The sequence below is a fragment of the Antechinus flavipes genome, chromosome 4 (assembly GCF_016432865.1).
Source record: "Antechinus flavipes isolate AdamAnt ecotype Samford, QLD, Australia chromosome 4, AdamAnt_v2, whole genome shotgun sequence".
NCBI classification, from domain to species: domain Eukaryota; kingdom Metazoa; phylum Chordata; class Mammalia; order Dasyuromorphia; family Dasyuridae; genus Antechinus; species Antechinus flavipes.
Window position 1 is genome coordinate 185,270,216 of NC_067401.1, and position 66,815 is coordinate 185,337,030.

Consider the following 66,815-nt stretch of genomic DNA (forward strand, 5'->3'; position numbering starts at 1 on the left):
TATTATTGTCTCGTTTTGGAACTATGGTTAAAAATGTTTATCCTTCTGAATGGAAACATACAGATTATTTCACTAATACTGCCTATATTGAGGGATTCTGCAAAGGACAAGTTAGAGAGGCTTTGTTTCACAAAGCAGGATGCCAAGTACCAGTGGGCTAGATAATAAGAACTGGCCCTAGATAAACAATAGACCTTAGTTAACCTGTCTATCCCATTTCTCCCATAAAAGCACAGAAAGATACAAGACACAAGTTGGGTATGATATATATATATGTATGTATATGTATATATGCATATAATCTGCATTGTACTTTTTTATCTTACAGTAGATCTGACACAGGCATTAAATAACTGCAGAGATAGACTTCTGGGGGAGGTAAAAGGAAATGGCACAGAGGTGAATGAGAATTTAGCTATGTTTTGAAACATTTATCTCATTTAAGCTCACAGCTCTGTGAGACAGATAATAAAAATTTTACAGACGAGGAAATGGCGGCTCAAAAGATTAATTTGCCCATGGTCACGGTTATTAACTATAAAAGACAGGATTTTAACTCGGGCCTTGTCTATGATTTCAAGAAAAAAGGGATAAACTCAAGGAAGAGGAGAGTGCAGCATTAATAGGGAAGAATTAGATTTGGAATGGAAAAGGCGAATTAAAAACAACTGATTAAAAAATACTTCTGAACAGGGGTTTCTAAACATATGGTAATTGCAGGGCTAAAAAAGGCAAAGGGGGCATGAAGGAGGGGGAGCCATTTTCAAATTGAGAAGGGAATTTTAATTGTTAAATGGAAAAGGAGTATTAATTAGCCAATTATTTGCTAAAAGTTAGGGAGAGAGAGGGGATAGGCAAAGAATGTGGCATATTATCATGACCAGATGAGGTTTCCAAGGTGGCAATCTGGGGATAAAGCCAGTTCAAGATGGCCACTCAAAACACTAGAAAAATGGAGCAATGGGGGTGGGAGAAATACTCAAGGGAAATACTTAAGGAAATTATGCAAAGATAAAATTGAACTCCAAAAAGTCTTTTGGATTAGCAGACACTAGGTTATGAAGAGTATTGGAAAAGAGAGATAGGGACAAAATTTGTAAATTTTTAATTTAAAAAATGGCATCCATATTCTTAAAGACCCTCCTTTAAAGCCCACGGAAGAGAGCCCCCATTTTTCAGTTCAAAGATCCACCTTATGGGGAAGGGAGTCATGAATCGAGACCTACAAAGGGTAATTTAAAGGCTTCGGTAAAATGGAGTATGGAAAATGGATGAAGGAAAAAAGTTGGATGAATCTCTTCAACTCAAAAATGGCCCATCTAACAGCTTTGGTGAGGAGAGCAAATGGGAAAGGAATTAGTAAATTAGGAAGGAAGAAGGGCCCAGGATAAATAGGGTTCCCAAATTTATCTTTATCACTAAGCAGGAAGAAAGGGAAAGGGGAGATGAGTTTGAAATCAGAAGAGTAAGTGACTCTTCTAACAGCTCTCACTATCACTATCACTACCAGGGAAGCCATGAATATTATTGAGAGACCATTTGTTGGGTACAGAGAAAAAAAAAAGGAAGAAATTGTGGCTAATTATAGGAGTATTCCACCAGTAACCATAAAAATACCTGGAAGCTATTAGAAACAAACTTGTAAGTAAAGGGGAAAAGATGACAGCCCTGCTCTAAACCTCTCCCATAGCTACAGTGGAAGAGGATGTTTTTCCAGGGACTCAAAATGGCTACTACCCTTCAGGAATGGGAGTTGAGAAAGGGTGTAAATTAAATCATAGCTCAATTGTAAAAAATACCTTTGGGGTAAGGAAAGGGCTGGGGAGGGGCAGGGCAGGGGAAAGACTTCAGGCAGGGGAGGAAGCATCCAGAAAGCACATTCCATAAAGCCCAGGAAGAGAGGGGAGAGGGAAGGGTGTGTGAGTAAATTCAGGTCTTTTTTATTATTCGGAGTTTGAAAGCTACTCGGCCAGCAAACTTGTCCCGCTCATCATCAGTGGCAATATTGACTGCATTAATGCGACATTCAACGTTTACTTCCACATTGGGGGTCACATTCATGAACTTGACAGCCACTAGAGGTTGTGTGTAATTCACCTGTAAAGTATAAAGAAATGGATGACAGAACCATAACATCTAACTTCATTCAATCCCAAGAAAATCCAATTTCCTTTAGAAAACTAGCCACCCTTCCCCTTGAAGGGAGTAAATCCCAGATCTTACTCCAACCCTCACTGAACTTACATGAAACTTCTTGCCATAGTAGGGAAAATACATCAGGTCAATGTTGCCATTGGCAGGAAACATAGTGAAGTCACCAAGATTTTTGGCATCCTCATTCCGCTGAATGAATGACAGGGGATGGTATTATTAAGAGATGAAATATCCATAGATGAAACACCATAGGGATAATAAGCCCACTGGGTTACAATTTCCACTATTGTGAAATCACTCGAGGTAATAAATGTCTCAGCTTTTTAATGTAACCTGTTCTTTTTTCTCTTATCTTTTTTCTATCTGTGCCTAGTCTGTGCCTAGTCTCCCCTATCAGAATCCTTAATAATAATTGGACTGGGAGTCCATCTGTTAGACTGAAGTAGCTTCCATTCCAGTGGGGGGGGGAACCAACTACCTACCCTCTCTACTCCTAGAGTTCTTACCCCCTCCTCCGGGACCAGTTTCTGGAGCAGTCAAAAAAAGAATAAAGATTGTGTGAGGGCAAATTAGCAAAGTATGGGGAAGTGAAGGGGAAAGGGAGAAGAAGCAGTCCCTAAGTAAATAGATGTGGATAGAATCCTTTATCTACTTGGTGGCTAAGAGAAAGACATGGGATAGGGAGAGGCAGGAAAAGAATGAAGAGGAAGAGAAAAAGTCATGTTAATATAAGTCTAGGCTTTAGGAAAGGAGTTGTCTCTACTAGATAGGAAGCTTCTTTCTAATGCACCATGAGCTATTCTAATCAAAGATTTAACAGATGTGGAAGCACCTTAGGGTCCAGGATAACTTGAGGAGGATCTAAGATTCTCCCTTCAGTCTAGCTCACTAGTTTCTCTTACCCCCTTATCCCTGTAGTTTCGGGGCCTCTGAGAGAAAAGAAAAGAGAAAGATCAATGATAGGAAGCATAAAAAGGGCAGGGACAACTTGGAAGTTAGCCAATCTCACCTTCCCTGCACAGGTAACATTCATACTCTGATTGGCTCCTGCATAGAAGTTGATGACCTGTAAAGAGCAAGGAGAGGTAATGTCAAGTATTCCCTAGTTCCTGATCTTCCACATCCACCACCACACACATCCCTTCCCCAAAGCCCCCATTTTCTTTTGGGGAGCCAAGTAACCAAGAAACCACTATTCCCATTAGTTCTGAAACTGCTGAGAATTGTTCTTTTCTTCCACCCCACCACTACTCAAGCCCAATTCTTTCTTTCAGGGAACCCAACTGCCTGTAGTACCCGGTTCATCTTGATAAAGACGCAAGGCTGGCCAGTGCTGTAGCCATAGTGGGTAGGATCGCTAAGCCCTGAACAGTCACCCAGCTGTGTCCGGTTGAACTGACAAGCCCGTTTGGGATAGTTGAGAACGCCATTGTCTGGTTGTTCATAATAGTGCCCTGGGCGGCAGACATCATTCTTCTGGGCCTGGATTGAGTCATTGTAGGCTGAGGAGTAGAGAAAGCTGTGAACCCAGATGTCTTCCCTCTTCCCTCTCTTCCCAAACCAGCCCCACTTTTGTCTCTTCCCTCAAGTACTTGAGCACCTAAACCGCACACTCACGCTCTAGAAATTTGTCAAGTATCTGTACATGCTCATTCCAGCTGCTGCTATCACTGAGGTTGACCAAAACCTCAAGATTCTCTGTCTTAGGACGGATCATCAGACCTGAAGGAGGGATAGATAAGGAATGCAGGGAACATAAGACAGACAAAAAATCAAAATCAAAAAAAATCAAGAGGAATTTAGCTAAGGGAAATTCAAGTGCTGGTAGGGGCTGAAGGAAATCACTTCTAAAAACAAGGATCTTCATGGGCCTGTGACTCAGTACACCATTTCTAATGGAGAGGAATTAATGTGGTTAGGCTCAATTCTTTACTTGAGAGTACAATGGCTTTCAAAGGATTCCTGAGATGGGCGATTAAGTGGGTAGCCGTTACCCTGGGTGGGAAAAAGAAAATTTGCTTACCCGGTGTTGCAAGCTGGTCCTGGTATGTGGGAATGTGGTCTGAAACAGTCTGTAGCATGACCCACATGGTGAGGGTGAACAAAGCAGTTAGAAACCCATAGAAGACGAGGTAGAAGAGGAAGATGAAGGCTATAAAGGAGAAGAAAGGGTTAAAAGACTAATGTTGGAAGAGACCTCAAAGGTCACCCAAGACATAAGAATCTGGCACCAGCCCCCGACTCCCTGCTGTACTCAGCTCTGCTCTTCCTCCTTCACTGCTGGCTTTCAGATTCAGCAACAAAATCACCCTCCCTCCTCTCTCCCCCCTCCCCCCAACATACACAACCCCAGTTTCCCAACATGAAGCACAGACTCATATTATGTAAAATATTATGGTGTTCAACCTGAGAGTCCATAACTCTTGTGGAGGACCTATAGACCCATGAACTCAGATCCTGGCATATAGCAAATCCTGACTACTTGTTGACTGACACCTTTGCTGCTACCACAACTCTTTGGGAAAAGTACAGCCATCTTACTGGATGGAGCACAAGTACAAGCTCAGAAAAGCTTCCTTCAAAAATAAAGGCAAGAGTCGTGTATAATTCTGAGGATGGCACACAAGCAGGTTTGTGTGTGATATCTTACAACTTTTTCCGAACTACCACTCCAGGCCACAACTGTAAAAAAAAAAAAATACTCAAGAGCCAACAGCCCAACACAAACACCACAAATACATTCTACAGTTATACTCCTTCAGTCCCACCCACACTCCTCAGTCACACCTTAGAATCAACAATTTCACCTATACCCAAAGGAAAAAACCAGTGCTTAGGTACCGAATTAGTGATTAAGATGCCACACTATCACAGGTAGTTGGGTTTTTACTAGCCCCAAATTACAATTATGCAAAATGACATACTTTTATTAGGCTAGACAACCTCACAGGATGTAAGCCTCTCCCCTTAACCTCCCCAAACCACACAATCAATCCTTCAGTTGATAACTACACAGAGGTAATAACTCTACCCTCCCAAACCTATCCAAATTCCATAACATTATTGAGTCAAATAATTTCACAATCACCCAACTCACAAGAGGCAACAAGAGCTCCTCTACTCACTTTCTTGGAGTATGAAACCTGAGATCTAGATTCTAAATTGCTTTCACCCAGAGGAAAAGGGGAAGTTTAATACCAAAGGTGATACAACTTGATTTACTACTGCAGTTTCAAGCACCCCGAGTGATGTGAATATCCCACCATTAAATGACCATATTTCCCACACCTCACATTCCAACAAATCCCATAATCCAAACTCAACTGCCACTTCCACTTAAAAAGTCTTAAATACCAGATTTAAGAATCACAGGCAGTTCAACTCTGATCCCCTACCTTGCAGCCTCTGTCCACAACTGTAGGGAAAGATCAACCCCATCATTAAATGCTGACAAAGAACTCTGCACCCCAAGTGGGACCAGCGTGTGCTCTGGGTCCTGCCTGCTCATGAATACTTGGGAATTATAGAGTGGAGCTCGATGTAAAAAACACAAGATTTTGTATATATAGATGGTAACAGGCAAGTGTGCCGAGTTGGGTAGGAATAGAAAAGAGAGAAAAACCTTTTAGAAGAAAGAAATCCAGTGAGAAAAAGGGAACGTGTGAACGCTGGGGACCCCAGCTTGTGTGTGTGTGGGGGGGGGGGGGGCTCCATGGGGATTGGGAAGGCAGCAGTGACCTACTTTCTCCACCTCCGCAGCAGCCGGGAAGATTAGAAAGCTCAGAACCACAGCGGGAGAAAAACTGGATGCCAGGGTCCCGAGTGGGGGGCAGGTTGGCCAGCCTAATTAGGGATCCCTTTGCAACCCCCAACCCAATCCCCTTCTCCCCGCTGGGTCAGGAAAGCAGACGATTTTCCTTATCTCTTCTAGACCCCTCTATTCTCAGGGACCCAGGCATCCGGTTCACCCCTCCGTTTTTCGTTTTACCTTCAGAGACCCAGACCCCTGATCCCCAACCTCGTACCCCAGCTGCTCCCGGTACGGCCCATGAACTCGTGAGTCCGCGGATTCCACACGAACTCTTTCCATTCCTCCAACACCTGTCCATTGGTCTTCTTGTCCTTTTCAGTGACCATTTCTGCGGCTCTGGGGCTGGGGGCTAGGGAGGCCTGGAGAAGAGGAAGAAACGACGAGGCGAGGCGCTTAGCAGGGACTCAGGTTGAAGGGGGGGACCTTCCGGAAAGCCGACGTGCAATGAGCTGGGGAGATCCCCAGGGACCCGATCTCGCCTGGCCAGAAGCTTTACTTTAGGTTCTTGGGTGCGATGCCCTGCGGAGGGAGCGGGTGGACCAGTGGATTCAGCAGAGATGGAGAAAAAAGGTGCTAGGAACAGAACTAAGGCAACAAAAAGGGGGTGCAGCCAACGTGGAGTGAATGGAGCAAAGCCCAAAGGAGGGACTGCAGTGACGACCCCCCAAAAAGCAACCCAGAGCAGAGAAGCAACAGTAGGTGTAAAATAAGCGACCCGACGAGGATGCAAGGAGAGCTGGAGTGCGAAGCGACTGGAAGTAGGAAAGAAGGATCGCCCGAAATCTGTAGTTCAAGCTGTTGAAGGCAAAGGCAGCAGGGGCGACGATGCACAGAGCCCTGGTAAGTAGGAGAGGCAGGCAAAGGTGGAGCTCGCGGAATGCTACGGTTGTAGGGGTACTGGAAAGGAAGGTGCAGCTGAGCGGGAAGCAGCCAAAGGCCGGGGGCACGGATCGCAGGTTGAAGGCTCAGCTTCTCGGCAGTGCGGGAATTGGGGCTGCGGCGGTTGCTCTATATACTAGGTAGCTTGAAGAGGGTGGGAGAAAGCCCTCCCCCTTTCCTCCCCCAGAGGCTCCACCTCCTAGGCTATAGTCAGGCCAGCTTCATGCAAATGCAAATATGGGGAAGCCACGCCCCTTCGGGCTTGTCCGGGGGCAAGGCTGTTCTGCTCTGAATATTAGTATTGTTATCATCATCTTTACCACTATCTTCATCTTTTCTCTGGTCCCGTTCCCCACCTTCCCCCATAGCTTCACTGGGACACCGAAGATGTCAATGGGGTCAAGGATAAGCGGATTCCACTTGAGGATGCTAGTACTTCAGCTACCAATTTCTGAGCTCTTTTGTGGGTTCCCATGACTATAAAAGTATTTCATGTGGGACCCTGCTAAACTTTTGGAGGAAAGTGGGAAGATAAGGGAAAGGTTGTTAAAGTGGAAAGGTCATTCTTAGGGTAAGAAAACAAAAACTGCAAAAATACTCAATAAGAAAGCTTTAGCATAGATACTGAAACAGAGGAAGAAAAAGAGAAACAAAAAGACAGTGAACGACGGGAAGGAAAAACTAAAAACTAGAAACAGAAAATCGGAGATTTGGCATCCATAGGAAGTCAAATAAAGTAGTCAGTGGAATTAACAAAACAAAAACAAAATCCTAGAGTTAGGGAGAAAGTGAATGGAATGAGAGCTTTCTTTCTCCTTCTTGGGGATGGACTACTACATCTTCCTTTTTAAGTCCCAGGCTTATTCCATTTTAAAATTGTAAATAGAGGACTTCATAGTCTTTTACATCTTTAGTTCCAGTGACAACTTCTCTTCTTAATTTCATACCTAAATCTTAAAATGCCAGCTGATTATCTCCATTCAAATGTCCCTCTGCTACTTCAAAGTCAACATGTCCAAAAATATATTTATCTGACCTCCTAAATCCATTCTCTGTCCTGACTTCTCCATATCAAGTCAGTCACCAAATCCTAGGGATATGTTTTTAAAATGCTTTCAGTATCTATTCCTTCCTTCCCCTTCTCATTGCCACTGCTCCAGTCTAAGTTAATGTTTTCTTTAATACCAACTGAAATGTATACATATACCATCTATGACATGATAAGGTCAACAAGGATAGGATCTGTGATGTTTTTCATCTTTGGATTCCAAATGACTAGTGCAATATGTTGTAAGATGTATTTATTAAAATGTATTGAATTTTCTAAATTCTTCACAACCAGGCCATTGCAGTGGCCTCCTTACTTGATCACTCTGCTTCTGCCCTCTTCTAATCAGTCTTGAATCCTGTTCTATATTCTTAAAACACCACTCCCATTCTGCTACTCTTGTCAGTGATGGCTGCTATTGCTTGAAGCTTAGAATTAGAAATAATGTGCATGAAACTGAAGACTTTAGGAATGTTGGTGGCATTTTCATTCTTGATGCCTATCAAAGCCAAGTATTCCCAAAGAGAAAGGTAGATCTTGGACATGAACAATAGGTTAAGTTGGCATCTGAAAAATAGATTTGAATTACTGAACCATGTCTAAAAATATAGGAATGAAAGGCTTCTGGCCTTTGATGAAAAAGTACCTCACAGGAGGCACCTTACAGCTTCCCTAGCTTCCTTTAAAATGTCCTAACTCTATTGTCTTCCCTCTGATAATTACTTCCTATTTATACTGTATATATCCCACGTGCACATAATTGTTAGTATGTTATTTTTCCTCCCATCATTAGATTGTAAGGTCCTAGAGGACAGGAATTGTTTTTGTTTTTCTTTGTAGCCATCTAATATGTCACAATGCTTGATGCATAGAAGGTACTTTATAAATGCTTTTTGATTTGACTTGTGGATAATGTACTGAAGTCCTATGAGGGTGCTGCAAGGTTCTGTGAATTGTGTATGTTAAAGGGACTTGACTAATTGACAAAGAAAACATTGGATAGCAACTCTGAGTGGCAAAAGGAATTTTTGGAAATGGAAGGACTTGGAGAAAGAGAAGCTGCAGACTTGAGGAGACCACCTCCAACATCTCCATCTCACTAGCCAATGGGATTTTCAGTCACAGCCAGGCCTGGCTATTCCATTTCTGTGAAATGTCTTATGATCTACCTCACCTTCAGATGCTACTCCAGTATTTAACATGCTGATGGGGGTGGGAGGATGCAGATTTGACTCTTCCACTAGAAAATGAGATAGCGCAAAGTACGGCTGCTCTAGCCCAAAGATGACAGTCCCCAATCACTATAGCAGTATGAGGTTCAGCATGGTGAGATAGGAAGCTTCTCAGGGACAACAGGAAAGAAAAGAAATCAAAAGCTGTAAGCCAACAATATGGATGTCATCACTTCTGGGAGTTTTACAACTATTTCCCTGTAAGAACTTCCAGAACACTATACATTTTTTTCAAAAATGAAATGTCCTGAAGAAGCATTCACTAAAACAGGGAGACAGGCCTGGTAGCCAATTACAGCAGGGAAATTAAATAGATATTCATTTACATTTTAGCAAACTACTGATAAAATTATCCAAACTATTCTAATCAAACAAAACTTAGAAATATGGGTTAGATTATGACATAGGCCACTGGTTGAATGATTAGACCCAAAAGAGTGGTTATCAACAAATCAGTAAATGCTGGTTGAAGCTTATTGAAGTTACCTTATCTCCAGTGGAAATGTCCCAGGAATCTATTTTGCTTGGGGTGGTTTAACTTTTTTTTCTGTTTCTTTTTTTTTAGTCAATCCTTATTGAATTTGCAAATAGAATAAATGAAGCAGTAATAGCTAACACATTGGATGAGAGAATCAGGATCCCAAAAGATTTTGATATATTAAAATTTGATAGGGATAAATGCAATATATTATATTCTGGTACAGAAAAATCAATATTACACCAGTATTATAATATTATGCTAGATGGAAATGTAGCTAATAGCAGTTTCTCTGATAAAGACCTTGAGGTTTTACTGAACACCATGGTAGAGAAACTCATAAAACTAATGTGATCATGGGCTGTAACTAAGAGAGGCAAAGGACTAACACAAGTGGCCCACTTTAAGATGTCCATTTTTGAATAAATAAAATTTGTTCAGAAGTGTTTTCTTAAGTGAATTTAAATCAGTAACTCTTTACTTTAGACCTGATTTTCCTAGTTCTGGCTTCTGAGGCCAAGCTACATGAATCTAATCTTTCTTCAATGTAGTAGCCTTTCAAGTATGTAAAGATAGGTATCTCTTTTTCCAGACCAGTCTGAATTTCTTAAACTGGTCATCATGTGGGATGATCTTCAGGTCCCTCACCATTCAGTCACATTCTTCTGGATTCTCCATTTTGTTTTTCTTAAAATGCAGTTTTTAATCCTGGACCTAATATGTGATATGACCAAAGTAAACTAAAGCATATATAATGTCTCTCAGTGCAGTCTAAGGGAGATGTCATCTCCCAGAGATGACCTATTGTACTCCACCCAAAAAACTCTTTTGTAAATTGAGGGGATTGTCATGCTGGCACATAATTTGGAATTAAGCTAAAAATTTTTTACCCTTTGAGATTCCACTGCTTAACCTGTACCCCCAAAGGTCAATGAATAAGTAAATTAATTAATGAACTATTTTTAAAGGACTTACTAGGGGTACAAATAAAAACGCAAGTCCCTATTCTCAAGGAAATGTGAGCACATTCTAAGGGAGGGAGACAATACATACAGTAGCTTTCAGTTACAAGTTAGATGGAAAAGTTCCATAGTCTTCAATACAATTCAATTCAGTAGACATCTATTAAGAGCCTACTATGTTCCAGGCACTGTGCTTAACACTGGAGATAAAAATAAGAGGTAAAAGTCAGTCCCTGCCCTCAAGGAGCTTACAAACTAAGGCGGGGAAGTTGAGGGAGGATGAGACAGGCAAACAAATATATACAAAGCAAACTATGTGCTGGATTTATAGGAAATAATTACCAAAGAGAAGACAATGGAATTAAGAAGCCTTGGGAAAGGCTTTCCTGGAAGTGGGATTTTAGTTGGAATTTAAAGGAAGCCAGAGAGGGCACAAAGGAGGAGGGAAGAGCATTTCAGACATGGAAGACAGCCAGAGAAAATACCCAGAACTTAAAGATAGTGTGTGGTTTCTGAAACAATCAGGGAGGCCAGAGTCACTAGATCAAAGAGTACTTATTAGGGGATAGGTATAAGAATCTGGAAAGGTAGCAGGAAACTAAATTATAAAAGGCTTTGAAGGGCAAACAGAAATTTGCATTTGCTCCCTAAGGCAATCTGAGGTTGATGTGGGCAAACTTGAATTCTAGGAAAATCCTTTTAGAGTCTGAGTGGTCCTTGAGCTACAAGCAAAGCAAAGTAAGACCTCTGTTTTAATGTTATTTTCATTCCAACAAATCCGGTTTCTAATGTTGAACTACTTGACAGCATCCTTAGTAAGCTCCTTAGTAGCTTTAACCAGGCTGCATCTCCACAGGAGTTGCTTCCCAAGACAATGTCTAAGGACACTGGGCTGTAGCCCAGATATTGGTAGTTTCAATGTATCTTGGGTTCTAGAACACAAGGACTGGCCCCATTTGAATCTAAAAAGAGATGGTAATGAAGATGGTGGTGATGTGGTGCAGCTCCTAGGGAAAATGGAGCTAGTAGCCCTAAAGCCGCTAGGCCTTGGGAGTGGTATAGTTAGAAATGATGTTATTTCTTCCCCTAGGTTATCCTGCCCAGTTTACTTCTTAGCACCAGAATGCTATGGCCACAGTTATTTCTGGCTGTTAGAAAACAACCAGTTGGTCAGTGATAACAGATTCTGAGACTAGTGAGCAACAATAATGAGGTACTTAAAGTTAAGGAAAGCTCAGAACAAGTTTGAATGTCAGTCACTTGACCTAGTGATATTTCAGGCCTGAAAACACACCTCTGGAAGGTTCCCTCCCTCTCACTCCTCCCTTCCCGTAGTGAGCACACCCAGAGAATTATGAGTACTACACCTGTACACAAAATCAGAATCAGACCACTCCTCAACTCCACCTCTAAAACATAAAATTAGCAAATCAGTAACATGAAGCGCCTGATTTCTCTAACTTTTCTCCATAAATTTATCTTTCCTACTCCTGATTTTTTGCTAACTTCTTTTAGAATTTAGCCCACTTTAATTGTCATTATAATATATATAATAAACTTTGCTTCTTGACTGACGCTGGTCTGGAACCCAAACATTTTGGGGGCCCCCTTAAGCCCCAGCAGTAGTAGTGGTTTGATTTGCCTGCAAATGGTGTATTTCCTTCAAGGTTGTTTCCCTGATGTTTCCCCAATAGTAGAAGGAAGCAAATCTAAGTTAAAATATTAATAAAGGACATTTTGTAGTACCTTTTGTAATATCAAGGAATTAGAAATGAGACACACCTATTGAAAGAACAAATAAACAAACTGCCAGCAGGCATAGCCTTTTTTCCACAGTTTTGGATCCCCAACATTTAGAACAGGCTGGCACATTGTAGGTACTTAATATTTATTAAAGGGTATGTAAGGGGAGGGGAGGGGACAAAGGGAAAACCTCCCACAAAATTGAACACTATATAATTGTAATGGCCCTGGAAAGAGATGAGAAAATGACCCTCTCTCACTTGCAAAGGTGAAGTACAGTGGAAATACAATATTTAATATAATGTTAAACTGGGTCAAAGTGATCTTTAGCTTTTCTAAACAGCTTTTCCTCCTATTATTTTATTCTTTGTTATGAGGGATGGTTTATGGTTGAGGGAGGGTTATGTGTGAGTGTGTGTGTGTGTGTGTGTGTGTGTGTGATTATATAAAAAGAAAAGCTATTAATTTCCAAATTAAAGAATTTGGAAAAAAGAAATAGAGTAATGTTTTTTTTAAATGAGGAATTTATAACTGGGAATGATATCATATACCCTTCATTCCTGCTATCAGAGAGGTTGAAGATGGTGGACCACTTCAGTTAGAACTTGAATTAAGTTCTAAACTTCAATAGAATAACATCCAGCATTAAAATAGTGAGGCTTCAAAGGAAAGGACCACCAGGCTAAGGAGAGGCAAGCCCTCCCATTTCACAATTTAAAATTTCTATGGCAGTTGATGGTAGAACTGAACCTATAAGTGGCCACTGGACTTCCAAACAAGGCTAGATAAGATTTGGGGTCAAAACAAAACCAATAAATAAATAAAATTTAAAATATCAATAGATGTAAATCTTCAATTTTATGATCTCATGATTAAGGCTAAAATCAACAAGGTGTAAAATGAGATCTATATTTTGGGATAGGTCTAACTCGAGGATTTATTTTGTCTATTAGTATTTGTTACAAGGGGTTTGCTTGTTTTTTCCCTCCCCATGACTGCAGAAAGGTGGAAGAAGAAAAAAAAAAAAATCCCCTTTTGTTAAACTCACATTGTCTATGAGTTTAGAGGAAAACAATCTGAGATTGGAGAAAGGAGTCATTTGGGATTAATAGATGACGGTGAAGGGTGAACAAAATGCCCATTTGACTGAAGTAACATTTAGAGTAACTAGGAAACTAGATCAGTTGTTCCCTGTTACTTAAATTGCAGGGTACTATTTACAATTTTTTTTTCTTTATTAAAGCTTTTTATTTTTCAAAACATATGCGTGGACAATTCTTCAACATTAGCCCTTGCAAAATCTTTGTGTTTCAATTTTCCCCCTTCCCCCACGCCCTCCCCGAGATGGTAAGTAGTCCAATACATGTTAAACATGGCAGAAATATGATAAATCTAATATATGCATACATATTTGTACAATTATCGTGCTGCACAAGAAAAATCAAATCAAACCAGTTAAAGAGAAAGAGACAGAGAGACAGAGAGAGAGAGATGTAGGTTACTATTAATGCTAGTGGGATGGAGTAGGGGACTGGGATAGGTGGAAAGACCTCAAATACTATGATCTCACTACTATTACCCTGTTTCCCTCTGTATATATCTGCCTGAGCTTTTCCAGAACTGAGTATCTTGACTCTTCAGTACAGTGACGAAAGGAAAGAGAAGGAATCCCTAAGGAGAAAAATAGAGGCAGAGAAGATACAGAGAAAAGAACCTAGAGACTTTGTTGTGAGAGGAATACTGATTGATGTCTAGCAGAAGCTAGCTCTGGACTGGGTGGGGGTGGGGGGAGGAGGAATAAAAGAGGAGGTGGAGGAGGAGGAGGTCGAGAGGTGGAGAGAATTACCCCCGGGTGTCTTTGCTGGGGGATTGGTAAACCTCGTGCAAAGACAAAGGCTGCTACTATGAGAGGGTGTGGACAGCCTTGGGAGATAAGCAGAAATCTAGGAATTAAATTGGTATAGGGCTATGGGCGAGAGAGTTAGAAAGGCCACCTGGAGTTCAGGAATCCTGGCGTTCAGGTAGACTGCCTGGATCCAACCAGTGGGGATTGGGGTGCATGATACTGTGTTGGCTTTCTACCACTCTCTTCTTCCCCCCATAAAAAGAAACATTGTCAACTAATTCAATGAAGTGGGGAGATTTCTAACATCCACCCTGGAAACTCTTTGGAGCATTGTGAAATTGCCTCATCTCCCCCTACTCCAGCCTCCTTTACTACCTCCCTGCAGCCTAGGGCACTATTCCATACAGATTTCTGCCCTGCCCAGAAAACTCTTTTGTCCAGTAACCTTCTAATTCCCAGTCAACTAAGTAGAGGAGAAAGTAAATGAAGAACCTAAGATCAAGAGTCCCTAAGGGTTTGAAACTAGGGGGATGGGAACAGGGAGTTTATCTAAAAGAGTGGGGCCAGGGACACCAGGTCCCCTAAGGGCAGTGGGGCCTGGATGCCAGAGTCTGCGTATTGTTTCTGCTCTTGACCAGCACAGGCTAGTTCCTTGTTTAATGGAGTAGAGACGTCTGAGAATGCAAGTAAGGAACCCAGAAGTAGGGAACAGAAAGTTGTTGCTTGCTTTCTCTCTCTTCTCCCCTCCCCCCCTTTTTCTCCTTCACTTGATATATATATATATATATATATATATATATATATATATATATACATATATATATATATATATATATATATATATATATATCCCTTGATAGCTTTCTAGTATAATTTAAAAACAAAAGTGACGAGAGAATACTTAGATTGACAAAATCTTTGCATTTGAAGGGAACTTTTGCAGATCACCCAGTCCAATCAATACTTGAACAGAAATTCAATGTACAACATGGCTAACAACATCAGCCTCTGCTGGAAGTCTTCCAATGATAGAAAATTCTTTAACCATTTTGAGGATATGGTGTTATCTTGAATTCTAAAGCTCCTTTTCTCCTTTCCCACCAACAATTAATGGAATGGAGCCTGAGTCCCAGAAGGCTGGAGGAGCCAAGCTGCTAGGTTTAGGAGGGATGGATTGGAGTGAAGGAAGGTTCATAGGATCACAGAACTTTAGATCTAGAAGGAACCATAGAGGTAATTTAGCACCTTATTATTATTATTATTATTATTATTATTTAATAAAGATGATTCCTTGTACAGGTAGTAATTCAGGATCTTTGCTTAAAAATACTTTGTTCTTTTTTCACCATTCATGTTGGAATCTTTGGGTTGGAGATGGGGAAAGAGAAGGATGGTATCTAATTGCTGCAAGCAGAGGAAAGCAATTTAAGGGGCTCTCTTTTTTGTAATAACTTTTAATTTTTCAAATACATGCAAGAATGTTTTTCAGCATTCACCTTTTTTTATAGCTTTTTATTTACAAGATATATGGATGGGTAATTTTTCAGCTTTGACCCTTGCAAAACCTTCTTCCCCCCACCCCCTCCCCGAGACGGAAGATAGACCAATACATGTTAAATATGTTAAAGTACATGCTAAATGCAATATATGTATACATATCCATACAGTTATTTTTCAGCATTCACCTTTGCAAAACAATGTGTTCCAAAATTTTCTCCTGCTATAGGTTAACATGTATTTGTCATGCTGCACACACACACACACACACACACACACACACATACACACACACACACAAAACCCACCAAACAAACAGATCAAAAGGGAAAGGAAAAAAAAAAAAAAAAACACCAAGCAAACAAACACCACCACCATCAAGAATAGGTGATAATACTATGCTTTGATCCACATTTTTATAATTCTCTCTCTGGATGTGGATGGAATCCACAAATCTATTAGAAATATTTTGAATCACTTCATTGTTGAAAAGAGCCTAGTCCATTAGAGTTGATTATCACATAGTCTTGTTGCTGTGTACAATATTCTCTTGGTTCTACTCACTTTGCTTAGTTCATGTAATTCCAGGTTTTTCTGAAATCAGCCTCTCATCATTTCTTGTTGAACCATAATATTTAAGGGGCTCTTCAAGGAAGTTTAATAAGGTGTGTTAGTACTGTTGTTCAGACTCTTGGACAGCTGTGAGTGCAGATGTTCTTGCTTTGATTGATCAATATCCCGTCCAGTCAGACAGAAGGAAGCAGAAAAGGCCTCTCCTGGATGAGGATGGAGATGGGAGGTCAAATCTGAGAACAGAAACATCTACCCCTTTGCCAGATGTTCCCTCTAGCTTTTCCTCCCATATTACCCTGTTAAATAGACCCCTTCTCTATGGCCTTCTCCTCTTTTCTCCCATTCAGGTACTTTCTCAGAATTTTTATTTTAGGCATTCTTGTTTTTCTAAGTTCTGAGATGTTTTCCATGGTTCTCATCATTTCCCTTCTCTTTCCAAATAGACATCCCTTTCAGTTCCCAGGTGTATGTATATAAGGGGAAGGTAGAAGGAAATTTAGGAAAGGTCCCCTGTATCTGGTGTCACCTTTTTTCCAATGGGCCACATCCAAGTACCACCCTTCACGACTTCCCCTAGCTCCTCCCCCTCCAACCAAGTCATTTCCACTCCCTAGTATGCACACTGTTTTAGAAAAATGGGTGCTGTAGTTTCCTAATCATAGAATTGTAAAATTTCCGAAGTACAAGGGACAAAAGAGATGATCTCATCCAAATCATCATATTAAAGTAGAGAAAAGTGAGGTTAGAGATGGAAAGTTGTTTGCCTCAAGCCATACAGGAAATTAGCTGCAGATTTTGAACTAAAAGCTATGATACTCTACCCACCCACTTCAGGCCCTACCCTGAGGCCCTATCTCTCTCACCAGGTCTTGCAGGGATTGATAGCCCAAGATACCCAGAGCAAGAAGACATCCTGATCCCTTAAAAATTGAAGTCTGAACTCCAAGGAGAAGGCCCAAGGGTCCACATCTGCCTGAGAAAGGTCTGGGGAAAGAAATGAAAAAGCTGAGGTATGGGGATTAGATTAGGAGAGAGGGAGGAAAAGAGAGAGACCGAAACAGAGACAGAGAAACAGAAAGACAGAGACTTATTACTCATTCATTCAATTACTCAATACTCCATTCATTCATAAAAAAACATTCACCTGGTGTCAATATCCAGCATTCAGTTGGGACCCAACTCCCACAGTGAACTGGGCCCAAAAGTTGTGGAGCGGTATCTCAAGCTGACCACCTCAAAGTCCTAGCATAAACCAGTCATCTTTGGGATTTGTATCCCCATAAAAAAATCACTTCTTCTGGGTCCCAGGTCCAAAGTTCAAAGGAGGAGATGGCAGTGAAAGGAGGAAGAAGCTGTTGTGCGCACATAGATATGTTTGTTATATGTGTGTGTGCAAAGGATGGATTGCAGGGTAGAGAGAGGGGAGTTCAAAATGAGGAAAAGAGTGGGTAAAGTAGAGGAGAGGAAAGGGAAAAGTGGAGAAAAGGTAGAGAAAAACGTAGGCAGAGGATAATGGGAGTCCAAGGTTTCTCATTTACCTAGTGACCTTGGTGAAGTTAAAAGTCATGATGGTGACAGACTCTTGCCCAGTATCACTACCAAGGTGGAGAATGGCAGGATCCCTGCAGATCTGTGGGAGAAGAGTCAGGAAAGGGCAGGCACTGTTTCCAGTTTGTCTTTGTGCCCCTTGACCCTAGCTTGGTCCATATGGATAAACATGTGCTTCACTATCAATGCTGGTTGATTTGATTAAGAAGAGAATTCCCAGGAGAGAGAGACAGAAACACAACACATACACAAGCAGGGCTCCAGAATTCTTGTCTTCTTGCCCACTCCCCCATCCCCCACCCCCACTGGACCCACACCTGTCTCCCACAGAACCCTACCTTTACCCCAGTTATGCACCTTTGCGGAACGTGGCGATTTAGAAGTCAGTCCCTCCCAGGTGTCAAGTGGCCACAGCAGCAGCAGCAGCACAGTAAGTGAACACAAACCCTCCATTGTGGGCAGCTCTCTCTGCTCCGTGATTCTGGTGACTCTGGGGAGTCAGTTGAGGGGCGGGCACCCCTGCTGGGCATGGGAAGTGGTGGATTAAAGGTTGCCCTGGGAGGAAGGAAGGAGGGTAGGAGAAAGGGGCACTGACCCTTTGGCCCCTCTGAGGACAAACGGGGTGAGGCACAGTCCATGGGGCCCTCCTCCTAGATTCCCCATCTCTCTTAAGCTCAGATCCATTCCAGTCCAACAAGCCTTTCCTATATGCAATGCAACATACTAAGTGATAGGAATTCCAAGATAAAGCAAAAATAAAAACAAAAAATCAGGTCACCCCAATTCCTTTTCCAAATCCCATTTGGAAACTGTCCAATTGCACTAGTTCTCCAATCTTTCCAAGAAGGAAATCTGCCCTTAGGCTCATCTTCCTTTGAGTTAACCCTTTGTATTGTTTCTACCTTCCTTAACTTTCTCTCTAGATTTCGTTCCTCCCAGGTTGGGTTGGAATTATATCACTGCAATCTTCACAGGATTTACTTGTTTAGAGCCAAAGGGGATTTTAGAGATTATGTAGACAACTTTAAACTGTATCTCTCTCCAAATATTTTACACATTAGAAAATTGAGATCCAGAGAGGGAAAGTAATTTGCCAGAGGCACTTTAGATAATGACCAGACTCAGATCTGTGTTACTTGTCATGCTGGGACACAATGACTCTTTCCTCTGTATTTTCCCATAGTGTTTACAAGGACCTGTTTCCATGTCTCAGTGCCATGAAATCCCACCACTACAGCTTCATGACCTTGCTATTGTCAAGGAATGCACTTTTAAAATTTAAATACTCTGGGGTCAATCAATGAAATCACTAATATTTTAAACTGATTTTTAAAAAATTTATCAGGCTTGTCTAGGTTGCAGGCAGGATTTTATGAGATATAAGAATGGGTAGAATAATCAAATTATAGATGGAGTTAGAAGGATGAGAGCATGCTATCCAACTCCCACATTTCAAGGATCAGGAAATTGAGGTCTAGAAGTATATATCCAGGAGTAACGGACAAAAAAAATAAGGTCACATAGTAAGTGATAGATTTGATCAAAAAGAGGAAAAGGCATAACAAAGGTTAAGGGTTGAGAAACCTTTGTTTAATACTTGTAGCTCCTGGGGATCCTAAGTGATTTCACTAAAAGGGAGGGCAAGAGCTTTAAGGTGGATAAGATAGTTCTTTTGGAGATTGTTTCCATCTCTGTGAAATTAGGTGTTAGATGATCTCTTAAAACCCTTCTCGGTCTGATATTAAGCGTAGGGTCCTCGGCCTCAGCCAAGGCACAGGCAAGCTGGGAGGGCTTGCAGTAGGTAGGATTTAGTGAGCCAGAGTTGGGAGCCATACACCCTTCAATGCATTCTAATAAGTTGACGGGCATTCACAGCCTGCAAAGAGAGGGAAGAAGGGGAAGAGGGAAGGGAGACAGCCTTCAAGTAAGGGGCGTGATTTTATGAAGAGGTGTCTTTTTTTTTTTCCCCCGGGAGCTTGCGGTAACTATTCTTCCCTCTCCCCACTTCCTTTCTCCCTAGAATCCCAGTTTCTAGCTCATCTCCTGGCCCTTGGCTTCGAATTGCTTCCCATGCCTGGGGACCCAGACTACTTCGAAGTTCCAGTGTTAGGGGATCTTTAACATGAAGTCCAACAACATGTGAGTGGATAGGTTTTAGGGAGTCAGTCAGTGGACAAGCATTTAGTAATTATTATATGTCAGGCGCTGTCTTAAGTATTTTATGTCATAACAATCCTAGGAGATAGGTACTATTATTATTCCCATTTTACAAATGAGGAAACTGAATTAAATAGAGGCTAAGTTATTTACCCACAGTCACACAGTTAGTGTCTGAGGCTGAATTTGAATTTAGATATTCCTTTCTCCAGCTCCAATATTCTATTCACTAGTAGAAAATGGGATTTTAGCTGAGACTTGCGGGGGGCGGGGGTTCATGATTATTGCATGTCAGTTCCATTGGCTTCCCAGGCATGTCATTTGGTGCATTTAAAAACACTTGTTCAGAGACGGGGTCCATAGTTTCGCCCGGTTGCCAGCGGGGTTCAAGACACAGAAAAGGTCGGAAGCCACCGCTTTAAATAGTCCCTCGGGTCCTAAGCGCCCGGAAGGGCTGCGAAGCCCGGACTTTGTCCTCCTTGCCGAGAGGCGGAGTCACAAAACCCGTGGTCTTGGACTAGGCATCGATGGCGACGGTGCGGATCCGGGAGGCCGCGGAGGGAGACTGTGGGGAAATCATGAAGATGATCCGGGTGAAAACAGCGGGAAGGCGGGGCTGGGGGCTGAGGCTTGGGTCCCTGGGGGAGGGAAAAAAAGAAGGGGGAACTCGTCGCGCGTGGGGGGGAAGCATAGATTTCCGGAGTTCTGAAGATAGGAGATAGGTAGTCAGTGGTCCTCTCAAGTCAAGACAATTCAACGAAAACTTAAGAGGAAAAAAACCCAACATTTTAACTTGGGGCATTCGAGTTGTGTTACATTTTTTTCAATAAATCAATTGATCTTAAGTATTAACATGAATAACAATAGCTAACATTTACATAATGCTTACTACGTGCCCAGTGCTTTACAAATATCTTACTTGATTCTCACAACAATCTTGAAAATAGGTGCTATTATTATCCCCTTTTTACAGGTAGGAAAGTGAGGCAATGGTTAAGTAACTTTGTTCGGGATCAATCTGCTAGTGAGTGTCCGAGGCCAGATTTGAATTCAGGCATTAACTCACTTAATGTTTGGCACCAAAATACTGGTTTTCATCCTCCCCTTTACTTCTCACCCCTCCTCCACATTTTAAAGAAAAACAAAGCTTTTGTAACTAATATGCAAAGGCAAGCAAAAACAAAACGTTGCATTCATTGTCTGTTCAAAAACATTTCATTCCTCAACAAGTACCTTCTCTCTGCAGTACGCTGTGTGGATGCTACCAGGGCAAAAGGCGGGAAAAATCCCAGACCCGCAAGAATTTTACTTTGTATTTTAGCCATGACTCCTAATCTCTTAATTCTGTTCTCTTATATATTGTCCCTCTTCATTCTTTGTATTCACAGGAATTAGCAGAATTTGAAAAACTCTTAGATCAAGTGAAGATCAGCGAAGGAGGTGGGACTCTAAGGTTTGAGACCACTGAAAGGGGGTGGAGGGAATTGAACCTTAAGTCCCTCCTTAGTCACCCAATAGGTAAATCATTTTCTCTGCTTTTTTAATAATTATGTTTGTTATCTTTCTCAACAGCCTTGAAAACTGATGGCTTTGGTGAAAATCCTTTTTTTCACTGTCTGGTGGCTGAAATTCCTTCAGAACACAGCAATCCCCTGGGTAATACCTGCTGCAGTAACAGATCGTCTTAGAGGCATCCTGTAGCCATGAAGTCACCGTGTCCTGCTTCTGATTCCAGCCAAGTCACTTACGTTGGGACTCCCTATAACTCTAAAACTATAAATTTAAAAACAGTAACCAATCTACATGAGTAAAAAGTGTTTCTTCTCCTCTCCCCTCCCCCCAAAAAGAGTTAGTATACAATGTTGATGGTTTTCAAAGTTTTTTATGAAAGTTATTACAGTATAATGTCCATTTTACAAAAGAGGAACATTGGCAGAATTAGGATTCCCATTAAAGTTTTCTAAGTTCAAAATTATCATTCCATTCATTACTCCACATACAACTTTTGGCATTTCTATTAAGTGTTGGACCCCTCTACCCCTACAAAACTTAGGTTCTTTCTGGCACCTTGCCAGTATTGGTCCAGAAAGATAGAACTCTGGCTTTCCTAGACTCCTAATGATCTTTTTGCTTTCTTAGGCTCCACTGTGGTGGGCTATGGCCTATACTATTTCACCTACAGCACGTGGACAGGACGAAATGTGTACCTGGAGGATATCTATGTGATGCCGAAATATCGAGGTACTGGCTTGGATTACAGGCATTCCACTGCCTTCCAAACATAAAACTTCTCTCCTTTTGTTATTATTGTTCCTTCTAGTTAGGTGTACCACTCTCCTGCTAATGTTTTTCTTCTTACAATAGGTCAGGGGATCGGTTCCAAGCTTATCCAGAAAGTGGCTGAGGTAAGGAAGTCTATCTGTGGATGATTTGGGAGGTTAATTACTTGTATTTCTGAGTATGGGGGCACTGGGGAGGTGAGAAGTAATCTCAGAACTGAATATCTGGGGTTTTCCCCCTATAATTACTAATTACATATGGGGTGAACTTTTGCAGGTTGCCCTAGAGAATGGCTGCTCCCAGTTCCGTCTAGCTGTCCTCGACTGGAATCAAAGTGCCATGGACTTCTATAAGGCCAGGGGTGCCAAAGATCTCACTGTAGCAGAAGGTTGGCATTTCTTTCGATTTGATACTGAAGCAATGACAGAGCTGGTGAGGAAGTAAGATGGGATGTCTGGGTCCTTTAGAATCCAGACATTTCCTTTGGATCTCCTATTCCCCTCAGCTCTTATTCCCCTCAGGTATATTGAAGTCCTTTCCCTATGATCATCTGCTTCATAATGGCTAGGAGTTTAAAATGTAGTAAAATAAAAAATATATATATGTATATATATCACAAAAGGAGAAAGTTTTTCTTCCTTCCCATTTGGAGGTCATACTTTAGAGTCACTGTGGCTGTGTCATGTTCTTTTAGCATATGGCATGAGAAGTGGAAGGGGTGGGGGTATGGGAGGGAAGTTGGTATGAGTTAATTTAGATAGAGACCTACTTAGGTCAATTAACATTAATCTACAAGAATGCTTGCATTGGAAAGGTTAGCCCAAGATATCCTCCCTAATGAAGTTTTAGAGAGAAAGAAAAAACAATTTAAATTAAGTGTTTAAGAAAAGAGTTTGGAAGAAAGTTTACAAATATTTATTGAGCACTTTTTATGTATTGGGAACTTTGTAAAGGCCAAGGATACAAAGACAAAAAATGGAAAAGTCCTTGTCCTTGAGGAGCTTACATTGAATTGCAGGCAGGTAGGAATATATATCAACACATGAATAAAACAAAAACTTAAAATATGACTTCAGTTCTCTTATACCCCTTTTTGAATCCTTTACCTAGAAATTTTCTATCTGAAAATAATGACAAAAAAAAAAAGCTGGACATCATATTCCAAAAAATTAAAAATAAAAATTGCCCAGAAACAGAGCAGAGTCAAACTAGAAATAACATACTGCTCACCTCCTAAAAGAAATCCCCAAATTAAAGCACCCAAGAATGTCATATTCAGAAGCAAAACTTTCATGTAATAGGAAAAAGACTACAAGTATTCAAAAAGAAAGAGTACAAGTACCAAAGAGGAATCAAACCAAATTTGCTAACTACTAACATAAAGGATAAGGAAGCTTGGAATCCAGTATTCCAAAAAGCAGAATATAAAGGCATAAACATAAAACCAAGTATAACCTATCTAGAAAAACTACAGAGGAAAAAAAACAGACCTTTAATAAAATAGAGAATTTCTAAGTTTTGCAGATTAAAAAGGCCAAAACAGATATGGTTCTGAAATGGAGACAAATACTGGAATCAAGAGAAACTCAGAAAGGCATTTAACATTTGTTTAATTAGAAGGGAATATGTGGGGATGAATTGTTTATATATATTACTTGGGAGAGAAGAAACAAATGTCTTCTAAGAATCCTAAAATCTTTAAGCAAATGTGATAGAGAATCTGTGTTTGATTTAGTTTTGATGGTCTCTAGAAAACATAAATGTTAGTGAGAGGGAATTGACTCATAAGAGGGAAGAAAGGAAATCACTATCCCATTACAATAAAGATGAGAATTTAAACATGCAGAAAGGAGAAGGGAAAACTGGCATCCCATGAACATCACTTTCATCTTCATTGAACAAAGGAAGATCAGACACAATTACATTTACATTTTAGTTTAATACATTAATTAGAAATGTATTGAACTTAAGAGAGAGAGAGGGACAAGGGAGGGAGAGATCTGGGTTTGAGAAGGAGGAAAAGTAATAAGCAAAATAAACTTCAGTGTTGGAGAGAGAAACATCAAGGGTGGGATTGAAAAGAATGGAAGATAAAATAAAAAGTTGGGATCAGGGCAGAAAGGGGACAGGATGGAAACAGATTAAGCTGTTTTTAGATTATGTCAATGTGAATTCCTTACTTTTTACCACCTTATTAAGGAAGGGGAAAGGCAAGATTAAGGGAACTTTCACAATTAACAATTATAATTGTTACTGAGATTGGGAAGAACCCTTAAAATGTAAGAGGATAGCAGAATGGATTAGAAAACAATTCTTCTAATCCTCTAGGTTTGGCATCTAGATGTCAAACTTGTATCCTAACTCTCTCAACCCTCCTCCTCTCACCACCACTGTACATCTGCTGGCTAGGCCTGTGGATTTCACCTTTCATCACCTCGGAGATATACCCCCTTCTTTCTTTTGACACTGCCACCACCCTGGTGTAGGCCTTTATCTCATATCAGCAACTATTGTAAGAGTTGGTTAGTTCATCTGCCTGTCACTGCTCTCCCCACTCTTGTGCATCCTCCATTCAGCTATCAGAGTAATCTAACCAAAAGATAGTTCTACAGTCACTAATTCTGTATCTCCTATCACTTCCAGAATAAAATATAAAGTTCCCTTTGTCATTCAAAGCCCTTCTTAACTTAGCTTCTTCTCCCCAACTTTTCCAGCCCTCTTACATCTTTTACCCTTATTTTTACTCTAACAAGACACTCCATCTCTTAGCTCCAAGTATTTTTACTCGTTATCATTGTCTTCTCTAGGAAGCTTTTCCTTAATTCCTCTTAATATTAATGCTTCCTTCAATTGATTATTTCCTGTTATTCTGTCATAGTTGTACATAGTTGTTTGCATGTAGTCTTCCCATTTAAATTGTGAGTTCCTTGTGAGGACAAGAGCTACCTTTTGCACAGTACTCATTCTTGTGCCCATCCAATTTTATGGGTGGGGTATAATAAAGGTTTATTGACTCATTGATCAACATAGAGTTAAAATGAGGGGCTCGAACAAAATCTATTTTGCTTCAGCTGAACACAAAAAAAGCAGATCTAACAATTTTTAAACTTTTTTTTAATTAAAGCTTTTTATTTACAAAACATATGCATGGGTAATTTTTCAATACTGATCCTTGAAAAATCTTCTGTTCCAAATTTTCCTCTCTTTCCCCCACCCCTTCCCCTAGATGGCAGGTAGTCCAATACATGTTAAATATGTTAAAATATGTTAAATCCAATATATGTATACATAGTTATACACTTATCTTGCTACACAAGAAAAATCGAATCAAGAAGAAAAAAACTGAGAAAGAAAACAAAATGCAAGCAAACAACAGAAAGAGTAAAAATGCTATGTGGTGGTGCACATTCAGTTCACACAGTCCTCTCTCTGGGTGTAGATGGCTCTTTTCATCACTGAACAATTAGAACTGGTTTAAATCATCTCATTGTTGAAGAGAGCCATGTCCATCAGAATTGATCATCATATAGTCTTCTTGTTGCCATGTACAATGATCTCCTTGGTTCTGCTCATTTTACTTAGCATCAGTTCATGTAAGTCTCTCCAACCTCTCTGAAATCATCCTGGTGGTCATTTCTTACAGAACAATAATATTACATAATATTCATATACCACAATTTATTCAGCCATTCTCCAATTGATGGGCAATCACTCAGTTTCCAGTTTCTTGTCACTACAAAAAGGGCTGTCACAAACATTTTTGCACATGTGGGTCCCTTTCCCTTTTTTAAGATCTCTTTGGAATATAAGCCCAGTAGTAACACTGCTGGGTCAAAGGATATGCACAGTTTGATAACTTTTTGAGCATAATTCCAAATTGATCTCCAGAATGGCTGAATGTATTCATGATTCCACCAACAATGTATGAATGTTCCAGTTTTCCTACTTCCCCTCCAACATTTGTCATTGTCTTTTCCTGTGATCTTAGCCAATCTGAGAGGTGGTCAGATCTAACAATTAAGATTTCAGATTAAAGTTTTGTAGAAAGATAAATGTGATAAAAAGATAAGCAAGAAATTGCATTGTGGCTAAAGAATCCATGGAAAAAGAATCAAAATCAATTTATATACTAAATAGCATAGCCTCTAAATATTTAAAGAAACAGTTCATCAAATTGGAAAGAGAAATAGATAGCAAATAGTAAGGGACCTCAGGATGCCCTTTTTATACTTCAGCAAATATAACCAAAAAAACCCAAATAGGAAGTTAATGACTTGAATAGAATTTTAGGGGGAAAAAAAGAGAGAGAGAGAGAATAGATCTCTGGTGATTACTGAATGGGAATAGAAAGGAATTACTCATTCTCAGCTGTACTTAGCATCTTTATCCCACTACTGGAACCTTAAGACCTCACTAAAAAATGTAGAAAAGCAGAAGCAATACAATGCAATAAAGGGCTTTTGAGAAAAGAAAAAGTAATTGGAGATTAAACAAAACAATTTTAAGAATTGGTGAGTCAAAGAATTACAGAATTACAAAAATTTCAGCAAAGAAAATGACAATGAGAAAAATACCAAGATTTAGGGAATTTAAAGTAATTCTGAGACTAAAATATTTATTTCAGATGCTTTCATCATTAGAAAAAGAATAATTGTTAAACAACTTAAAAACCCCAACAAATCAAAATTTAAGCAACATAGTGAGATTTCTTAAAATAAAGGATAAATAAAATTGAAAGCAAGAAAAAATAAATTAATAAATCTAGGCATTGTTTTAAAAAAACTTAATAAATATAAACAGCTAACCTCATTTTTTTAAAAATAAGTTTTTATTGATAGAACCCATGCCAGGGTAATTTTTACAGCATTATCCCTTGCACTCACTTCTGTTCTGATTTTTCCCCTCTCTCTCTCCACCCCTTCCCTCAGATGGCAAGCAGTCCTTCACATGTTGAATAGATTACAATATATCCTAGATATAATATATGTGTGCAGAGCTGAACAGTTTTCTTGTTGCACAGGGAGAATTGGATTCAGAAGGTATAAATAACCGGGAAGAAAAACAAAAATGCAAGCAGTTTATATTCATTTCCCAGTGTTCTTTCTTTGGGTGTAGCTGCTTCTATCCATCCTTGATCAATTGAAATTGAATTAGCTCTCTTTATCGAAGAGATCCACTTCCATCAGAATACATCCTCATACAGTATTGTTGTTGAGATATATAATGATCTCTTGGTTCTGCTCATTTCACTTAGCATCAGTTCATGTAAGTCTTTCCAGTCCTCTCTGTATTCATCCTGCTGGTCATTCCTTACAGAACAATAATATTCCATAACGTTCATATACCACAATTTACTCAACCATTCTCCAATTGATGGACATCCATTCATTTTCCAGTTTCTAGCCACTACAAACAGGGCTGCCACAAACATTTTGGCACATACAGATCCCTTTCCCTTCTTTAGTATCTCTTTGGTAACCTCATTTTTTAAAAAGAGGAAAAGGAATTGTTCATGTTAGAACAGTCAAAGAAAAATCAAAGAAACTACCAAACTTTTGTACAATTATATGTTTAAAAGATAGATAATTTAGAGGAAATTACTTAGAAAATACAAAACACATAAGTCCCACAGAAGAAGAAATAAGCTATTTAAATAACCTAGTATCAGATAAAGATATTGAACAAGTCACAAATAAACTCCTAAGGACAAACTCCAGGACCAGATGGCTTTACAAGTAAATCAAACATTCAAAGAACAATAAGCTAAAATATTATACTAACTGCAATAATAGTAAAGGAAACACTTTTCCAATATCTTCCTGTGATAGAGATATAGTTCTAATACATAGAGAGAAACAAAACAGAGAAAGAAAACTATAGACCAATGTCCCTGATGAATATTGATGCAAAAATTTTAAATTGGATCTCAGTAAATAGATTATATACTATGATAAAGTTGAATTTATACTAGGAATAAAGGGCTGGCTGAAAAGCAACAACCACAAAAATAATACCTAATATTTATGTAGGTTGGATACTATATTAATATGATTATTACCATATTTGATCTTCACAAAAACTCTGGGAGTTCTTGCTATTATTATCCCTATTTTATAGATAAGAAACAGGCAAATTAACAGAGGTTAAGTTACTTGCCCAGGGTCTAACAACTAGTAAATGGCCGAGCTGGATTTGTTTTTTTTGTTGTCCCTTCCCCTCCCTCCCAATTTATTTATTTAGTCCTCAAACTACTGCCTGCAGGCCAGATGCAGCAGCTGATGGCGTTTATTCTCCTCACCCAGGGCTATGAAGTTTCTCTATTTAAAGGCCCACAAAGCAAAGTTTTTGTACTATATAGTCCAACCCTCCCACAGTCTGAGGGACAGTGAACTGGCCCCCTATTTAAAAAGTTTGAGGACCCCTGAAATGCATGGATAATTTTTCAACGTTGACCCTTACAAAACTTTGTGTTCCAAATTTTCCCCTCCTTTCCCCCATCTCCTCTCCTAGATGACAAGTAATCTAATATATGTTAAATCCAGTATATGTATACATATTTATACAATAATCTTGCTGCACAAGAAAAGTCAGATCAAAAAGGAAAAATAAATGAAAAGAAAATGCAAGCAAACAACAACAAAAAGAATGAAAATGCTATGTTGTGATCCACACTCAGTTTCCTCAATCCTCTCTCTGGGTGTAGATGGCTCTTTTCATCACAAGATCTTTGGAATTGGCCTTAATCATCTCATTATTGGAAAAAGCCACATCCATCAGAATTGATCATCATATAATCTTGCTGTTGCTGTGTATAATGATCTCCTGGTTCTGCTCATTTCACTTAGCATCAGTTCATGTAAGTCTCTCCAGGCCTCTCTGAAATCATCCTCCTGATCATTTCTTATAGAATAATATTCCATAACATTCATATACTATAATTTATTCAGCCATTCTCCAACTGATGGGCATCCATTCAATTTCCAGTTTCTTGTGAGGCTGGATTTGAACTGATAGTTTCTGACTCTAGACCTTGTGCTTTATCCACTGCTCCACCTACCTATTCCATATATAATATGAGGAAAACTAAAAATACAATAACTTATGTTAGCATAAATGAATGAAAACCATACCATTATGTCAATAAATTCTAAAAAAGAATTTTGAAAAAAGTTCATGTTTATCTAGTGCTGAGAGCAAATATATGTAGTTCATAAAAATTACATACTATTCAAATAAAAACAATCCTTATCACTACTATTATTTAATATAAAAAATCGAGGGAAAAAGCATAGGCAAAGAAAATAAAATAATTGCTTTTTGCAGATGACATGATATACTTATCAAGAAACTTAAGAATCAATAAAAATTGATTGCAATAATTCATAAATACAACAAAGTTAGAGGACATAAATTTCATTTGCATAAATAATCATTATTTTTATATATAACCAAAAAAGAAACGTAGCAGGCAAAGCTAGGGGCAGAAATTCAATTCAAAACAACTACAGAATCTATTTACTTTGTCACCTCACTGCCCCTAATATATTCTTTCTAGTTTGACTTTGCCTCTGTTCTAAGAGTTCTGGAAAGCTTTCATTTATAATTTTCTTGAAAGTTTTTTGGTATGATTTTCAAATAGACATAATTCTTTTATTATATATTATTATTTATATTGTATATTATATATTATACAAACAACCTGTTTTTATATTATATTTATGACATCTTTTTAAAAAATCTTTTTATTTTAATACCCTATTTGTTTCATTGAATCATTTTGTTGCTTGGCCCATTCTAATTTCAGATCATTCAATTCTTAGATAAGATTTTCCATCTTCTATTCTATGGCAGACCCTCTTACACTTTTTTCACTCACAACTGCTTTTCACCTGAGAAATTTTTATGTGATCCCAGGTGTATATGTATATAAAATAGCATACAATCAAACATGTATTGATAATAAATCATAAAGAGATTTATTTTAAAACAATTCTTTGTTATACATATAATTTTACTATCTGTTAAAGATGAAAGTCAATTTACATACTAATGAGATGGATGTGATTGTTTATTTTTATAAAAAGAATTAAATTTTGTAATGGTAAATATTGGAAGGTATGTGGGAAAACTGGAATATTAATGCATTGTTGGTGGAGTTGTGAAATAATCCAGCCATTTTAGAGAGAAGTTTGGAACTATGCCCAAAGGGCTAAAAACTATGCATACCCTTTGATTCAGCAGTGTGTCTAAAAAAGTCTCTGTATTCCAAAGAAATCATAAAAAAGAAAAATGGACTTACATGTATAAAAAATGTAGGGGCTCTTTTGGTGGTAACAAAGAATTAGAAAATGAGTGGATGCCCATCAATTGGGGAATGACTAAATAAGTTATGGTACATAAAAGTAATGGAATAAAAATGATGAATGGTCTGATTTTAGAAAAGCATGGAAAGATTTACATGATCTGATGCTGAGTGAAGCAAGCAGAATCGGGAAAACATTGTATTGTACACAGCAACAGCAATATTGTATGATGATCAACTATAATAGACTTGGTTCTTCTCAGCAATTCATTGATCTAAGGCAATCCAAATAAACTTTGGATGGAAAACACCAGAGATGGCAATCACAGAGAAATGTGGAAACTGAATATGGATGAACACATACTATTTTCACTTTTTTTTCCTTCATTTTTTTTCTCTCATGATTTTTCCCTTTTGTTGATTTTTCTCTCCCAACATGACTCATATGGAAATATGTAAAAAATGAATGTACATATATAACCTAAATTTTTTTAAAAGGAAAAAAAAGAATTAAGTCTTAGCGGAATATTTGATACCATTTACTGTTGCAAAAAAAATTTTTTTGATGACATATCCATATTCTGCTCATAACTCACAGTTTAAGTTTTGGTCAATGGTATTAATTCTCCTTGATGCTTTTTTAACTGCCTATTACACTTTCTATCTGATTTTTTCCTGTTATTCAGTCATTTCAGTTCTATATGATTCTTCATGACCCTTGGGATTTTCTTGGTATTAGACACTGAATAGTTTGCCATTTCCTTTTCTAGCTCATTTTACAGAGAGGCAGATGGGGTTAAGTGACTTGCTCAGGGCCACACAGCTAGTGTCTGAGACTAGATTTGAAATCACAAAGATGAGTCCTCCTGACTCCAGGCACAGCAGTCTATCCACTGCACCAGCTAGCTGCCCCATTTCTTTTAGGTGTATTTCAGATCTTTGTGTCTGAGACATATTTATTCTCCAAGGCTACACTTGGACTTGTTTTGAGTTCACTGTCTTTTCAGAGTTTATTCCTTGATATTTGTACACAATATTTCCTTATAGTATTTGGTGTTTTCCTTGGTTTGTTTGCCATAGCAATCTCACCATTTGGGTTGGAGTTGGGGGATATGCTGCTTTTGCTTTGTTAAACTATGTATGTTCTTGCACTCCTGAATAGCATAATCAGAGATTAGGCTCTTCCTTGAGAGGGTCTTGAAGACTATGGCACTAGAACCTTCCTGAGACCTTCATTTTGCCCAGGTGCTACAGGATCATTTTTTAGGCTAAACTCTGATTAGGACTCAATTTTGCTGTCAGGATTAGATGTCTCAAGTTGGGCTATAGCTGGGCCCTCTTGCTACAGGGTTCTCTTTTCATCTCCAGAGTAAAGCTCTATTTGAATCGACATGCTTGCATCTTGTCCCCCATTGCCATTCAGAGCTACTGTTAGAGGTTCATCTTTTTTTGTTTTGTTTTGTTTAAGAGTTTTTTGTTTGTTTGTTTTGTATGCTTAATTTAATTAAATTTTATTTTATTTTTAATAACTTTTTATTGACAGAACCCATACCAGGGTAATTTTTCACAACATTATCCTTTGCACTCACTTCTGTTCTGATTTTTCCCCTCCCTTCCCCACCCCTTCCCCCAGATGGCAAACAGTCCTATACATGTTAAATAGGTTACAGTATATCCTGGATACAATATATGTGTGAAGAACCGAACAGTTCTCTTGTTGCACAGGGAGAATTGGATTCAGAAGGTATAAATAACCCAGGAAGGAAAACAAAAATGCAAGCAGTTTATATTCATTTCCCAGTGTTCTTTCTTTGGGTGTAGCTGCTTCTGTCCATCCTTGATCAATTAAAACTAAGTTAGAGCTCTTTGTCGAAGAAATCCACTTCCATCAGAATACATCTAGAGGTTCATCTTTGTTGGACCATTCCCAATTGCTGGAAAAAGGCTGCTGTGTGATGAGCTTTTGACTGACCACAGCTTATTTTCTTCAAGAATTTCTGCAAAATTCCAGCTGTCCTATGCAGCTCTGGGCAAGATGGAGAACTCTTAGGTCATTCTCTTTATTCCTTTTTGAACCAGTACATTTTCACAAGTTTGACTAGGGTGTTTGTGGTGATAATCCTGTCCTGTCTGTACCTAAATGCACAAATCTAGAGCGTTTTTTAAAGACAAGAGAAATATTTCCTAATATTTCTAGTTGAACTAAAAAGGGGTTTTAATATACTTCCACAATACTGTATTTATCTGTTTTTTCTATATTCCATACCTAATCAATTTTGATGATGACTGCTTTTTAGTATAGTTTGAGATCTGTTACTATTAGGCTTCCTCTAAATTTCTTTTTTTAAAATCTAGTTCTATAAACAAATCTTTTGGTAATTTGATTGTTTTGGCTCTGAGTAAGTAAATTAATTTAAATAAATTTGGTATTTTAATTTTATAACTCAGTTTATCCACGAATAATTATTATTTTTTCCAACTATTCACATCGTTTTTTATTTTTGAAAAGATTGTTTTGTTTTTGTAGCTATATAGTTCCAGGTGATGTTGTGGCATGTGATCACAATTATTTCCTACATTCTGCAGCTATTTTAAATGGAATTTCTTTTTCTAGATTTATTACTGAATTTGTTGTTAATACATAGGAATGCTGGTGATTATTATTTAAGTGGACTCATTCAATTTTGTTGAAGTTATATATTTTAAATTACTTTTTTTTAAATTTTAAATTACTTTTAATTGACTATGTAATCCATATCACCACTAAAAAGTGATCATTGTTACCTTTTTGACCATGTTTATTTCTCAGTTTCTTTTTCTTGTCTTAATGCTAGATAGCATTATTAGAATGTTGTATAATAGAAGTCATGGCACTGAACATCCTTGCATTGCCCCAATCTTAATGGTTTTTCCATTAATAGTAATTCCATTTCTCTATATAGCTCTAGTTTATCCTTATTAAATATAATGGTGGCTCCAGATTTTAGACACTACTTACCATATTAAGGAAAGGTCTTTATATTTTTCTATTTTCTAGTATTTCTAACAGCAAGGAGAGTTTGTATCAAAAGTTTTTTTCTGTTTGCACCTTTAAAACTTATTAATATGGTTTATTATATTGATAATTTCCCTAATATTGAACCAACTCTGCCTTCATGGTATAAATCCAATCTAGTTGTAGGATGATCTTTGTGATATATTCCTCCAGCTACAGTAATCTCTTTGCTGATATTTTATTTAAAACTTTTGCATCAATATTGACTATGCTTATTTTTTTTACAAGGATTTTTTCCCTTCTTCCTGGAAGAAGATTAGCCATAGTAATACTAAAAGACAATTTTTTTTAAACATTTAAAAATATTCACAGAAGAGAACAGAAAAAAGCACAGACAAACAGAAGAATTCTGAAAGTAATGATACAATTTATTATAAACTTTTAAGAAATCAGGCATTATTGAAATCAAGATTCATGGTTTCATATAGAATTCTTTTTTGTGTTCTTCTATGTATATATAAATCCCCTTTTTAAAAAAAATTCAAAATGAAAATAAATAAAGAGACTAACCTCACTCTTTGGATCTAAGCTTTTTTAGGACCAAATGTAGTCCTGTAATCCAGAACTAGTGACTCTTCGTGGGAGAGAGTGACCCACATTCCCTGGGCTGAGGGGTCTTTACAAAAGAAAACACTGTCTCTTATAAAGGGCCTTGAGTAGGAGACTAGCCAAGACCACAGAGCAGGAGGAAGCAGTTCAGCCTAGCTACCCCATTTTGGGAGTACCAGATGGAATAGTGATCAGAAATCTAAGAAACTAGAGGGATCACTTTCATAGCACAAAATCATAAATCTGACCTTTCAGGAAAGTGATTAGGGCAGGAAATGTGGAACAGGGGTGGGCTAAGTTACACCTCCAGAGCAGAACATGATGGCTGGGAGCTCAGACTGAGCCCTCAAGTGTCAGGGCTACAGCTCTATTGCTAGAATAGTGGGGATATTGAAGAAGTTGCAAGTCCTCATAGCTGTTGTGTAAATTCTCATTGGGAGAATCTCAGACTCAGATTCTGGGCCCAGAAACTGTAATATTATCAGGGAGATTTGATTCAGATAACTCTGATTCAGATAGAACATGTCAGTACCATACAAAATCACAATAGTCTTAGCAGAAGTGTGTAAAACCCAAGTATTCTCATATCAAAAACAACTGGAAAATAGAGCAAGGAGAAATCATTTTAGAAGCATTGGAATATAATGAGTATCATATTGTTTGTCTTTTTAATGAATAGGGGAGAGTATGGAGGGAGGGAGAGAATTTGGAACTAAAAATAAAAACTTTTTTAAATTTTAAAAAAAAAAGGAATCAGGGAAATTACATTTTACTGAAAGGTACTATAAGCAACAAATTAAATCCTTAACAGTTTTGCATTAAATGGCATATTATCTAAAAACTTAAGGAAAAACCTAAATGAGTTATAAGGATAAATTTGTTGGGGAGCCTCATTGTACACCTTTCAGACTTAGACAAATCTAACAACAACAACAAAAAATTAAGGATCTAAATAGAATTTTAGAATAGTTAGATTTGCTTGATCTCTGATAATTATTGAATAGAAATAGAAAGGAGAATACTTATTCCTTAACTGGGCTAGACATGGCACTTTAACAAAATTTGACCATGATCAGTTTATTAAAACTTCACAGATAAATGTGGGAAGCAGATCTGTGAAATATATCCTGTACTTACTACAATACAATAAAATTAAATTCAATAAAGAGTTATTGAAGAGAAGTTTAAAAGTCATTTAGAGACTAAATGGCAATTCAAAGGATGGGTAAAAGAACAAATAATAGAAATAATTTCATTAAGATAAATGAGAACAATGAAACAATATATCAAAATTTTGGGGATGCCATCAAAACAGCTCTTAAAGAAAATTATTTATCTCTAAACACACACAAAAAAAGGACAGAACAATAAATCAGGCATACAAATTACAAGAAAAAACTAGAAAACTACCAATGAAAAACAAAATTAAGTACCAGTAAAATCCTTTTTTAAAAAATCAAAGAAAAAATTAATAAAATTGAAGGAAAAATCTATTGAATTAATAAATAAAAGTAGAAAATTTGAGCTGGGGGAATAAAGTACACAAGTTATGTTATTGGAAGAAAGGAAAATGAAATTATCAGAAAATTTTAAAAAATCATAACAGATAAATAAAGAATAAAGGATAATAAAAATTATTTTGCCCAATTACATACCAAGAAATTCAACAATCTAAATCAGCTAGAGGAATATTTAAAAATAATAAAATAAAATACCCAGATTAAGAGAACAAGAAAAAGAAAATTTGAACAGACCAATCTCAGAAAAATAAATTGAACAGGCCATAAATGGCCTCCCAAAGAAAAAATTCCCAGGACCAGATTATATACTTGCAAATTCCATCAAAATTCAAAGAGGAGTTATTTTCCATAATAAGCAAACTCTTTGCAAAAATAGGAAAAGAAGGGATCACATCAAATTCTGATACAAATATAATCTTGAAAACAAAACCAGAGAAAAATCAAAGTAGCAAAAGAAAATTATAGGCCAACAGATAATGAATACTGAGGCAAAAATTTTTAAATAACATTTTATAAAAGAGGCCATACCAAAATATCACAAAAGTTATATTAATAGAGATTAGATATTATCACCAGGTTGGATTTATATGAGGATTTCAGAGTTGACTTAATAATAGGAAAACTATAAAGGAAATTAATTTCATTTAAAACAAGAATAACAAATATAATAAAATTATATTTATATTTATATTACACAATTTGTACACAGTTATTTATTACACAATTTTTCACATATTATATAATCTCTTGTATTTTCGTAATAATTTTACACAGTTATTTTCATTTTTTCTATGTGAGCATATTTCTGAACACAAGCATTGTGCAGTAGAAAGAACACTGGACTTAGAGTCAGAGGGTCGGGGTTCACATCTCAGCACTATAATTTACTACCTTGGTGACCTTCAGTAAGTCACTTAATTTCTCTCACTCTCGGTTTCCTAATCTGTAAAATGAGGGACTTGGTTTAGTTGACCTCTAACATTCCTTCCAACTCTACATCTATGATCCAAAGACATTAATACCTGTTGAATGACTGATTGATCTGGCAGCAATGAAAGGGCAGCTGAGAGAGACTGAAAACAAGAAGACCATCCAGGAAGCTGATTCAATAATCTAGGTGTTGGATGATGAAGAGCTGAGCTAGGGTGACTGTAGTGAAAAAAAAATATACAAGGTTAAAATTGCAAAGTGATACGATAAAGGAAGAAGTGGTAAGGTTTGGTACTTGAGTGAAAACACAGAGAACATGGAGGGGAAAAAAAATTAAACCTCTTAAATGCTACAGAAGAACTTCCAGTTAAGATGACTGTATGGGAAGATTGTAGAAAAGACCAGTTATCACATATGTATGGCAGCAAAATTTTTTAAAAAGAATACCAAACAAATTAATGATAAAGAAATCCAAAGAGAAATTACATTAGGTGCCTTCAGCCATGCTGGGACTGTATAATAAAGTAGCCAAAAGCTGTAAGTATGAAAAAAAGAGTTCCTTTTGAAAAGTCAGCGTAATACATTTAAATAAATTGGAATCTTGTTTCAAAGATGCTTCAACAGCACCTGAAACCTGCAGTGATCTTATTAAGGAGCTCAAAGATTGCAGCACTTCAGAGTGGTCAGAATTTTGTCAGTGCTCATACTGAAGTACAGCAGGGGCTCCAGAATTTTGCAGCATTTTGACCTCATGTGTTCTAGAGTTCCCTAAAGACCACAGCACTCTAAACCCAGATTTTCCAAAAAGCCTGAAAGGTACTGACACTCTGAGTGCAGACACCAGAGTCAGAAGACCTAGATTCAGTTTTTTTTTTTTCCAGAATTAAAAAAAAAAATAGCTTTTTATTTGTCTTTTTTTTATTATTTTTCAAAATACATACAAAGATGGTTTTTAGCATTCATCCTTGCAAAACCTTGTGTTCCAAAATTCTTTCCCTCCTTTACCCATTCTTTCCTCCACTCTTCCTCTCTCCCATAGACAGCAAGTAATCCAATATAGGTTAAATATGTGCAATTGTTCTTAACATATTTCCATATTTACCATGCAGTACAAGAAAAATCAGATTGAAAAGGGAAAAATGAGAAGAAAAAAAAAAAAACAAGCAAGCAAATAACAACAACAAAAAAGGAAAAAATATTATGTTGTGATCCACATTCAATTCCCATAGTTCTGTCTCTAAGTGAGAGATGGCTCTCTCTATCACAAGACTGTTGGAATTGCCTACATTCAGATCTGATCTCAGACACTTACTAGTTATGTGAGTGTGGGTTCAAGTCGTTTAACTTCCATGTGCCTCAGTTTCTTCTTTTTTCTTTTTTTTTTTTTTAATAACTTTTTATTGATAGAACCCATGCCAGGGGGTAATTTTTTACAGCATTATCCCTTGCACTCACTTCTGTTCAGATTTTTCCTCTCCCTCTCTCCACCTCCTCCCCTAGATGGCAAGCAGTCCTTTACATGTTGAATAGGTTACAGTATATCCTAGATACAATATATGTGTGCAGAACCGAACAGTTTTCTTGTTGCACAGGGAGAATTGGATTCAGAAGGTATAAATAACCGGGAAGAAAAACAAAAATGCAAGCAGTTTATATTCATTTCCCAGTGTTCTTTCTCTGGGTGTAGCTGCTTCTGTCCATCTTTGATCAATTAAGGCTCTCTTTATCGAAGAGATCCACTTCCATCAGAATACATCCTCATACAATATCGTTGTCGAAGTGTATAATGATCTCCTGGTTCTGCTCATTTCACTTAGCATCAGTTCATGTAAGTCTCTCCAAGCCTCTCTGTATTCATCCTGCTGGTCATTCCTTACAAAACAATAATATTCCATAACATTCATATACCACAATTTACTCAACCATTCTCCAATTGATGGGCATCCATTCATTTTCCAGCTTCTAGCCACTACAAACAGGGCTGCCACAAACATTTTGGCACATACAGGTCCCTTTCCCTTCTTTAGTATCTCTTTGGGGTATAAGCCCAGTAGAAACACTGCTGGATCAAAGGGTATGCACAGTTTGATAACTTTTTGAGCATAGTTCCACATTGCTCTCCAGAATGGCTGGATGTGTTCACAATTCCACCAACAATGTATGAGTGTCCCTGTTTTCCCACATCCCCTCCAGCATTCCGCACTATCTTTCCCTGTCATTCTAGCCAATCTGACAGGTGTATAGTGGTATCTCAGAGTTGTCTTAATTTGCATTTCTCTGATTAATAATGATTTGGAGCAAATTTTCATATGTCTATAAATAGTTTCAATTTCATCATCTGAAAATTGTCTGTTCATATCCTTTGACCATTTATCAATTGGAGAATGGCTTGATTTCTTATAAATTAGAGTCAATTCTCTCTATATTTTGGAAATGAGGCCTTTATCAGAACCTTTGACTGTAAAAATGTTTTCCCAGTTTATTGTTTCCCTTCTAATCTTGTCTGCATTTTTTTTGTTTGTACAAAAACTTTTCAATTTGATATAATCAAAATTTTCTATTTTGTGGTCAATAGTGATCTCTAGTTCTTCTTTGGTCACAAATTCCTCCCTCTTCCACAGGTCTGAAAGGTAAACTATCCTATGCTCTTCCAATTTATTTATAATCTCATTCTTTATGCCTAGGTCATGAACCCATTTTGACCTTATCTTGGTGTATGGTGTTAAGTGTGGGTCAATGCTTAGTTTCTGCCATACTAATTTCCAATTTTCCCAGCAATTTTTGTCAAATAATGCATTCTTATCCCAAAAACTGGGATCTTTAGGTTTGTCAAACACTACATTATTAAAGTTAGTGGCTGTTTTGTCCTTTTAACCTAACCTATTCCATTGATCTACTAGTCTATTCCTTAGCCTATACCAGATGGTTTTAGTAACTGCTGCTTTATAATATAATTTTAGATCTGATACAGCTATGTGCCTCAGTTTCTTTAGCTATGATAGCACTTACATTCCCGAGTTATTGTGAGGATCAATTTAAATAATACTTGCAAAGTGTTTTGCAAATTTAGCAAATAGAAACCAGCGATAGGAATCCCAAAATTAGAAATACAGAACAAATCCTAGCACAAAGTTCCAAATCAGTAACCGAAGTTTAAAAAATGAGTAGACAAAAGAAAATATGACAAACTCAGAAGAAGAGAATAATTTTAGAAACTAGAAAAAGAATATCAGAGTGGGGGAAAAGTTCTATATGGACTATAAGAGTAACAGAAGAAATAAAAGATTTTTTTTAGTTTTTTAAAATTACTTTTTTAATAATATTTTATTTTTTCAAATACATGTAAAGATTGTTTTTCAATATTCATTTTTGTAAGACTTTGTGTTCCAATTTTTTTCCCTCCTTCCTTTATCCCTGCCCCCAAAGACAGCAAGTAATCTAATATAGGTTAAATATGTGCAATTCTTTTAAACATATTTCTATATTTGTCATGTTGTGCAAGAAAAAGGCATAAGAACAAACTTCTACTTCCTGCACTCAGCCTCAGTTCATGTAAATCTTTCCAGGTTTTTCTGAAATCAGCCTACTCAACATTTCTTATAGAACAATAGTATTCTATTACATTCATATACCATAACTTATTCAACCATTCCCCAACCGCTCAACTTCTAGGTCCTTGCTACTACAGAAAGGCTTCTACAAACATTTTTGTACGTGGGTCCTTTCTCCTCTTTTATGATATCTTTGGGATTCAAGCCCAGCAGTGAGAGCCCTTTAGATATAGTTCCAGGTTGCTTTTCAGAATGCATTAGTGTCCCAGTTCTCCCACATTCCTTTCAACATTTATCTTTATCTTTTCCTGTCCTTGTAGCCAATCTGAGAGGTGTGTAGTGGTGCCACAGAGTTGTCTCAATCTGCAATTTTTAAATCAGTAGTAATTTAGTTTTCATATGCCGAGAAATAGCTTTCATTTCTTCATCTGAAAATTTTTGAAACAAGAGATTTTAACAAAAAAAATTATAGTAGCAAAGAACTGGAAATTACAGGGGTGCTTGTCAACTGGGAAATGGCTGAAAAATTGGGGTATGTATTCATAATGGAATATTACTCTGTTATGAGAAATGATGAAGTCAGTCATTTTAGAAACACATGGAAAGACTTGAACAAAATAATGGCAGAACCAGAAGAGTATTTTTTTACATAGCAACATTACTGTTTTAATAACAACTTTGATTGACCAAGTCATCTTGACTGCAAAAGTCCTGTGAAGGAAGATGTTGTTTGTATCCAGGAAAGAACTGACATATATGTAAATACAGATATGTAGCTATAGATTATATATAGACACAAATCTCTAGGATGGGGGAAGGAAAAAGTTACATGATCATTTTGTTGTCTATTTGAAAGGAATATCAAGTTTTACATAATAGATCTGCAGTTTCGTGTACAATTTTCTTTTTTTTTTTCATTCTACTTTGTTATGGAAATATTTGTATTATTTCTTAAATTTGGAATAATAAAAAAAATAGCAAAAAAAATAAAAGTATAAGTAAAATAAGAAGTAACTAAAGAACAATACAAATTAAAGAATCTTATTCCAAAAATGGATTCCTTGAAAAATAGAATAGACCAAATAGAAATCAGTGATTCCATATGATGGTGAGAAATATTAGAACAAAATCAGAAGATCTAAAAAAGTTAGAAAAACAAATATAAGCTATCTGTTATTATAAACAACAGGCCTAGAAAACAGGCGTAGGCAGAAATTGGAAACTGAGTGGATATCCATCAGTTGAAGAATGGCTGAAAAAATTGTGGTATATGAATATTATGGAATATTGTTCGGTAAGAAATTACCAGCAGCATGATTTCAGAAAGGCATGGGGAGATTTACATGAACTGATTCTGAGTGAAATAAATGGGGACCAGGAGATCATTATATACTTCAACAACAATACTATATGATGATCAATTCTGATGGACCTGGTCATCTTCAGCAATGAGATGAACCAAATCCGTTTTAATAGAGCAGTTATGAATTGAACCAGCTACATACACCCAGTGAAAGAACTCTGGGAGATGACTATGAACCACTACATAGAATTCCCAATCCCTCTATTTTTATCTGCCTGCATGTTTTATTTCCTTCACAGGCTAATTGTACACTATTTAAAAGTCCTATTCTTTTTTTTTTTTTTATTTTTTTTATTTTTATTTTTTATTTTTTTTTAGTCCTATTCTTTTTGTACTGTTGGGGGCCGGGCCAGGTCACAGGAAAATGGGAAACCACAACAGAGACTGCCTCTTCCAGCTTCCCCTAGCCTGACGGGGCTTCGGACGTCTCCGGCCCTCCTCGTGGAGACGGGAGGAGGGAATCACCAGACAGAGAGCCGAGGTTGATAGAACAGTGATGTTTATTGATGCTACGAGTCAGCCGTGTCTCCCCGAACCACCCCGTGCCGCTCTTTTTTATAGCCCTTATCCTTCCTCATTACTGTACACCAATCGGGACAGAGAGTCCTCCCCAATCCCTCCCCGAAAGGAGGAGCCTAACCTTACTGTGCCTCCCCTGTCCCCCAACCTGTCCAGACTCCACCACACCATCAGCGCCACCTTGGTAGTCCATGGATACAGGTTAGGGTGGGCCTGACACAAAGGCGTCTCAACTCATCCCAGGAGGGTCAGGTCCAGAGCCTCTTACAACGTACAGCAAAATAACTGTTTGGATATGTATACTTGTATTTATTTATTTAAACTTTCTTTAACATGTTTAACTTGTTAACTTTAACATATTTAACATGTATTGGTCAGCTTGCCAGCCAGGGGGAATGTAAGAGTTCCTGTTCTTTTAAAATAAGTAGAATAGTTCTCTCTGGTGGAGAGGGCAGGTTTCTCAGGGAGGTTTTCTTGGAGGCAGCTTTAATATCAGTTGAAAGTAATAATCACCTCAAAACGCAGCCAGGTGATAAAAGTTCAGATCTTTTATTGTCTCTAATATAGCCCGGTTAGCTTAGAGCCCTCCGAATGTCTCCAAATCCAAAGGTTTTGTCCTTTAGCCTCTGCCTCTGCTTTCTTCAGCCTCCAGCCAGCACAAAGATGGAATGAATTTCTTGTCTCCTTCACTTAGGGCTTGGCTAGCTTTCTGGTGAGTCTTTCAGACCAGTTTGGTCTCAGTAGGGGGAGTGCAGGAGCCCAGCCACCAACCACAGTGGTGTGAGATGAAGATGAATCTGGTTGTCCGCTGAACTCTCGACTCGTAGCTTCTTCCTCTGAAAACTCTTTCTTCCGCCACCAGCCAGCCAAGTGGAAAATATTCTGGAATAGATCTCTCTTCACTGGCCTTATATAAGACTCTTCTGAGAGAATGGGATTATGGGTTTTCTCCTAGAGTGCTCTCTGGCCCTAAGAGCTTTAAGGGAGGTGTGAATTCACAAAGTTACAAAGTTTACTTTGTGAATCTGGCATACTTGTGAACTCCGATGAGTAAAGGTGTAAACACAAGCATTGTACTAATTAGTTCTACTTAGTACCTTGTTTCAGGTTCTGGCCCAAAACATCTTGTAAGATCAGATCAACAATCTATCAACTCTAATGAGTTAGCAGTTTGTAAAGATTCCAACAGGGGAAGAGATGGGGGGAAGGAGGGGAAAAATTGGAACGAAAGGTTTGGCTGTTGTCAATGCTGTAAAATTACCCATGCATATAACTTGTAAATAAAAAGCTATAATTAAAAAAAAATACAAAAAAAAAAAAAAAAAAAAAAAAAAGAAAAAAAGAAAACAGGCCTAGGGAGAATTATGAGAAGATAGTGGCATGTTAGGACCCAGAGAATCCTAGATCCTCTACAAGTGCTTTAATAAAGCTTAAAAATGCATCCAATTAAAAAGATAATAAGGAGAATTACCTGTGGACTATTTCATCTCACCCAGGGATGCACACAAAGATGGCTGGATTCCTGCAGAAATCCTGAAGTAGATAAACTTGGATAAATGGAAAATGGAGTGTCAGAATGTATCTGGGACGTGGGCATGATGTTTGTGGAAACAAACAGAACACTTGATGATAAATGAAGTTGAATACATGCTAAGAAACAAATGTCTTCTCAGAACTTTTAGCGTTATAGAGAATGATACATCCGATAGATTGTAGTATTATACTAGAATAATAGCTAGCACTTATATAGTACTTTAAGATTGGCAAAGCACTTTACAAATATTTCATTTTAATCTCACAACAGCTCTAGGAGATAGGTATTATTATCACCTTCAATTTACAGATACAATTAGAGCAAAAAGAAATCCAATGACTGTTTAGTTCTATTTTCATAGTCTGAGGAGAACATCAAAATGAGAGGGATCAAAGTATTAGGGTAGAAAAGTAGTTAAAAGAGAGGTAAACCAATACCAAATAATGGAGGTACATCATTTAAGAGAATTTAAATATGAATGAATGGTGGAGGAAATAAATATTTCATGATCCTCACTTTCATCTGAATTGGAAAAAGGAAGAACAAACACAATTACATATATACATATGAAAATTGTAGAATAGAAATACATTAAATTCAAAAAAACCTTCCTGGGGCAGCTAGGTGGTGCAGTGGATAGAGCACCAGCCCTGAAGTCCCTTAAGTCAGATACTTAACACTTCCTAGCTGTGTGATCCTGGGCAAGTCACTTAACCCCAATTGCCTCAACAAAAAACAAACAAAAAAACCTTCCTAAGCTTTTTTAGGAAAGGGCAAAGACAAGGGATGGTAAGATAATAGAGGAATTGTCATAAGAAAATGTTGGACAGAATTAATCAAGAGAAGATTAAGGGGAAATGAAGAAAGAGAGAAAATTTGGGATCAAAGAAAAGGCATAAGAGTGAAAATAAGCCACTTCATTTATAGATCACATAACAGTCATACTATTTTTTTTTTTTACCACATTCTTTTTATCTGTAAAATCTTTTTCTTTTTTTTATTTTGTGCAAGGAAATTGGGATTAAGTGACTTACCCATCATCACAGTTCTAGTAAGTGTCAAATATCTGAGGCCAGATTTGAACTCAGGTCCTCCTCATTCCAGGCCAGTGCTCTATTTACTATCTAGCTTTATCCATAAATAGCTGCCCTGTTTGTAAAAATTATGATGGAAGCAATGAAGAAAATTGTGATGACCGCGTATTTAAAATCAGTCGGAGTCAGGAATTCAGGTTAAGCGAAAAATCTTCAATCTTTATTGAAGTGAAGAGGTGAAAAAGGATTGCTATAGCAATATGGGCAAGAAGGATTGTGATAGCAATATGGGCAGCTGCGACAGGAAGCCAGCTAGCAGAGGGGGATTGGAGGTGAAGAACGGTCGTGATAGCAATGCGAGCAGCTATGTCAAGACACCAGCCAGCAGTCTCTACTTCTGCTTCCCTTTCCACTCCCTTGCCTCCACCCACCAAAAACATCATTTCCTATACAACACATCAGGACTTGCACAAAGAGTGGGCGGGGGCCATTTTTTCTCCAAGCTTATATATTAATAGAGTATGGTCCAATTACTATTTAGCCTCATGTGCTTGGGACCTCAGTGCATCAACTCAAGCCTCAGCCCATTACAGAAAATAAGTACAAGATATCAGCAAGAGGTAAACACAGAATTAAAAAATAACTATGAATGTAAATTGCAAGAACTCATCCATAAAATGGAAAAGGATAGCAGAATGGACTTGAAAACACAATCCAATAAAATGTTGTTCACAAAAAAAAATAATGCTTCTCACATTTTATGCTAGTATAAATTCTAAATGCATGCATAATTTAAATGCTAATTATCTAGTAAATAATAGATAGGAGAAAAGTCCACAACCAAAGGATAGAAAGTATCACAGAAGGAAAAACAGTCAATTTCAATTATATAGATTAAAATATTTTTGCACAAACAAATCTATAGCAACCAAAATGGGAAGGAAAAAAGATAACTGGGAATAAGTATCTTTGTAACAAGATTTTTGTTTGTTTGTTTGATTTGAGGCAATTGGGGTTAAGTGACTTGCCCAGGGTTGTACAACCAGGAAATGTTAAATGTCTGAAGCTGGCTTTAAACTCAGATCCCTCTGAATTTAGGGCTGGTGCTCCATCCACTTAGTCATCTAAGTGCCACACAAGTTTTTGTTTTGTTTTGTTTTTTTTAAATATATTTTTAAAATAAAAATCCATTAACCAAGATATGTAAGATAGTGACTCAAATTTATAAGACTAAGACTCATTCCCCAATATGTAATAGATGAAGGATATGAAGAGGCATTTTTTCTCTTTTTTATTATTATTAAAGCTTTATATTTACAAAACATATGCATGGGTAATTTTTCAATATTGACCTTTGCAAAACTTCCTGTTCCAAATTTTTCCCTCTTTTCCTCCATCCCCTCCCCTAGATGGCAGGTAGTCCAATATGTGTTAAATATGTTAAAATATATGTTAAGTCCAATATATGTATACATATTTATACAGTTATCTTGCTGCACAAGAAAAATCGAATCTAGAAAGAAAAAAACCTGAGAAGAAAAACAAAATGCAAGCAAACATCAACAGAAAGTATGAAAATGCTATGTTGTAGTCTACACTCAGTTCCCACAGGGCTCTCTCTGGGTGTATATGGCTTTCTCATTACTGAACAATCGGAACTGGTTTGAATCATCTCATTGTTGAAGAGAACCATGTCCATCAGAATTGATCATCATACAATCTTGTTGCCGTATACAATGATCTGTTCTGCTCATTTCACTTAGCACCAGTTCATATAAGTCTTCCAGGCCTCTCTCAAATTATCCTGTTGGTTGTTTCTTACAGAATAATAATACTCCATAAATTCATATAGTATAATTTATTCAGCTTTTGATGGACATCCTTTCAATTTCCAGTTTCTAGACACTACAAATGGGCTGCCACAAACATTTTTGCACATGTGGGTCTCTTTCCCTCTTTTAAGATCTCTTTTGAATATAAGCTCAGTAGAAACACTGCTAGGACAAAGGGTATGTACAATTTGATAACTTTTTGAGCACAGTTCCAAATTACTCTCCAGAATGGTTGGATGTGTTCACTGTTCCACCAATAGTGTAATAGTGTCCCCAGTTTTTCCACAATCTCTCCAACATTTGTCATTATCTTTTCTTGTCATTTTAATCAATCTGAGAGGTGTTTAGTGGTATCTCAGAATTGTCTTAATTTGCATTTCTCTGATTAATAGTGATTTGGAGCACCTTTTCATATGATTAGAAATAGTTTCAATTTGAAGAGGCATTTTTTTTTTTTGAAGAGGCATTTTTCAAAAGAAGACATCCAAACCATTAACAACCATAAGAAAAAAAAATACTCTAACTTCCCTAATAATTAAAGAAACACATATTAAAGTAATTTTCACTTCTTGATCTTTCTGCAGCCTTTGATATTATTGATCACCTTCTTCACCTTGATATTCTCCCTAGGTTTCTGTGACACTTCTCTCTCCTGTTAATCTGACTGTACCTTATTACTCTCCTTTGCTGATTTTCATCCAAGTCACGTTCGCTAACCATAGACATCCCCCAATTCCTTCCTTTTGTGGCTAAATTCCTTACAAAGACTTTACACAAGCCATGTTGCTACTTCCTTTTCATTGATTCTCCTTTCAACTCTCTTCAATCTGATTCCATATTCAACTGATACTGCTCTTTTCAAAGTTGTTAATGATCTCTTACTTGCTAAATCTAATTATCTTTTCTTAATTCTCATGTTTCTTGACTCCTTTGAAACTACTCTTTTCTCCTTAAATTCTCTTCTCTTTAGTATTGTTCTCTACTTGTTTTCCTGCTACTTGTCTTGACCACTCCATCCTTGCCTTTTTTGCTTAATTATCCAGGATACCTCAAGTCTCAGTCTTCTTGCACTATGTCTGAGAGAGACTTTATTTATCCTTGAAGGCAATGATGACTATTATTCAGGAATACCACATAGCATTTTCCTTGTTCAAGATTCCTATAAATTTGGCTGCAAATGTCTGAGGATATGAGGAATTATACTTTGGGCATATCTCTAAGCTAAAAATTGATTGGATATTAGATTAATATTAGGTCAATTAAAATTGTATTGGGAAGGTTTTTGCCTAAAACAGAGAATACAGTATTGACATTTCATTATTCAACGAAAACTGCTGGGAAAACTGAAAAGCAATCTGATAAAAACTAGATCTAGATAGACTAATTTCTCACACTATATTCCAGGAAAAATTTCAAATGGATACATGGTAAAGAATCACAACATAATTTCTGATTACTCAAATAAATTAACCTTTTTAGTTTTATCTGGATTCTTGTGTTTGTATTTCAAAGTTCCCATTGAGATGAGAATCTTTTCATGAGAAGTGTTTCATTCTTTTAAAGAGCTACTTTCTCCCTGGTAAAATCACATTTTGCAAAATAAGTTATTCTTAGTTGTAAGTCTATGTATTCCAAATTGTAAAGTGCTTAGTACAGTCTCTGGGACATAGTAAATACTATGTAAATGTTAATAATGGTTTTTTTTTCATTATGAAATATTCTTGAGCCAATCTCTTACAATTTCTAACTATATAAAATTTTCTCTTATTATTCCTATAGGTGTGAGAACAGGGGGTCAATTCTGAAAAACAATTTCATTGCAGCTTGCTTTTTGAAAGTTTTATTATGATTTTGTTTATGTAGCCTTTGTGTATGAGTGAGTTTATATGTACGTGTACATGTATGTAAGTATATGTGTGTTTATATGTGACTCTTAATCCCAATTTCTCCTCACAGTGGTAAATCAGATCCCCAAAGAGCAGCAAGCTACATCTCCTCTTCAATGTTCCAGGGGATATCCTCGAGGATTAGAATATTTTTCTTATGCCATCAGCTTGAATACCTATTACAGTGTGTTCTTCTCAATATTAATTGCCAGTTGTAATCTCTCTTTATTAGCACCCCAATATCATTTAATGTAATTGGTGTTTACAAAGGAACATTTACTAAAAAAAAACAACAACAACAAAAAAAAAACTCAGCAAGAATAGAAGCATAAAAAACATTATTTCAGATTATACTTTCCTCTAGATCAACTAGCTCAGTCCTTGTAAGAGTGGGATCATGCTTAAAGAAATTGCTACAAAGCACTTACCTCACCAAGTTCCCTCAAATTCAGCAAGAAGATGAATTGGCAGGATATAATGTGTCAATTATGATTTGATCTCAGGCTGGGTTGGGCTGGTCCAGCAGATCCACGAATCTCTGATCCTCATCTGGCCTTGGTAACTCACAAACTATGGGTTCTATTTTGGGGATCCCTGAGTCTAATTTTGTGAAACTCATGAAGTTAAGAGACTAGTTTATTCCATTTCAATACTTCTTCATCTAAGATCAGGAAAAAAAAGAAACACAATAGAGACAGAAATATAATTTCACCATGACTATCTATCACTAAGGTAGACTGCCAGAGTTTTCCGTACCCACTGGCTTACAGCAGTCATTTCCTTTCTTACAAAGGAAGAAAATAGAGATATCTATTTGACAACTTACTGTCTTTTGTTTGGCTATTCTTTTCCCATTCAGTAGACAGTCAAAAAGCCACTTTTGACCATACAGTAAGTGGACTGGAACCAGTCACAAAATATTTTTGTTTTGCTGAACATTTTGCTAAAGTAGAGGACCTAGCTCCTTCATGCTATGAATTTCTAGTTCATGACTAGGAACTTGCTAGGCAGTCACACATTACTTGGTCATGCTACAGTTTTTAATTATTCAATTTCAACAAATCACATCGCTAATAAAAAGTAAAATTGTCTAATTCCTTTGAATGAAATCAGGAAGTCATGAAAAAAGAGTGCCCCCCAAAATGATAGGGCATTAGAGAAGAGATAAGAGAATTTCCCTTATTGGTAATTTTGGAGAATATTCCAGGTCATCCCTGTTGATATACATAAAACACACAGTTATTGTAGAGAACTCAGGTTAGTGGAGGGGAGGAGTAGTTTTTCTCATGTGTACTTGGAGCACCCCCTGATGGCCAAATATGATCACTACATCTCCAACCACTTGGTTAATTAATGAATAGAATGTAGAATTGGTAGAATGCACAGGGATTCATAATTCTTAAATCAGCACCATTTGAATGCCTAGCCCACATCACTTATCATTTATCATAGATAAAGAAAATGCCTTTGATAAAATCCAACATAAATTAACAAGAAATGCACTTTAAAAAACCCCAAGGTAATTACTTTTTAAGTCAAAAGCTAGCATAGGAGCATTCCTACTTAAAATAGGTACAAAACTAGAATGTTCATTTTTACCTTCTTAACAGTGTTAATAATGACAATTTTAATAATTACATAAACATAGAGATTAGTTAAATTAACAATGGAAAATCAATAAATATTAAATGCCTACTATGTGCCATGCAGTGTTCTAAGAGCTAAGGATATAAAAAGAGGCAAAAAAAAGACAGTCCTTGTCTTCAAAAAGCTTTAAATCTATGGAGAAGATGATAAGCAAACAAATAAGTGCAAAGCAAGCAATAAAAAATTAATGGAATTAAGGTAGGTTAAGAAAGACTTCTAATCAAAGAGTTCCATGTCATCACCTTTGTCTCTTAAAATTTGTAGACTTCTTTAAAGTTCTTCTCAAATTTTGCTACCTGAAACTTTTCCTGTTCTCCCCAGTTCCCTATCCTACTATCTCCCATGAATTTGTCTATATTTTGTATATACATATGAATATGTTGCCTCCCCTATTAAAATATAAGTTCTGTCAAGGCAGAGAATTTTTCATGTTTGTTTTTGCATAGCCAGCACTTAACAAAAATGCCTTTCACATAGTTGGTGCTTAAGAAATGTTTATAGATTAGTTAATTTATATGACATGATGGAGTTTTTGTTATAGTAATTTGTAGAGTTCAAAGATGGCTTTCACAAAAGAATCAGACAAGCTTGCAATCCTGGAAAAGTTTTTTTTTTTTTTTAATAATTATAACTTTTTATTGACAGTACATATGCATGGGTAAATTTTTTTTTTTACAACATTATCCCTTGCACTCATTTCTATTCTGATTTTTCCCTTCCCTCCCTTCACCCCTTCCCCTAGATGGCAAGCAGTCTTATACATGTTAAATATGTTATAGTATATTCTAGCTACAATATATGTGTGCAGAACTGAACAGTGTGCAACTTCCAGTTGCACAGGAAGAATTGGATTCAGAAGGTAAAACTAACCTGGGAAGAAAAACAAAAGTGCAAACAGTTTACACTCATTTCCCAATGTTCCTTCTCTGGGTGTAGCTGCTTCTGTCCATCATTGATCAATTGGAACTGAATTAGATCTTCTCTTTGTCGAAGATATTCATTTCCATCAGAATATATCCTCATACAGTATTGTTGTTGAAGTGTGTAGTGATCTCCTGGTTCTGCTCATTTCATTCAGCATCAGTTCATCTAAGCCTCTCCAAGCCTCTCTGTATTCATCCTGCTGGTCATTTCTTTCAGAACAATAATATTCCATAATATTCATATGCCACAATTTACCCAACCATTATCCAATTGATGAGCATCCATTCATTTTTCCTGGAAAAGTCTTAAAGCTTTCCCTTTTCCAAATTAAAATTCACTTTGCAATTGAAGTTCTGTAGTAGGAACCTTAGGTCAATTTTGTGTGATAATAGTTTTCAAGTCAAAGTAGTGGTAGGAATGAGGAGGAGGTTGTCAAAAATAGACTTGTGAAAAAGCAAGTAAATGGATAAGCATGAGGAATAATAAGAAATATGGAATGAACTTTCTGAAATACTTCAAAGTGAAAAAAACAACTAGAGTAAAAGGTACACACTAATTGCAAGTATATAAAAAGTTAAATAAATGGAAATTAATTGAAGTGTTATTAAAATGTTGTATTTCAGGCATTAACATTTATTTATTTAAATGCCCATCATTGAAAAGCTAGTTTAGTAGGTTACATTGGTGTTTAATGTTGTCTAAATTTTTTTTTTTAAAGAATGGAATAGAAAGGGGTGGATTTGTGAGAGATCTATCCCCATAACTTACACCAAGAATCTTTCTGGAGCATCAGCTCCTCTTCATAGAACTGACCTTCACTACTTTTTTTTACATTAGTTCCAGGATTTTCATTTTTCTAATCCTTCCCTGATTATTGATTGAGGAATCATATTTCCAGATTTTCTTCATTCTCTAAACCAGTTTAGGACTCTAAATTCAGAGATCTGTCAGAATCAATGCCTAATTACTTACCTTCTGTGGCTCTTATGGATACATTGGATACACTTGTCTGTCATGACCTCTCTCTTTCCTCTTCTTATTATTACTCCATTTCTCTAAGAAAGTACAAGAGTGTATTTTCTAGATTTTTAAAAGTAAGGGTAAATAATATGGATAAATTCAGAAATACTGTATATGAAAGAATTAGAAATTAAAGTAAAAAGAAAACTTGTTAGTTCCAGACTGAATAGGAATTTAGATTTCTTCAAGCCTTTTTTTGCTCTTTAGTTATTTCCTCTTGGCTACAGAATCTAAAGCCCCCTCTACCACTGGTCTCAAAATGAAAATGTTCTAACTCCAAACAATCCCATAGATTTAGTTAGTTGTTCATCTGAAGAACACTGGTACCTTTTTTCTTTACATGCTTAGTGCCAAAGGAAAATTCAGCCTTCTGATTGACGAGTAGATTTGAAAAAATGTAATCCTTAATTTAACTTGATTCCTCCTCCCTCTCAAAAGATGGAATTCTCAAAGATGGAATTTGTGCATTATCTTTTCAAAAATTAGAATAATTTAGCCTGACACAGATTATCTTCAAAGTTAAAGAAAATATCCATTTTTTATTAAAGGATTGAAGAAAACATTTTCAGAAATAATAAATAGGTCACTAGCACTAGCTTCCATTTCAATGATGGAAACTGAAATGAATTCACTTACTCTAAACCAGCTGGAGAACAGAGGGGCTTTCTTTTGTAGGAGTGAGATGGGGTGGGAAAGGCAAGTAGAGAAGGGAAAAAAATTTATGGTCACTATGTGCAACACAAAAGCTAAAAGTGTGTTTATTAGCTACTTGGCAATTTGGCTTGGAGTAATCTCTTTGTTATGCCACAGTTCTCTTTTATTGTCCTGTTTCAGTTTCCCTAATTTTCCTGATCCAGTCCTGACTCAGTTTCTCTGCTTCAGTTTATAATTATCAGGTCAAAGTTCAGTCCTGCAAAACCTTCCTTCTATCTTTATCACAATATTTGATAAGGATAAAAGATCTTATGTTTTAGAATATCAGAATGACTCTCCCCATCCCAAGCTATCCGAATGTCAGATACTGTCTTATCAAGATGCCTCCCCCCATCTCTGGGGTTCCTCCCCCCATTAGGACATCCCATCCCCCATGCCTCCCCTCCCCTTGTCAGAACTGGATTGTCAGAGTCCCATTGCCGCTCTCAGCACCTAGACTCTGCCCCTGCCTCAATCTAACCCCTGAGTCTGAGCCATTTGTATATAGGTCATTGAGAACTCACATTGTTGGCTGGATTCTTGGAGACAATAGTCTCATTCAGTCCTGGGACCAAACCATGGATCCATTTGGTCACAGTAAATCTCTCCCATTTAATAAAATTATTAAAAACTCTCTAATCTCTATCTTGCTTCAGTTTCTCCAGCATTATATCATCAAAGAGCTAAAACATCCCTCCAATTAAGAAAATATAGTAATTGATAGCAACATTTTGGCAGAGAACGGGACAGGGGCAATTTCAAAGGTAGAAGTAAAGAAGTACTCTAATTGCATTGAGTTCCTTTTTAAATAATATACTAAGTTGTCTATTAAGAATTTTCTCAGTAGTTCAGGAGTCTGGGAGTAAAGAGGTTGGAAAATGATTCAATCTTTGGAGTTTCCTTTGTTATTTACTCTATTACTACCTATTATATACCAATTTGGTATGGAAATATGAGTTGTTGACTACACAAAACATTTTAAATACTAAGATTCTTGGATATCAAGGAGTTAGTTCCAAAGTGGAGTGGGATCTTTAAATAATCAAATAGACATAGTCAGTAGGTCAGTGCTGAACATCAAGTAGTGTAGGGTTAAGACTGGGATGAAATGAGGCATTTGCAACCCATCTAACAGTTAGCTATTGCTAGAGCAGGAGGATGTTTAGGGAGGATACAGTGTTGATTCAGCTGAGCACAACTTTCCTAAACCAAGTTGGTCAGGCTGGTTCAAGGTCAGAACACTGAGGGTAGAGGTTGAAGCTCCTTACTGTACTTAGGCAATCAGGAAGCTACTACAACTGTCCTAAACCTTAGTCCCTGAGCCAATTAAGTCTCCAGGACAGTTTTAATGCCTTTTAAGGAAAAGAACTTGCCCTCCCTCCCTCTTCCTGCTCCAGCCCATGTGAGGGGGAACACAAAGAGTGTCTTTTGGATCCCAGAGGCATAGGAGGGGATGAAAAGTATTCAATCAAAAGATGTGGAGTCTGGAACAATTGAGATTGTCCCAGACTGAGAGGGGTATTTCAGAGAGGGGGAAATTACTTTGGGGGGAAATCCCACTAAATCATATAGCTCTTTAAATTCCTATGTACTTATTTCCTATTTTGTATATATCTGTACAGATCAAATCTCCTCTAAAGGCTTTAAAGTTCCTTGAGGGTAAGACAAAGTGTTACTCATCTTTACAGTCAGATTCCTTACTATAATAATCACAAAAATGATTACTAAACGAAATTCAGTTTAAATATTTATTGAGTCCACTGTGTGCAGGTACTGCACTAAGCCCAAGGGAAACAAAAGCTTTTTTGGGAAAAATCTGAAGTGCCTGCTCCCAGTGATTCTATTTGGAAAAAGAAAGAATGTAATCTCACTCAGGTATTATTTTTAGACACTCCCTAGGGTGGCTTATTTGTTGCCAATCCTAGCCACAGCCTTTTCACTCATTCCTCTCCAACAGAATTTCATTAGTGACTCCTTATTGTCTTCGAACATCCTGTTCTTTCTTCTCTCCTTTAGAATTTTCCCAACTCCCCAAAGCGACTAGCTTACTCTAGTTAGTATTTGCTTTTTTTGGTAGGGAAAAGGAACTAAGGCTGTACCTGTTATTTCACTATTGTAGGGAACTCTCAGTGAAGAAACTTCCTCTACCAACGCAGGACGGCAATTTTCCTGCAACTTTAGTCACAGAATTGCCTAGAGAAAAGTTAAAAGACTTGGTCAGGGAGTACACCATCCTGCCTGTTGTTTAATAATTTAATTATACAATTTAAATTATGTATGATTTGTTTTAATATATGAATTTTATGTATGTGTTCTATATATATGTAGTTAACACATTAAAAGAATATAAAGCATAAATGTTGCATACATCCAGCCCTTAGCAGTGCCTGGCTCAAAGATGAGGCTAAATAAATAATGTTGACTGATTGATAGTGTGTTCTTCAAGGACAATGGATTGAGTACTCTTCCCTTCCACAAACTTCGCAACTCCGCTGACCACAAAAAAAAACGCTAAGAAATATTTTTAAAAAGTGATGAAGAAATAGTAGCAGTAGCTTTGGTCCAGGAGCAAGCACATTAAACTGACACTTCGACACTCTGCCTCAACCTTTTCCCCGCCCTTTTTCTCCAATCTACGAGTCTGCGCAACAAGGCAGACAAAAGAGAAATTGGGGGAGGAGAGAAAGAGGGAGAAAATGACATAAGCAGGCGCTTCGTCCTTCGACACGCCCTTGGAAGGGGTGAGGAAGAGTGGACCGATAGGTCCCTTCTGCGCAAGCGTAGCTCAGGGTGTCCTGCATGTGTGCGTGCATGCGTGTAGTATTAGGGGTTAGGGGTAGGGTTAAAGGTTTCAGCTCGGGTGCGCGCGCTAACTAGTCACGGTCACGCGCTCCTCGACGCCTGCGCTGTACTTTTTCTCAGGTCTCGGCGAGGGGCAGGCGGGTGCTGAGCGCGCCTGCGCAGTAGACAGCAGTGCCGGCGGCTGTGGCGGCAGGGGGAGGGAGGCGGAGGAGGCGGAGGCGGCGGCGGCGGTGGCGAAGGCGGCGAAGGCGGCTCAGCGAAGGCGCAGGCGAAGGCTTCCCGGGATTGAGGTAGTAGCTGAGGAGACGGCGGCGGCGGCGGCCATTTCCCTCACAGTGGCGGAGACCGAGGCGGCGGCGGACGGGGAGCGGCCCGGCCCCGGCCCCCTGCTCGTCGGTTGTGGCGGGGCCGGTGTGGGGCCTGCCCGGCTCCCGCCCCCTGCGGCGTCCCCGCCGGCTCCTCCTCCTCCCCCGGGGGGGCGGCGCAGGGGGCCCGGCCCGGCCCGAGCTCAGGCCGCTGCCGCTGTCGGAGGAGGAGGAGGAACAGGAGGAGGAGGAGGGTCAGGAGTAGCAGCGACAGCAGCCGCAGCAGCAGCAGCAGCAGCCGCAAGCGGCAGTGGCCCCTCCATGGGCGGCCTAGCTGCCGGGAGGGACATGGAACCGGGGCTGCCCGTCGAGGTGCGTGGCTCCAACGGGGCCTTCTACAAGGTGAGGCGGCGCTCCGGCCGGGAACACCTGTCCGTGCCTGCAGGCCGGGGAAGCAAGGGGCTGTCGGGACTCCTCCTTGCCCACTTCATAACCCGCCTCGAGGAGACACTCCCCGGGCCTATCTCCTCGACCCCCCCCCCCCCTTCCCTAACCCCTCAGTGACTGCTCCTGATCTCTCGTCTGCTTCCCTCCTTCCCGGGGCAGAGACAGTCATTCCTCCTGCTCCCCAAAAGACCTCACCACAGGAACACCCTTCTTGTTCATTCCACAGCTGACCTTCCCTTCTGTGTTCACCAAAGGTTAAGACTTTAATTCTGTTTTTGGGTAACCCACCCCCTAAATCTGGGAGAGACCTCAGTCCATTATCTCAGGTAGAGCCCCTCCTACTTCGTATTTCCTAACTGAGGGAGAAAAAGGATGAAACCGAGCTCAAATAGCAGTAGCACCCCCTGACCTCTAGGAAGTCTATGCTCTGCCATTCATTTTGCTTTCTCATTCGTCGATGGCTTCATTATACAAGTCCTCTACCTCCATACTTCTACTTTCCACGCAAGACCTACCTAGACTATTCCTTGATCCGGGTAAGGACCAGTACATGTATGCATTATCGATGTCATGCCCCAAGCCGAGTTTATGTTTTTCTCAAGGGACCTCAAGTGAACCCCTTTCCCAAGAGTGAATACCCCTTTCTTTTGTTTTTCCCTAAGGTATTTCTGTCTCTGGAATGTTCCCTAGTAACTTCCCTATTTGGGCATTCTCCTATAGCTCTTTTTTAGGGAGTCCCTTTGAAGAACCCTTTTTCTGTACCCAACCTCCTCTCTAAAGGCATTTCTGCAGAGATTCCCTCCTTTGTCCACACCCTTTTCTACCCACCTCTAATTTGGTTTCTGGGGTATCCTTTCATAGGTAAAATAATTGAAGTTGAAGATTCATTGCATCCCAATATTTTTCTTCTTAATTCTCTAATATGGGGGGGCTGGGACGGGCCATCCTTGTAACTTACATCCTGCCAACGTTTTTGTTCTACCTCCCAGGCCTGAGTTTGAACATATATTGTAGCCTATCCTACATCTGGAAGAACTAGAATGTAAGTTTCTTGAGGGTAGATTGTCATTTTTGTCTTTATCCAGTTCCTAGCAAATAGTTACTTAATAAATGTTTGTTAAAATTTCTCCTATATAGCCACATATGAGGTGAGAGCTTGCTCTCCCTTCCCTCTCCTCCTTTACCCAATAGACCCCCATACCTTTGAGATGTTCTGCTCCCTTTCTTTTCCAAAGCATATTTCACATTATAACTAAAAAGAATTTGGTGTTTGCTATGGGGTATACTCTTTTTTCTGTCATCTGATAGTTTTCTGGTAATCTGGGTTTCAGCTCACTCCTTAATCTAACTAATTAACTATATAAACTTAGCTTAATCAACTTGAATGTTATTTTCAATCAAATTCTTTCTTAAGCAAAAAGAAGTACCTTAGTTGATTCTTTGTCATTTCTTTCATAAACCCAGGGTTCCTCCTTCAATTTTAGATTATATGATAATGCAGAGTCTTCAAAATGGCACCCCCGAATAAACTCTTGTTTCCTCTTGGACCCGTCCCATAGCAGCATTTCTATTTGCCCTGGCAAAAATTCCTCCATTTCTAATTCTATGTGTCTTGGTAGCATATGCTTGTCTTCACTCTTTTTTTTCCCCTTACATTTCCCTCTTTTTTGAACTGTACTTCCAGATGCCTGCTTAATCTTGACTGTTCCTTTGCCCTCTTTTTTCTAAACTGCCAATCTTAGGAGAAAAAAGGATTTTGAGATTAGGTCACAGGTTTTATTGAACTATAAGATGTTCTATTTAGTCTTCTTTTATTCTTCTGTTTACTGGTATCTAGGGACAGTTTCTAGAGAAGATGGATCTTTAGGAAGAATCATCTAGATGAGAGAGGAGATTCCTTCCTTCCATCCCTACCCCCTACCCCTTGTCATATACACAGGTAGCTAAAACTTCTTTTAAAAACTTAGTTGCTCCTATATTGTATTAAATCTTTCTCTTAAGCAAATGTAAATGTGGTAAAGGTGAGAATTTGATTTAAAGTGAGGATGGACTTTGGAAGTGAGTATTTGTTGGGAAATAGATCACATGGATTTCTGTATGCTGACATTTCTTATTTAAATCTTAAAATTTAATTTCTCCCATTTTGAAAAGACTAGAATACCTTAGAACAATCTATTTACATGCTAACTTTTTTTTTTTTTTTAAACCACAACCATTCTCTGCTGGACTCTCTATCCTTTTGTATTTGAATACTTTTTCTCTGTCTTTAGAAACTTTTCATGACTCAACAGATCGTGGTAGTTAGTAAGAAAGTAAAAAATGTTGTTTGAAAACAATATCCCCTGATATATAGGATCCTGATAAGGTTCCTCTCTTTCTCATGGATGTGGGAATCCTGTTGTAGATCCTCTTCTAAGAGAGACAGTGTCACCTCTTAATATCCCTCCAAAGAGCCTACATGTATTTCTACTTCAATCTTTGGCTCTTTCAAATTCCATTGTCAGTCTACTTCTAAGATAGAAACATAGCTCCTAATCTTCACAGGTGCTTGGACCTGGTTGATTCTTCTCTTTAGGCAGGTTGGCCCTCTCCTGAGAGCTCCCCATAGCTCATCATATTGATGCTAGACTTAGTTCAGAAATTGATCAGCAGAGACCACTACAGCTCTGAACTCCCTAGCTCAAGAAATTCACCAATGTCTGTGCCCCTTGTAGTAAGGTTTTTTGTGCCACCATGCGCAGCCTCCTATTTTATTCTAAGGAACCTCCTTCTAAACTCAACCTTTCAATTTCCAATTCTCTCACATGGAGCTTCCTGCCAAGATTATATTATTTGGGGAAAGTTCCATAATCAAAGTTAAATAGACCTTAGTTGTGGTAATAAATTCAAAGAAGCTATCATGCCTACTTTGTTTTGGAAGGAAGGAGGAAGTAAGGTTTAATTAGAGTCTCCCCATCTGGACAATGGAGAGAACCTCACGCCTGTTCCCGCTTTTCCCTCAATTTCTTTGACATTTCCCTTGCTTCACTGAATAAGGTAGGGTTATTTAGCAATGGCTTAGTCTTTTGGAAACAAAGTTAGTGAACCAAATGACCCTCTGGTCAGCTGAACTGGCTTCTCCTTGTCCTTGCCCTTTTTTCCCTCTGTTCATATTCTCTACCTGATGCTAGGTGAGGCCTGAGGCATTCAAGTTCTTGGGGGAAGAAATAGTATTTAGGGGTGGAGTGAGTGATATTAAGCTGCAAGGGTCTGAATTCCTGAAAAGAATTAGAGTTTCAAATATTATGGTTAGAAAAACCTCACTGTAATTATGGATGGTATTTCTCCCTAATCTAAGTGGTCAAGGAATGATTGGTTTACATTAATAAATAAGGATGGATAGCTTTTATGAATAACTTAAGAGCAGGGATCCATTTTTGAAAAGAGCAAACAAGTACCTGTCTTCTGCCATGCCCTCTTTCCCCATTCTGAGGAATCTTGCTTAAAGAATTTTCCAGAACAGCTGACGTTGTCTTAATGAACAGAAGCTCAAAGATATTTTATATGTATAATAAGCCAAGGCAGGTGTGAAGTCCTAATGAGTTTACAGAGGTATTTTTTAGTTATAAAGGTTAGAATAGAAGAAGAGGTTATTGAAATAGAATGGTATGGAAGGAACATAAAAGAATGACAGTGGGCCATTTAGGAAAGGATTCTGGATTGGAAAAAGAAATTATGCAACTAGGGGAAAGGATGTAAGAAAGGGAAAGGAGATTTTGCATATTTACAATTTTTTCAGATTAGATTTTAGTTTATTATATAAATGTTAGATGCCATTGTTATTAAATATCATTTACTTTGAGAATTAGTAAAGTTCTAGAGAAAAATTGGGAACCACATTACTTATCCTAAAAGGAAATAGAAGGTGATTTTGCACTAATTAAACTTTAGATTCTCAGTATAAAGAGAACTAATAGTATAATAGAAAAATCCAAAATGGTGTTGATAGTTATGGTGGGGGAATAGGCAGAGAAAAGTGTTTATTCTTTAGGATGATTTCTACCCTTATCCCATCTGCCCCCCAAGCCCAGTTCCTTTTTAAGGAAGAGAGGAGAGAAATAAACATAGATTAAATGCCTACTACATGCCAAACACTTTGCTTTAATAATAGCAACTAACATTTATATCTTTATGTGCTAGGCATGCTTTACACATGTTGGCTCATTTCATCTTCACAACCACTCTAGGAAGTAGATACTATTATCCCCCTTTTTAAAGTTGAAACTAAAGCATATGAAGCCAAGTAACTTAACTCAGGTTTACACGGCTAATAAATGTCTGAAGCTGGATTGGAACTCGGATCTTTCCAGGCCCATTGGTCTATTTTGTACTACCTAGATGCAATAAAATTTTTAGAGTACATTCATTATATGAAGATGGGAAAAGTGGAAACAGATAGTTGGACAGATGATTATAGTCACCTCAGTTTAGAGCATTATCTCTATCTACTCTTATTTGGGTAGGGATACTTTATTAAGTTAGAAATAGTTCTTTGCTAGAACATTCATCACTTTCCTTTTGTTATCTTATTTTTATACCCAAGTGCCCCACTTCTCTAAATCCTTATCCTTTCCCCTTATAGTGTCCTGTCTTCTCCCATCCCCGTTTCTTCTTAAGACCAAGGCATCTACTCCCCAAGGGCAATATGGGAATGACAGGTTTCCTCAAATCTGTTCTGCATGAAGAGGAGGCAGACCTTTGTCTCCTCTCTGTTCCAGGACATCGTCTTGTCTTTGAGGATAATTCTTAGTTTTAGTTAATGCTTTTTGGTATTTTAATTGGATTGTAGCAGGCTATTGAGCAGAAAATTGAAGAATTGAGGGGGGTTGGGGTTTCTGGGATCCAGAAGGAAGTCCACTACAGCTCTGAAATTCCCTATGGAAAGAGGTTCACCAACCTCAGGTTACCAAATTATTCCATTCTCCTCCCCCAATCCCTACCCTTTTTTCTTGTTCTAGTGGTTTGCCTTTTTCCAAGTGTCTCCCCATCCCTTAAAAAACAGACACACTTTTCTTAGAATATGAATGTGTGTCTCTTACCCCTCTCCTGACTCACCTCACCCAGATTGCTTCTGTCCCCCAGAACTCAGGTTTCCTGCTTCCAGCCTGCCCCTTATTCCCTTCTGGAGTTCTGAGCTGATGGTAAATCTCCATTTTCTTTCTCACCTTACTCCGCTACCCACTGTAGGGTTTTGTGAAGGATGTCCATGAAGACTCAGTTACAATCTTCTTTGAGAACAAGTAAGACCTGGGGAAAGAAAATCCAGGATGTCTAGTTTTCAGAGAGGGTTCCAGGGGGTGGAAGCTAACAGAGGAGAACTGATCCTAAAAGGATTGCTTTGGGGAGGAGAGCAAAGAGTTAGGTATGTAGTCCCAGGAAAGGAGCAAGGATTACAACTAGAGGGTGGAGGGGTGGGATAATGGATAAAAGAAATATTGGGTTCCATTTGAAAGAGCCAGGGATTATGGAGTAGGAATTGAGATAAAATCTTCTAATTCTGAAGGAATGGAAAGCAGGGGGAATTGCTCTGGGAGTATTCCCATTTGGGGAACTTTCATCAGTATTAGGCTCTTCACACACTGTCCCATTTACAGCTGGCAGAGTGAGAGACAGATCCCCTTTGGGGATGTTCGACTACCACCACCCACTGACTACAGCAAGGAGATCACAGAAGGGGATGAGGTAGAGGTAAGAGCACTAAAGTTACTTAAAGTAAGATACAGATAACTTTCTTTTCTCTCCTCCCCTGTCAGCTTACCTCTACTCTACCCCACCCCACTTTACTGTCTTTTACTTGTCTCTTTGTCCCAGTTATCATTCATCTAAGAGCCTGGATACCCCTTTATGTGTTAGATTTGTTCAAAGTGTTCTCCTTCTCCTTCACCATTGTTAGTTAAGTGAAGAATGATAAGGAGAGTGTCTGTCTTGACTGAAAATATCTGCAAAAGAAGGAACCCCCAGGTGGTTTTAATTTCCTATCTTAAGCTCTCCTGCTGCCTAAGGTCTTGTGAATTTCCTGCTGTAGTTTCCCTGTTGTTCTGATATTTCACATTTTATGACAGAGTTCTTTTTCAGTTAAAAATTCCATAGATAATAGAGAAGTTTCATGGCTTCTTATCCATTCTGATTAGCAGCTGTCATCTCTGCTTTCTTTTACTCTTGGTTTAGAGGGGTTCTACTTTTTTTGTGGTTACTGGGCAATTTCCAAGACCACCTCTATTTTCTTCTCTAATTTCCTCTAGGTTTATTCCCGAGCCAATGAACAGGAGCCTTGTGGTTGGTGGCTGGCAAGGGTTCGAATGATGAAGGGAGATGTGAGTGATCTTGGAGGGTTTGGGAGTGGCTCAGGTAGTATTGGAACTGAGGGTACAAAGTTAGGAGGAAGCAGCGTTTGAGGATGATTGTGGGGATTTGATTCCACATGTTCTAAGGTTGCTCTCTTATTTCATCCCATCAGTTCTATGTCATAGAATATGCAGCTTGTGATGCCACCTACAATGAGATTGTGACTCTGGAACGGCTCCGACCTGTCAATCCCAGTCCTCTGGCTACCAAAGGCAGTTTTTTCAAGGTTACCATGGCGGTTCCTGAGGATCTGAGAGAAGCGTGAGTGTCAAGGCTCTCCACAGAGGTGGTATCCCTTATTCATGACTCTTCCCATGGCCACCTCACTCCTTACCTTCCTTTTTTCCAGCCTCCCCTTTTCTTTCCCTATTCCTACCCCATTTTCTACTTTATATCCCCATCCATTTTCTCCTATTAGTTAAAATAATTTTCCTGGTTACTCCCTTTCTGTCCCCCTGAACTATCTGAAAGTTTCTCACTTCTCCCTAGCTGCTCCAATGAGAATGTCCATAAAGAATTCAAGAAGGCTTTAGGAGCCAACTGTATCTTCCTAAACATCACTAACAGTGAGCTCTTTATTCTGGTAAGCATGTTTACCCATGCCTTTAGTTTTCCTCTCCTTTGTACCTCTGATTCTTAGCAGAGAAAGAGGGACCTAAGGGAATTTTTTAATATTTTTAATCAAAGGACAGAATATTCTACTTGCTTGCTCTTGATCATGATTTTTTTTCTTGGGAATGAGGGTTCTTACCCACCAGAGTCCAAAATAGCATAGGACAAAGGGTAGGTTTTCAGCACCTGACAATTCCCTTGAATCTCCAAGTGTAATTTAAAAATGTAGCCTTCATTCTTTTTTCTAAGACTACCCTGTTCCCATCCAATTAATTAAACATTTGTTGAATGCTTTCTTTGTGCCAAATGCTAGGACCACAAATGAAGTCCCTGTTTGTGTAAGCACAAAGCTTATACTTTAATGATCCAAGTCTTAGAAAACGATTCCCTTCTGTGCCTTGAAATTACATCTTATTTTCCCCATTTGTCCTTCTATTCCTCTATTTCTTTTAGATACCCAGATAGCTTCATAAACTCCCATCTTCCCTGAGGACCCAAGTATCCTAGTGCCCAACTCTTATCTTCACTTCTATGTGGAATGGGGAGGGAGGGGGGAGAATAGTTAACTTCTCTTCCCACTTAGTCAACAACAGAAGCTCCTATAAAACGGGCATCCTTGCTGGGTGACATGCATTTCCGAAGCCTCCGAACCAAACTGCTGCTCATGTCCAGAAATGAAGAGGCCACCAAGCATTTAGAGGTGAGTTCTGATCTTGTTTCCCCCTATTGGAAGGTCCCTCCCCCTCTTAGAACACTTAGTTCAGCTCCTGTTGAACCAGTTCACTTGAACATGGGTTCACTTGATTTAATTCAGTTATATCCCATCAATTCATGTCATAAAAAATGTTGGGATCCTTTAGGATACCTACATTGTAGTCCTTGTTGTTTCATTTGCCTTCTTTTTAATAGTTACCCCATATATTTATTTGGCCCATTGTTGTTTATGCTTTCATATACATATACATTTTATTTTCACAGTGACAAGTATTTGATTGGCGATATTATCTTTTTTTTTTTTTTTTGAGAAAGTTTAGGCCCAGAGAAATTGTGACTTGTCCAAAGTATTCAGTTCATTTTACATTTTGTAAATGAGGTTAAATTGTTAACTTTCTGGAAAAGAGTAGCATCTTTAGTCTCATTTTTTCCTTTTCACTATTATATACTCATTCTTCTTAAGCTTTTTGTCCTGGTTTTTTTAAATACATGGCTCTTCCTGTTCTATATCCACTTTCTCTGTTAACTTCAGTAGGTTGCTCTAGAGAAACTCTTAACATACGTGTATTATTTGAGCATCCTGTAATTTGGGTTTGGAGTAGAGATCATCTTTTTATAAGAATTTCTGATTTCTGGATTCAATTTTAGCTTCACATCTTAGTAAATCCCTGTAGGGGACTTAAGGACTGGATGCCTTGCATATCCAAGACTTTCCCTTCTCTAGCATTTTCTTTTCCTTTAGGCCTATTTGCAATGCTTTTTGATAAAGTTTCAGCTCCTTTCCTATAGGAAATGAGCTTTTTTGGAACCTACTGTTGAAGCTATCTTTTCCTACCTTTCTTTTTTTCCTAACTATGGTTTATTCCCACAGACTCCTTGCTGTCTTCTTCAAGAATTAGGCAGCCTGTCTTTGACTTCTTCTCAGGCTCTAATTAGGAGTTGAACAACTTCTTTTTATCTTGAGATTCCCTTTAATCCTTCCTCGGTTGTTTGGAGTTTGTTGTAAGGAAAAGACTGTAGTGTTTGAAAAAGTGTAAAGTGACATTTGAATGGTATTTTATGCTTTTGCTTATTTCAAAGGGCTATCTATCATATATCTTTGTGATATGAGCTTTATAAGAATTTTCCTCTGAGATAGGTAGGGCAGCAATCATTTCATAAATGTAATTTGAAGTTGAGATATTGTGGTTTGTCCAAAGTAACAAAGCTTAGCAGTATCAGAAATCAGAAAACTTTTTTACCACTTGATTACTAGATTACCATGAATTTCTAAGCTTTGGCAAGGAAATGTGTCACAAGAGTGAGTGGCCACTAGAAGTTATTGTTTTATTCTTTTTAACTCATTCTTTTCCATGGTCCCTGGTGGTCTTAATCACATAGAGAGAGGAACCTTTGGTCATGTACTGTCCTGAGCTTTAGAAAGGTCCTAGCTGACTTCGTCTTTTCTTCCAGACAAGCAAGCAGCTAGCAGCAGCATTCCAGGAAGAATTCACAGTACGTGAGGACCTAATGGGACTAGCAATTGGGACTCATGGTGCCAATATCCAACAGGCCCGAAAAGTGCCTGGGGTGACAGCCATTGAACTGGGCGAGGAAACTTGCACCTTTCGAATCTATGGGGAGGTCAGTACTGGGAGTCCTGAGGGGTGAAATAGAAAATATACTGGAATTCGTCCTCCTTTTTTTGGATTTAGTATTAGCACATTTCCTTTAAAACAGGGTGGTGGAAGGAAAGAAAGCTTAAATTTTGAGGGCTTAGGCCCTGGTGTCCAGTAATTATCTTTCCTCTCTTTCTTTAGACACCTGAGGCATGCCGGCAGGCCCGAAGCTACCTTGAATTCTCTGAAGACTCTGTCCAAGTGCCCCGGAATCTGGTTGGTGAGTCTATATAGCCAGTGATCAGGATGAAGCAGGAGAAAGGAGGAATTAAAAGTGTAGAGTTGAGAACCAGTGGGAGAAGAGGTAGAGAATGGGAGATGTGGAGGATGTTAAACAACTGGATATCTAAGAAGGAACTTAGTAGGCTTCTGCTGGATTGAGGACTGGACAAGCAGAGACTGTAACAGGAATGATAGAAGAATTCCAAGGATATCGGGTGGTTTTCATCTTGAATGAAATAAACCTCTTACAAAGTAAAGAACTGTCTATTATCTTCTTCATCCTTTAACAGGCAAAGTAATTGGGAAGAATGGGAAAGTGATCCAGGAGATTGTAGATAAATCTGGTGTGGTGAGAGTTCGAGTGGAAGGTGATAATGACAAGAAGAATCCCAGGGAGGAGGTATTACTGAAAAATAGTTCTTTGGTTTTCCTGGGGAAGATGGGTAGGAGCAAGGTCTTAAGGACAAGAACTTTTGTATGGCAGGGGCAAGGATAAGTTTTGCTGAAGATAGGTCCCCAATATGTAAACTTATGTGAAGATGAGGGAAACAGGTTTGCTCACGTTTGCTTTCTCCTTATTGATCCATTTCTTCCTGTCAGGGAATGGTTCCTTTCATATTTGTTGGCACCCGGGAAAATATCAGCAATGCGCAGGCTCTCCTGGAATATCACCTCTCTTACTTGCAGGTATTAGGATTATCTCCATGGGAGGGAAAGAGATCCTGAGTGTCTTGAAGAGAATTGAAACTTTTAGGAAAGCTGGGATCTATGAAAACTGTCTCTGAAGAGAACAGGGCTAATGGGCAGAACTGGTTACCTGATTTGTTCACATTTAGGATCTGTCCTTTAGGTTTTTTAATTTTTTGCTAAATTATTATTTAGAGAGGTTTGGTGGTATGCAGTTTCAGCAGAGGACTCTTATTAAATTTTTCTCCTTTCTCTGGCTCCAAATAATTTTTTCCCACTTTCCCAATCAGGAGGTAGAACAGCTTCGTTTAGAAAGGCTACAGATTGATGAACAGCTTCGGCAGATTGGGCTGGGCTTCCGTACCCCTGGAAGTGGCCGAGGGAGCAGTGGTGGTGACAAAACTGGCTATGCTACGG

The 66,815-nt window shown here is 38.1% G+C and overlaps 3 protein-coding genes across 3 annotated transcripts in view; 2 read left to right on the forward strand and 1 right to left on the reverse strand.

The window, feature by feature from the left end:
- Positions 1 to 254: 254 nt before the first annotated feature.
- Positions 255 to 7,012, reverse strand: ATP1B2 (ATPase Na+/K+ transporting subunit beta 2). Its single transcript, XM_051995799.1, has 7 exons — positions 6,180 to 7,012; positions 4,178 to 4,306; positions 3,772 to 3,876; positions 3,451 to 3,656; positions 3,164 to 3,220; positions 2,245 to 2,343; positions 255 to 2,097 (listed from the first exon to the last, which is right to left on the reverse strand). The coding sequence occupies exons 1-7, from the start codon at positions 6,289 to 6,291 to the stop codon at positions 1,930 to 1,932; spliced, it is 876 nt and encodes a 291-aa protein (XP_051851759.1). The 5' UTR covers positions 6,292 to 7,012; the 3' UTR covers positions 255 to 1,929.
- A 13,393-nt stretch (positions 7,013 to 20,405) lies between these two features.
- SAT2 (spermidine/spermine N1-acetyltransferase family member 2) lies at positions 20,406 to 23,278 on the forward strand. Its single transcript, XM_051995800.1, has 6 exons — positions 20,406 to 20,521; positions 21,317 to 21,368; positions 21,501 to 21,584; positions 22,068 to 22,169; positions 22,293 to 22,333; positions 22,485 to 23,278. The coding sequence occupies exons 1-6, from the start codon at positions 20,456 to 20,458 to the stop codon at positions 22,650 to 22,652; spliced, it is 513 nt and encodes a 170-aa protein (XP_051851760.1). The 5' UTR covers positions 20,406 to 20,455; the 3' UTR covers positions 22,653 to 23,278.
- Positions 23,279 to 55,844: 32,566 nt separating this feature from the next.
- The window catches only part of FXR2 (FMR1 autosomal homolog 2), a 13,043-nt gene continuing 2,072 nt past the window's right edge, over positions 55,845 to 66,815 (forward strand). The window contains exons 1-12 of the mRNA XM_051995801.1: positions 55,845 to 56,076; positions 61,348 to 61,400; positions 61,755 to 61,848; positions 62,403 to 62,474; positions 62,618 to 62,766; positions 62,995 to 63,088; positions 63,701 to 63,817; positions 65,284 to 65,454; positions 65,631 to 65,709; positions 66,002 to 66,111; positions 66,312 to 66,398; positions 66,689 to 66,815. The exon at positions 66,689 to 66,815 is cut by the window's right edge and continues 84 nt beyond it. Coding sequence (XP_051851761.1) covers positions 55,996 to 56,076; positions 61,348 to 61,400; positions 61,755 to 61,848; positions 62,403 to 62,474; positions 62,618 to 62,766; positions 62,995 to 63,088; positions 63,701 to 63,817; positions 65,284 to 65,454; positions 65,631 to 65,709; positions 66,002 to 66,111; positions 66,312 to 66,398; positions 66,689 to 66,815 — 1,234 coding nt within the window. The 5' untranslated portion in view covers positions 55,845 to 55,995. The remainder of the gene's footprint in view (positions 56,077 to 61,347; positions 61,401 to 61,754; positions 61,849 to 62,402; positions 62,475 to 62,617; positions 62,767 to 62,994; positions 63,089 to 63,700; positions 63,818 to 65,283; positions 65,455 to 65,630; positions 65,710 to 66,001; positions 66,112 to 66,311; positions 66,399 to 66,688) is intronic.

Bases quoted from the DNA above. Each gene is read 5' to 3' on its own strand.
- ATP1B2 (XM_051995799.1), bottom strand. From the start codon at position 6,291: ATGGTCACTGAAAAGGACAAGAAGACCAATGGACAGGTGTTGGAGGAA. The intron at 4,307-6,179 runs GTACGAGGTTGG...TCTCCTTTATAG, and splicing joins CCGTACCGGGAGCAGCTGGG to CCTTCATCTTCCTCTTCTAC. The intron at 2,098-2,244 runs GTAAGTTCAGTG...TATACTTTACAG, and splicing joins ACTATGGCAAGAAGTTTCAT to GTGAATTACACACAACCTCT.
- SAT2 (XM_051995800.1), top strand. From the start codon at position 20,456: ATGGCGACGGTGCGGATCCGGGAGGCCGCGGAGGGAGACTGTGGGGAA. The intron at 22,170-22,292 runs GTACTGGCTTGG...TTCTTACAATAG, and splicing joins TGTGATGCCGAAATATCGAG to GTCAGGGGATCGGTTCCAAG. The intron at 22,334-22,484 runs GTAAGGAAGTCT...GAACTTTTGCAG, and splicing joins TTATCCAGAAAGTGGCTGAG to GTTGCCCTAGAGAATGGCTG.